The sequence below is a fragment of the Bidens hawaiensis genome, unplaced genomic scaffold (genome assembly GCF_021521415.1).
Source record: "Bidens hawaiensis isolate Kalapana, Puna unplaced genomic scaffold, B.hawaiensis_p1.1 tig00042878_1, whole genome shotgun sequence".
In the NCBI taxonomy this organism is placed as follows: Eukaryota; Viridiplantae; Streptophyta; class Magnoliopsida; order Asterales; family Asteraceae; genus Bidens; species Bidens hawaiensis.
This window is the reverse complement of record NW_027505805.1, coordinates 26,425-98,513: the sequence shown is the minus strand read 5'-3', so window position 1 is coordinate 98,513 and position 72,089 is coordinate 26,425. Positions and strand designations below refer to the sequence as shown.

At 34.6% G+C, this 72,089-nt stretch overlaps 1 protein-coding gene and 1 pseudogene across 2 annotated transcripts; both read right to left on the bottom strand.

The window, feature by feature from the left end:
- Positions 1-6,731: 6,731 nt before the first annotated feature.
- Positions 6,732-10,200, bottom strand: LOC143615405 (putative aquaporin PIP2-8; annotated as a pseudogene). Its single transcript, XR_013150472.1, has 4 exons — positions 9,908-10,200; positions 8,591-8,874; positions 8,373-8,513; positions 6,732-6,996 (listed from the first exon to the last, which is right to left on the bottom strand). The product of XR_013150472.1 is annotated as a putative aquaporin PIP2-8 (transcript).
- Positions 10,201-43,672: 33,472 nt separating this feature from the next.
- LOC143615406 (SKP1-like protein 12) lies at positions 43,673-45,219 on the bottom strand. Its single transcript, XM_077088534.1, has 2 exons — positions 45,079-45,219; positions 43,673-43,843 (listed from the first exon to the last, which is right to left on the bottom strand). Exons 1-2 carry the CDS (start codon positions 45,217-45,219, stop codon positions 43,673-43,675), a joined length of 312 nt encoding a protein of 103 aa, XP_076944649.1.
- Between the last annotated feature and the right edge of the window lie 26,870 nt (positions 45,220-72,089).

The window sequence follows — 72,089 nt, the reverse complement described above, 5'->3', positions numbered from 1 at the left end:
ATACCATTCTCATTGATTACATGCCCTAAAAAGTGGACTTCTCGAAGCCAGAAATCGCACTTGGAAAATTTGGCATATAACTTCTCTTCTTTTAGCAATTCTAGAATCAGTTTTAAATGTTGTTCATGTTCTTCCTTGGTTCGTGAGTAGATAAGTATGTCATCGATGAATACTATCACGAATTTATCCAAGTATGGCTTACAAACCCTGTTCATAAGATCCATGAATACAGCCGGTGCAGTCGTTAGGCCAAAAGGCATGACCAGGAATTCATAATGGCCATAACGAGTTCTGAAAGCGGTTTTAGAAACATCCTCTTCTGCAACACGTAACTGATGATACCCGGACCGCAAGTCGATTTTTGAGTAATAGCTTGATCCTTGCAACTGATCAAACAAATCATCAATTCTTGGTAGTGGGTATCGATTCTTAATAGTAAGTTTGTTCAGTTCTCTGTAATCGATACACATTCGAAAAGAACTGTCCTTCTTTTTCACAAATAAGACTGGAGCTCCCCAAGGTGAGAAACTTGGTCTTATGAATCCTTTGTCTAGTAATTCCTGGAGCTGATTAGATAACTCCTGCATTTCCGATGGTTCTAATCTGTACGGAGATCAAGCTATCGGAGCGGCATCTTGAACCAGATCGACTCTGAATTCGACTTGACGCTGAGGAGGTAATCCAGGCAAGTCTTCAGGGAAAACTTCTGGAAAATCCCGTACTACAGGAATATCCTCTATCTTCCGCTCTTTAGCCTTTGTGTCGACTACATTGACAAGAAAAGCGGGACATCCTTTCCTTAACATTTTGCGAGTCTTTGTGATACTAGAGAGTTTTAACTCGGTGTTACTCTGGTCACCTCGAATGCTCAGAAATTGACCTGTTGGGGTTGGTAAACGAACTAGCTTTTCGGAGCATATGATTTCAGCACCATTCTTGGATAACCAATCCATTCCTACTACTATATCAAAACTGCCTAACTCTACGGGTAGAAGATCGATTGGAAACCTAAGGTTTTCTAACAGAATATTGCAGTTTCGGACAATTTTACTGGTTTCAATTAGCTTCCCTTTGGCTAATTCTATTGAGTAATTATTGTCTAACTTGCTTGGTTCAATACCGAGAAGTGGTTCAAATTGGTCAGAAACAAAGCTTAAATCTGCTCCAGTATCAAATAGTACATAAGCATAATGATTATTAACGAGAAACGTACCGGTGACTACGGATGAGTCTTTCCGGGCCTTTTTCGCGTTCATCTCGAATGCCTTGCCCTTAGCATTTTGTATCTTGAGTTTGGGGCAATCATTTCTGAAATGCCCGATGACACCGCACTCGAAACATTCGGAAGTTCGGCTTCCTGAACTGGACGGAGAGTCCTTACTGAAACAGTATTGAGTCTGGTGTCCAAATCGATTACACTTATGACATTTCCAACATTCCCCATTGTGACTCTTTCCACACCTGTTACAAGTGGATCATTGTCCTGATCCTCTTTCGTTTGCTGCAAACATTCTTCGTGCTCCTTGGTTTCGTTTGAACTGTCCTCCTGAGTTACCATTCCACTTTCGTTTGAGTTCTCCGGTTTTCTGATTTTCGGTAACTGTTTTTCGTTCAGGTTCGGCGGTAGTCGCTTTCTTACCGGAGTCTTTCAGAGTTCCCATACGAATTGCATTATCAGTTAAAGATTTTGCCAGCTCTCGGGCTGACTGGATAGTGGTTGGTTTGGAGGAGGTAACCAATCCTCGGATCTCGGGAGCTAAGCCCCAAATGTACCTCTCGATTCTTGCATATTCAGGCGTAACCAGTCGGGGTACTAGCCGTGCCAAAGCGTTGAATCGGGAAGTATATCCTCCAATGTCAGCACCTTCCATCTTTAACTGCCAGAATTTGTATTCGATTTTCTGAAGTTCGTTTCGGGGACAGTACTCCTTTAACAACATTCCTTTTAGTTCTTCCCAGGTTAGACGGTAAGCGGCATCTTCTCCAAGATTTTGAATTATGGAGTTCCACCACTCGAGTGCCTCATCACGGAATGAGCACACTCCGTATTTTATCCGTTCGAGATGAGTGCAATCACTGATTTTCATTACAGATTCCATTTTCTCGATCCACCGGATAATTTCCAAAGGTCCTTCGGCACCGGTAAATTCTTTCGGTCCGCAACCTTGGAAAATTTTGTATGAGCACCCGCGTACCGTGCTACCTGAGGGGTTTTTGTTTAGATTTTCGGTTCTAGGTGCTTCTCCATTTGAAGTATTAGTTGTATTTAGGAGGTTTTGGCTTGCGTTGCGATTAGCCTCATGTTGCTCGAGTGCCGTATTTACATGTTGAGCGATTAGCTGAGCTAACTCGTCTTGAGAGGAAGGTAATCCGGTTGCTTGATTATTAGTGGATCATCTTGTTTTTGGCGCCATGTTCTTTTTAGAAAAATATAATTTTGGTTAGTTTTGGAAAAATGATATTTTTCTAAGTTGTAAGGAATTAAATAGCATTATTAATAATACAAACATAAATATAATCATCAAATAGTGGGATTTCATAATGTACCAAAATACCAAAATTAGGTGTACTTACCTACACCTTGGTCACCCACTATATTTCTAGTTCTTACCACAACCACACACAAAAAAAACAACATGTTTCAAAGTTAAGTTACATCACAATTACCATAACAAACATATTACCCAAAACACCCTACTACGTCTAGTGAAGGCTCATCAAGTAGCCTACGCATGGCTCTATCATCTCATTCCTCATCTCGAGAACTCCTACCCTGACTTCTGTCATCAGTCCCTGGTTCCTCAGTTCGTTCACAAACTGGTGCATCACATCACGGGTTTGGTCATCAAGACCTTGTTTATGCTCGATAGCAAGCACACGATCCACCATGTTATGAACGATGTTCTCGTAAGCTGAGAACTTGGCAAGAAGAACCATAAGTAGCTCGTGATCGGAGGGTTCCTCGACCACAGGCTCCGGTGCGGGAGGCGGTGGTGGAGGGGATGGGATCACAGCTAATGGGAGTGTAATGACAGGGGCCGATGCATCACGGTTTGCCCTGGTCCTTTTTCGGGTGTACACCTTCAAGGGTGTAGCTCTCGAATTAGACCCGGCATCTCCTGATGCAACCACCGGACGCCACTCCACCGGTGATAGTGGAGTACCGCTGCTACTAGAGTCGGAGTCAGATACGATCGTCACAGAGTTCGTCATCTGAATAAACATATTAATTCAAGTTAGTAATAATCAATTATATATATATCTTTGTTACCTTTTCGTTTCGAGAGGCGGGAAAGGAGCGCGTGTTTGAACATACCGTTATAGTTTAGAAAACTTTATATTTTCTAATTCTCTATAACTGTTGGCTCTGGTACCAACTTCTGTCGCACCCCGAAAATCTTAACTTAACACAGCGGAAGTCTTAACTTTAAGTCGTTCGGGTCATGACAGATGCCGATATTCAACAACAATAGACATTTAATAATAAAAGCATCATCTTTTATTATAAGAAAATATTTTACAAAATCAGAGTTTATTACACGTGCTAATGCACGGTTTACAACACTTCACTTTTGTTCAAACACCCCACGCTCTCATTTCCATGCCACCTCGAAACCTTCACTTTCCTGCAAAGCATATTTAAATAATATTTGGGTCAACACGAATGTTGGTGAGTTATTCCCGAGAAAACTTATCATATAAATATAGACAATTTTTATATAAACAACACATGAATATAATAGTGTACGGCTATTATACTCCCAACAATATCGATCTATACACGGTACAACACAATAACGAAACCCGCATTTTACCTTTAAGCACAAAAAGCGTTAGTTGTAAACTAGCTAAGAATACAACGAGTGTATGACTACCAATTTGATAACTCAAAACGTACCATACTCGAAATATTCCCACTTTTAACCCAACGCGAATGGAAGTGGGGGGCGTCACCCCGATAGATCTACCAACATTTCTGTGCCCTCAATTCGGTTAACAGTTATTTAACCAAATTGATTCATCCCTCAATAACGACAGTTTGTAGTATAATGCGTTTTCAAAACATATATATATAAATACGAATATAGATATATAATATGCTTTTCGGAGGAAGAACTCACCAACATTCGTGTTGACCCAAATATTATTTAAATATGCTTTGCAGGAAAGTGAAGGTTTCGAGGTGGCATGGAAATGAGAGCGTGGGGTGTTTGAACAAAAGTGAAGTGTTGTAAACCGTGCATTAGCACGTGTAATAAACTCTGATTTTGTAAAATATTTTCTTATAATAAAAGATGATGCTTTTATTATTAAATGTCTATTGTTGTTGACTACCGGCATCTGTCATGACCCGAACGACTTAAAGTTAAGACTTCCGCTGTGTTAAGTTATGATTTTCGGGGTGTGACAGTAGACAACACGATTGTCAACTTGGTCGATTTCCTCTTTAAGATGTATAATTAAAGATGAAGATTAGGGTTATTTAGGAAAGAGGAGACACACAAAATTGTTGTGTGTGTGTGATTAGGTTATGATGTTAATTTATTCTCTCTCTATATACATACAAAGGGAAACCCTTTGTTAGCTAATAAGGGTAATATGGCTCATCAACAATTACCAAGTTATATTATAATATAAATGATAACGATGACCATCCTAATATATATATATATATATATATATGAGAGGGATTTTTTGAGTATCATGTTGAGTTGTAAGAACTTAAGAACTCCATTATAGGCCACACAATTTAATTAAATGGATTGGAATATGTTGTTGAGATTAAATCTGACAAAAAAGTCAAAGTATGAGAGAGAATAAAGATGTAAGTGGCTACACTAACTTTTACGTCTGTTACACATGTGTAAAAAGTTGAATCGGTGAATAAAAAATTCTTTAATTTTATTACGTGTATGTAACATACATATATTACACATGTGTAAATAAAATTCGAAAAAAAAAATCGTTACACTGAATTTTTTTGAGTTCTTAAAACTCAAAGGGATTCTCATTTGAAATCTCCCATATATATATATATAGTCTTACATTGACACCAATTGGAAAGGGTGCATCCATACTTAAAAAAGTTAACTTTAAAAGTTAAGTTATGTTTTGATCTGTTGGTGAGGTTGGAACCATAAGGTTCGTAATAACTGATGATAATGGGAGGTTTGAGACGAGTATTGGTAATCTCAATCATATATTTGATTCAGTCATATATTTGATTGTAAAAGTATGTCACATTTCCGATTGTAAACCATGTGTTATACTCATTAAGCATCTGCTATTAATATTAAAATATAAAAATTAGTTAATGGTACTACTTATGAATATATTTACATTTTTAATAGGAAATTTTATTTTGAATATTAATTTAATTGTTAATTTTAAATTTAAATATTATATATAAATATATATTAGAAAAATGGGCAATAGATGATAGAAAACTTTGTGTAAAGTGGGAAAAAATAATAAAGAACAGAGTATGACATTATAATTATAGTTATAAATTAGTATAATTGAGAAATTTGTTGTTACAAAATTTTATAGTTATAATTTAAATTATTTATATAATTACTTTTAAGGCTCATTTAAATTGTTAGAGTTGGTTTGATAGTTAATGAAATGCTTCATAAATTCTTAACAAGTTTTCGGTTAGAAATCTGTCCCGTGTCGTGTGGTTGCATGAGTCGGTACGTATGTGATATAATTTTAGTTTTTTGTCACGCTACTCGTGTAAATTAAATATAATATATATATTAATATGCCAAATTACTAAAAATCAAGTCCCCATTGAAGCAACTTTTTTTTTATATATATACTAATTAACCCAAATTCAAGTCACCATTGCCAACTTTTTTTTCGCATTTTTTTTGTTATCCATATATGCAATTTTGGGGCATCTTATTGGTCATTTTTAGTTTGTTTTAGTTTCGGTCCATAATAAACGTAACGAAAACCAAGCTAATTAATGCCAATTTTGTTTTTTGTTTAGTTCCGGTACCGTAACGAACATGATGAAAACCGACCGAATTCGAGTAGACTTAATGCATTCTGTTTTAGTTCCTGTACGGTAACAAACGTAGTGAAAACCGTCTGAATGCGAATTTGTTTTTGTTTTATTTCCGATACCGTAACGAACATGACAAAAACCAATCGAATTTGCGTAGACTCACCGCCTCAACGTCCGAGATTGACAACGGTCGGGTTTTATCAACGCCCGAGTTTTATCGGCCGACGCCACCCCCATTGTTCCACCTCAAATTTATTTATTTATTTTTTTTAATTTTGATTTTAATTTTTGTACAATAACACATGCAACTGAAAACCGATCGAATTCACGTCGACTTACCGTCCCAACACTTGCGACCGATAACGCTTGGGTTTTACTATTGCCCGGGTTTTACCACCCTGCCTAGCGCAATGCGCCAGGTAAAACGGTAGTTATGCTATTATATGATATCTATATTCTATTATAGAGTGTGCATAGATTTGATCATCACTATTTTAGGAAATAAGGAGAAGCGGTGTTTGAGGATGGTGACGATAGCTTCGTTGTCATCTACTCATGTGTAACGCTGATGAGGTGAAAGACCAAAATTGATCCACCTCTTACATTATTATTTTATAACGTTATTTGATCTGGATAGGGATATATCATGTTGGCATTTTTAATTTTAAATATATTTTCATATAATCATGCCAATCTTTTAAATTCAACAAACAACTAATAAACATACAAGTATGAGCTCACTTATAGTAGTAAATTACAAATAGGATGACGTGATAGAGACAAATTTTACCTTTATCCTTAAACAAAAACAAACAAATATACCAAGTTATCAAACGCCTTATTAGGTTACATAAAAATACAAATAAACTGAATTAGTTGTTAGGGTTGCTCCTCAATGAACCCTAGTTTGGGACCTTCAAGACATACTTATGATATACTGATGCAGCCATCGCTCCAACAGATGGTCCCACCCAGAATATCCACTGCATTCAAATACAGTATCAATAAATATCATTATAAGACCAAATTATGCATCAATTGTTTGTAAAAGTTGTACACGTACTACACTATTATTTTAAGCTTAAATGATAAACACTAGAAATTATTGGGTTTTACATAAAAAGAAGACTAGAGAATCTTTTTCATTTATAAACTTTGAATCAGTTGTACTTGATGCAATAGAATTTGTGTACTGGATTGTTACTGAACTCAAAAGTTATTCGTTGGCTAGAGAATATTTATTTTCAAAACAGTGTACAACATTGATTGCACAAATCATAAGAAAGCATGATTAGTATGTGGAAAATATGAAATATTATCACCGCTTGTAATGCATGAATACCAGTACATTGCGCTCAAAACAAAAGTTCATTAGTTTGGCTGTTTGAGAAAAACAAGCCCATAGGAAAAAGAGCATCATTTATCCAAGGATTGCACTAGCACATACTATGGGGTGTGAATTTCATACACGAACTGAAAACACAGCACGAACCTAACACGAAATTTACGGGTTTGATTTTGGTATAAATTAACAGGTTCAAGTTAATTTCATGTCAAAGACACAGAGCCGTTTTTAGCTTAACAGGTTGGGTTCAGGTCAACTTGGCGGGTTCCCGGATTGTTTTATATAAATCTGTATTGTATTGTATGTTGTAAAAGTGTAAACCTAAAGTATTAAAAAAAAAACTTTCCGGTCAAATGGGTCGTGTTCGGGTCACTCATGAATATATGGTTCATGTTCTTATTCACGTGTCTGTCACGATTTTCGGGTTCGAGCCATGTTCAGGTCCGAGCCAAATTTTCGGGTTCGTGTCGAGTTCTCGCCAACATGTGAATATGATCTGTTTAACATCCTTAGAACAAATTGCGCATACAATAAGCCCCAGTTTCAAATAGGGATGAGATCGCAAATTCATGGTACCGATACCAAAATATTCGGTTTGATATCGGTTCGGTACCGGTACGGGTACGATACCCGTATTGAAGGTAAAATTCTAGAAATACCAGTACCGGTATTGAAACTCAAAACTTTGGTACCGATTCGGTACCGACGGTATCAAATCAGTACCAATTTCGATAGAAATACCGAATTTGTTCATCCTAGTTTCAAATCATCAATTAAGGTCGTACACTCGTACTTAATGAGTTAATAATCCAGTTAAAGTTGTACATTACACTTTTACGTACGTCACTTTAAACTTGAAAAAAAGGCCCACCTAAAAATAGGCTGGCCGGTTAGTTTTAAAAAGAAAGAAGCCCATACGCCCCATATAGTATTATAGTAAGATAAGATCAAATACAAACAAATGTACAAGCCTTAATGCACAAGTAACAAGTATCAAAGAAGGAAAAATCTTACATGATCATCCCAAACTTTTTCATTGTTGTAAATAACAGCCGCACCAAAGCTCCTAGCTGGGTTGATCCCGGTTCCAGTAATGGGTATAGTCGCCAAGTGAGCCATGAATACAGTGAACCCAACGGCCAATGGACCCAAAACCTACAATCGAGCCATCACTAACCGGTTAGACACACAATAGGTACAACTACCAAGCCGAATGCACAAGTAATACATACATCATGTACACCCCTCCTAGGGTCAGTAGTAGACAAAACTGTGTACACAAGTGCAAAGGTACCGATGATTTCAGCGCCCAGTGCCGAACCCTTGTTGTAGCCTGGTGCAACCGAGTTGGCTCCACCACCTAGTGACTTGTAGGGCGCTTTCATGAACGCTTTGACAAGACCCACACCACAAATCGCACCCAAACACTGAGCCACCATATATGCAACCGCCTTTATTAACGACACCTTTCTCGCCATAAAACACCCAAATGTTACAGCAGGGTTTATGTGACCACCTGCTCAAACAAATGTTTCAAGAAAATAGAAATCTCTTCTAGTTGTTTTTTTTTTTTTTTTTGCAACATGATTGTGTGTTTATTAGTTGGTCACTTTTTTAATCATGAGAACTGATATCAAACAATTTTACACTCACCAATAGTACCCTACAAACTAAAAAGAGCAGTAAACTATAGCTTTTGTTGTCGAGTGCATGGAACAAAGCAGGATTTCAATTAAACATGAGAACTCACAGTTTCCATTGTTTTGGATTCGTACGGTCGATTTTAATTTGATAAGTTTTATGGCTTGTAATAAACTAGGTGTTTTCTTGCCGTGTAAAGTTGGTAATTAAAAAAGAAATCAAAATGTAGTTAGTTAAAGAATTTTGACCAAAGAGCCAAAGAATAACTTACCACAAATTTAGAGCAAAATACGAAAACAAACGTAGTTAGGGCATCTGATAAAAATATACCAAGGTTGAATGTATCAGATAATTTGCATCAAATGAAAAACAAAAAACAAAAAGAAAAATAATAATTCACTATTTATGTAAACTTTTTTATCATTTAGAAAATACACAATTAGTTTTAGCTAGTATTAATATTTATAATAGAATCAACTATTATATATATATATATATATATATATATATATATATATATATATATATATATATATATTATGGAATGAAATCATTTGAGAACTAACTTGAACTGTGAGAACTTGAGAGACCTTCATTTAAAAACATTTTTTTAAATATCATATGTATTATACATAGGTTAATCTACGAAAAAATATTTGTGGCTTGACTATTAGCACAAGTGTAATGGACATTTACATATATGTGTAAATAGTATAATTTGTGTAAATGTAACAAACGTTTGCATGCATATTTGTTACATTCATATTCGCTTTTTATCTTTTGGCTAAAATTTAGCCACTGCTTTTCAACCGTTGGCTAAATTTAGCCCATGCTTTACACATGTATAAATGGGGTTATTTGGTGAAATTTTTTGTTGTATTATAAAATGGGTTTTATGATTTTCTTACCGGAAATGCCGCCGATGCAATAAGCAAGGATGAAGATCATGCCGCCAAAGGACCATGCAATGCCGAGAATGCCAACTCCATTGCATGGGTCGGCCTGCTTTTTGTGGCCAATGACAGTGGCGATGGTGATGTAGAGAAAGAGAAGGGTGGCAACGAACTCAGCTATGAGAGCTTTGTAAATGACCCTAGTTTAAGCTCCTCCATGTCAAAGATGGGTGCTGGAGGTGGCTCGACGTAGTCTTTGGTCGGAGTTTCTCCAACCCGGCTCCTTTGTTTTGACATGGTTTCACTCTCTAGAGCCTGCAATTCGAGTTGTTGCTTTTGGAAGGTTATGAGTGCAATGCAAAGATGGTGAGTTGTATTTATAGAAAAGGTGGGGGTAAATTATGGAATTTATGGATAAGTGAAGGGCTTCTTTCGAACAACTTGAATTTCACTCAACTTGAGTTACAATACTTGATTACAAGGAAGAAGGAAAAAAAATGTTCTAAATGTAAATGAAAATTTGGATATGTATAAAGATTCGTGTTCATTTCACGTAATAGAATGGAATTAGAATAGGAATTTGCATAAGATTTAGAATTTGAAGAAATTGAATTTGAAATCTAAACATTACAATAGGAATTGTAATTTGAAAGAATTGAAATCAAATTCCATTTTTTATATGTTTGTTTGAGAAAGGAATTGGAATCGGGTTTTTTTTAACGAGAATAACAGCGGAAACATTTTAGTTTTTTTTACTTTTTTTTGTTTTCGATTTATATTTTGAGTTATGAATTTTTTATTATTATCTTTGAATATTTTTTGAGGGGTTTTTAAAACCCCTCAAAAAATATTCAAAGATAATAATAAAAAATTCATAACTCAAAATATAAATCGAAAACAAAAAAAAGTAAAAAACTAAAATGTTTTACTCGTTGTTCTTGTTAAAAAAACAAAACAAAACAAAGCTCAAGAAAAGATTCCAACGAATTCACTTGAAATCTTCCACATTTTGGAAGGATTTAGAATTCCTTTATTTATAGGAATTTGAAGGAATTGAATTCCAATTCCAATTCCTTGACAACCGAACACACCAAAATGAAATTAAGATTCCAATTACAATTAAATGAGCACGCCATGTCATGGGATTTTAATTCCAATTCCCTTAAACTCTCACGAATTCTGTGAAACGAACGCGCCCTAAATATTAAAACTAGTAAATGTCCCCGCGCATTGCAGTGGAAACATTGATAACGCGTAAACCCGATTGCCGTAATGAAACATTAATAAAAAAAAATAAAGTTAAGAAAATTTGTCTATAAAAATTTAAGTTTCCAATTTCCATGATGAAAATAAAGAAAAAAAATGATATTTACCCATATTCTGTGGTCACACATTGCATGACGACGTTATATGAAGGCGTACATAAAAAAAATAAACGTGACAACGGTGTTTTCAAAAGTTAGAATAACATTACATTGTGAAAAAAAGAATTTAAAGGTATATTTGACGTGTATTAGTTTAGAACGAATCTTATACCAAAACATTGGTAAAAATAAAAATTTCATAATAGTATATTCGGCATTTAGAAAACATTATATTTTAAAACTAGGTATAAACCCGTCACGTTGCGGTGGTGCAGGGACACGAGTTCGCTTGGATAAAAAAAATAACATATTTAAAACAATCTTTATTCAGCCAGTAAAACTGGGTGTTACGGTGACAAATCGAAGCGAATTCGGTCGGTAAAACAGGAAATAAATTTAAAAAAATATTAATGGCCAAATACAGCAAATTAGCATAACAAAAACCGTGTGTTTTGCTGACGAATCGAAAACACTTCGGTTGGTATCTGGTTATGGCGCCAAAAGTAAAGCAAAATATAAAGTCATCCACACCTAAATATAACAATTTAACATATTTAAGATATAAAAAATGCGACAAACAAAAAAAAAACACGTGCGTTGCGGTTGTGAACGAATTGTCGTCGAATTCATTGATTCCGAAATCATTGGACAAAAGAAATGCGGTAAAAAAATCGCGTGTTACGTTTGCAAACTGACGCGAATTTTGTAGGAATCAGCGTTGTCGGTACTAAGTCGTACAAAGAAAACCACGCGTTACAGTGGTCAACTACCACGTGTTCGGTTGGTATCAGGTTACGATACCGAAATTAAAATAATAAGCTAATTCACACACCCAAAATTAATAAAAAAAACCATGGCGAAAACAAAAATATGTGCGCGTTGCGGCCGCGACTGATGCGAATTCGTTAGGAATCGACGGACAAAAAAACTCACGAGAAAAAAACCACATTGCAACCACAAGCTGAAGCAAATTTGGCCGGAATCATTTGATTGTATCAACAATAAAAAAGTCGTGTTTTACGGCAACGAACCAACACGAATATAAAAAACAAAAAGCAAAAAAAGGCAAATACGTAGCCAAAAATCTCTTTTACTATATATAATTTGAAAGTGAAAAACAGTATATGCAAAAGATATTTATAGAAATAAAACAGTATTAAAGTAAATTTAGAAAAAAAACTAAATTAATATATATGCAAAAGATATTTATAGAAATAAAACAGTATTAAAGTAAATTTAGAAAAAAAAAAACTAAATTAAGAAAATAATATTAAAATCAATTTAACTGTTTTATACCACATGTAAAATAAATAAATGGTTCATTCCCAGAACAGTAGTTGTGTGAGGTAACTATCATATACGTTTTAATTATATAATATATATAATTATATATATATATATATATATAATTTTATCCTCCGTATTACGGGGGTTGTTTTACATTATTCTTTTTAAATATTTATATATATATATATATATTTTGGATTTTAATTTTATTTATTATAAGAAAGTTAATAATTAATATAATTGATGTTTGATGATAAAATGGTTTCACAAATAAATGATATGTTATAATCCTGTTTAAAAGCTATCTGGGTTTTGTGATACCCATTACCCGTTTATTTTTTTTATTATAAAATTGTTTCTTAATTATATATAATATCTTTTTTTATATAAAATAGGATATTAATTTTTAGTATATCCCTATTTTATAAGATTTTCATATCAAATATTTAATAAGATTAATTTTACCTGTGAATTCTGGTTAAATGCGTGAGAAGCCTTTATTTACAAATAAAGCAATCCGATGGCTTGAAAGAATGGTTGTTTTTTACATTTTTTGTTTTTTAATATTTATTGTTTGGATTTTAATTTTTTTATTATAAGAAAGTTAAAAATAAACTTAGGGTTTAATGATGAGAGGGTTTTATAAATAAATGGTATGTTATAACCAATTTAAAAGCTATCTGGATTTGGTGACTCATGACCCGATTATGCTTTTTACTATAAAATTGTTTTTTAATTATAAATAATATCCTTTTCTTTTGAAATTGGATATTAAATTTTAGTATATCCCTATTTTATAGGATTTTTATATCAAATAATTGGTAAGATTATTTTTAATTTAATGAGATGTTATAACCCGTTTAAGAGCTATCTGGTTTTGGTAAGACCCATACCCATGAATTTGGGTTAAATCAATGAGAGACATTCATTTAAAAATCAAGCAATCTGGTGGCTTCCATAAAAGGGGGAGCGACCACATCGCGACACGTAGGATTTTAGAAGTTTCATATATATATAATGGGTTAATCTTTTGACCGGTTATTTAAATTAACAATGAAGGATTACTAATTATTTAAACTAACAATGAAATTTTATTAGTTATTTAGAATTTAAATGAGATTTGACAAATTAAGAGTAATTTAAATATGTTGATATCATTTGTTTTTCTTCTCATGTCTTTTAGAATCTTCTCAGGGTGATGGCGGCGGCAGGTAATTCTTACTGTCGTCCATGTTCAATAGCAACTCTATCGCCACCTCCCTCAAACTTCTTTTCGGGTCTCAGTTCCGGATAATATATTTTTAATTTTTAAGTCGTCAATGGTTATATCTCAATTAATTGCAACTTATTATATTTTTAATTTTTTAACTATAATCACACTCATACTCTTACCATTTTGCTACGTATTATTTTATAACTATTTTTTCTCTTTTGTATTTCTATCAAATTTTTATACTTTCCCCAAAACAAACACTCCATAGAGCAACTAATTCCCAAACCAAGAATTAAGAGAAGACCACAAACATAGAGATTTGAAGAAATAATGTTAGTAAAGACTTAAGTTATTTAAGCATTGGTCTAAACTCTAATTTTAAGAGTACTTATAATAAGCTTCAAATCAATAGGTTTGAATCTATGTGGCATTCTTGAACAAACCCTGTTACAAACTCCATTATTATGGAGAAAGTTTGTCAAGTTGTAATCCTTGGTTGCAAACTTGTAAAAAACAAGCAAAGTGGGTCCTAATGTCCCCCCCCCCCTCTCTCTCTCGCACACACATACACACATATATATATAGGGAAGGGGTTTTTTGAGAACCATGTTGAGTATTAAGAGCTTAAAAACTCAATTCTATGCCACACATTTAATTAAATGGATTGTAATATGTGGTTGAGAATAAATTTGGCAAAAAAGTCAAACAGGAAAGAGAATAACTATGTACAGTGATTACACAACTTTAAACGTCCGTTACACATATGTAATAAGTTGACTCTGTGCGTAAAAAATTCTGTAATTTTTTTACGTATATGTAAAAAAAATTCAAAAAAAAAATTGTTACACTGAGTTCTTAAAACTCAAAGAAGTTCTTATTTGAAACATCCCCTATATATATATATATATATATATAGTTTTAATGTTTTAAATGAGTTGTAGAGGTTTGTTATTGTTGAAAAAAGTAATGATTTTCAAAAAAGTTTGAAATTTGATATGATGATAATATGTCACTTTGTATAGGTTTGTTATTATAGATGCCCTAAATTGAGGTGACTATCACCCATAACCTAAATAGTCTAGTGTTTTAAATTAAGGTGCATAATTATACACGGTTAAAAGGATTTTGGGTAAAATAAATTTGCTATAAAAAAATTAATAAACTTACCTAACTAAAGACTATAGTTAACATGATGCTACTTTGAACAAGTTTAATATATAAACAAGTTTAATATATAGATACTTTAATAAGCTATAAGTAAAGGCTAGTTGTAATGTTTTTTATATATAACTAGTATTGTGCCCGATGCGTTGCGCCGGGGCAATTGGTAAAACCTAAATGTTAAAACCGGGTGCTGGTAAAACCCGGACGTTGGTAAAGCTCGAGCGTTACGCCGGTGAGTCGACGGGAATTAAGTCAGTATCGTTTATGTTCATTATGGTATAGACACCATTGGTAAAACTTCGTTAAACCCAAAAAGTATATTCGTGAAATTAACATATAAAAATAAATTATTTAAAACGATGTTTGTTTGGTCGGCAAACCTGGAAAACCTAAGCGTTGCCAATCTAGTACATTAAGATGGTAACTGGACACAAATTCGGTTGGCTTAATTAGCTATGTTCGTTATGGCGGAGCTACAAAAGGGAAAATATAAAAATTGGCTGGACCAAAGGGTGGTGTTAGTCGGTAAACCCGGGTGTTGGTAAAGCTCGAGTGTTGTTGGCCCCGGGCGATGTGGCAGCAAGTCTAGGCGAATTTGGTCGATTTTCGCCACGTCTGTTACTTTATCGGAATTAATACCAACAAAAAAATTGTTGTTTGGTCGGTACCAAACCAAAAAAAAAACAAATTGCTATGGATAAGAAAGGTGTTGTCGTTCGGTCAGCTTCCGTTATGTTTGTTACAGTACCAAAACAAAAGAAAAAAACAAATTGTTATGGACAAGTAAGGTACCGCAAAATGGCCCAATGACGACTTAACGACACCAAACTTAACATTTATATATATTAGATAATATACCTTTCTCGCAGTCTAGTTTCATCTATATTTTAATGGTTACATATCTAGCTTTACACCCTCTTTAACATGATATATTTAATCTGAAGTCTTTATGTTTAAAGTATTATTATGCTATCAACTCTTAAAATGATTTGGGTCATGGCTTTAAGATTGAAATGATTGGGGGTGGCTTGTTTTTAACAAGTTTGAGATAAGATATCAATCGTTCAGACTAATTTTAACATTTTAGACATGACTCGCCTAGAAACATCATTAAGAAGGACACCGACCCACTTAATCAGGTTTCAGATTAAGACCATAACATCTCAAGTTTTAACCATCGCTAGCATATCATTGGACCAAAAGTATCATAGCCGAATTAGAATAAGAATTTTAGAAGTATTTACAAGGATGGTCATGTAGTAAGGATTAATTGTAGTTTAGGTCCTTAATTTTTTTATCTCATATATTACATACATCATTGTTCACATATTTGTAATATATTTGCTCTTTAAAGTGGATAGTCTTTTGTATTATTTTAAATGACCAGTTAATATCTATATATTAAAATAAAAATCCAAGAACCGTTGAATCCTTCGGTATCTACAATGTCATTTGTGGTTGCACTTAGGAAATGAAATGGTACTAAAAGACTTTTGGTCTCGATCTTGGTTGTGTTTGATAAACTTGATTACTTGAACATAACGACACATTGTTTTCCTAATTGATGATCTCATCCTAATCTCCCAACCCATTTTACTCTCCTCAATCTCAACCTTGTTGAACAACCGCCCTCATCGTCTTGCTTCTTTACATGTAAATCCATTTTACAAGCCGCTCATTTTAGGTTTCTATTTAGGATTTAACTTGATCTTAACAATCACTATTTTAGGAAATAAGGAGTGTGGTGTTTTTGGATGATGACAACAACTTCATTGCCAAGCGAGTTATCAATGCGAAGGATAACGGTGGCCCGAGCCCCCCCCCCCCCCCCCCCCCCGCGGTGTATATGAAAGTTTTTATACGTGTTAACAATGAAACCTCATAGCTAATGACATGTTTGGGTTGAGTTTGAAAACAACTTATTGACTTTTTAAAAAAAAAATCATTTTAAAAATTCAAGATTTGTGGCTATTAGATAACAAAGTTTTAGCCTTTATCATAAGAAAATAAAAATAAAAACATTTGTGATTGTCAAACATCTTTTATAAGTTATTGACTAAATAAACAAATAAGTCAATAAGTTATTTTCAAACCCAATCCGATACATGCTCTAGTCTTTTTTGACGTTTAAACTATGACTATATATTCAGCCTTTTAAGTTATAACTTATAACATGAAACACATTTAAAAATTTTATAAATGAAGTAAATAGTTCAACCCCTGACCTACTAGATTAATCAAAACTAGACATGTCTAAGGCTGAGGGGTGCGGAGCGCTAGTCAGGGCGCGTGAGGGACTTCGATAGCGCCCCGGGGCGCGAGAGCCACACCACCGGGGCGCGAGAGGGGGCGCGAGAGGGGCGCGAGAGCGGAAAACGAGGCAGGCGCCAGGAGGCTCGCGCGCGTGAGTGGCTGTGGGAAATGGGAAAGAGCCGTTGGAAGGCTTTAATAATGAATAAAAATATTTTTTTTTTTTAACAAAATCATCTATATATATCACAATACATATATCACAATACATATCAAACACAACCATTCTCACATACTACAACCAAAACGAATATCACACACCACACCCAAAACCCAAAATCACCCTATCTTCGAAACCTTTTTTTAAAAACATGTCTGGAAATTGGTACCCAAACCTAGATTCAGATTACCCTTACGACGATTTATGGTCGGCACCGGAACAACCGATGTTTTATTCGGGGTCGCAACAATCATCCGGCTTTCAACCATCCAACATGCAACCGTCTCCTAACTTTGTAGTTCCGGAGACACAAGAACCGGAACCAGAAGGTGAAGCTGCGGGACAAAGAAGACGCGTCCACCGGAAAAAACAACTTGCAACGGACGGGTCGGGTTCGGCTTCGACCGGAAGGGCGAAACGGAAAATCACTCCGTGGTCATCGGATGAGAAGGAAGCCCTGTGTCGGGCTTGGATAGCCATTTCTGAGGATCGGCGTTGCGGTAATTGTTTTAACGTTTTTAAAAATGATTGTAAATAAAAAGTTAAATAAAAAAGTTAAATGGCTTACAAATTTATTTACATAATTTTGCAGCCGACTACCAAAAGAGCAAGGTCTTTTGGACAAAGGTTAGGGAGACGTTCTATTCGCTCGTTGGGAGTACAGAGCGGAATCCCGATATGATTTCGGGTCGGTGGACCGAAATTAGAAAATTTGTCGGCTTGTTTACTAATCTGTTCAACAGGAACGCCGGTCGTATGAGACCAAGTGGCAGTGACGATTTGGCGGTCTATAATTTCACTGTCGAAGAGTGGAAGCAGGAGTGCCTGCGGAGGTATGGGGCGGTGAAGACGTGGGACGGTGTAAAGTTGTGGGAGAGGTTGAGAAGGTGTGCCAAGTGGGTTGAGCTGGTGGCGCCGGACCTTGATGCGGAAGTAGGGCCGAAACGGACTAAAACTAGTTCGTCTGGAGCGTACAGCACAACGGACGGGTCGGATTGCCGGGTTGGATTCGACCTAAACGTTGCGGGGGAGGAAACGTCTTCACCGCCGAGGAGGCGGCCATTGGGAAGGGACGCCAGGGGGAAAAAACCGGCTGAGGGGGAAGCCGTAAACATCAACGATCTTGTTGAATCCCTCAATAAATTCAACAAAACCCTGGAGGTGGTCTCTGTTGACAAAAAGGAAAAAAAAAGAATGAGAGATTTGGACTTCCTTGCAAGAGACTTCAGCCACCTAAATCCGGTCGACCAAATGCTGATGGAAAAACAAAAGGAACGTATCCGGAAGAGGTTGATCGAAGAAGACGAAGCCGAAGAATAAGAATAATGTTAATGTGTTTTTTTAATTTTTTTTAATTAATGTGTTTTTTTAATTTTTTAGTACTTTAATTTTTTTTATATATTAATGTGTTTTTTTAATTAATGTGTGTTTGTTTAAATAATTACTTGTTTTTTTAATAATACGTTTTTTTAATACATTTATAAAAAAATAAAAAAATAAACCGCTCGCGCCCCCTCTCGCGCCCCTCCACACCATGCCCCGGGGCGCTATCACCACTACCAATACCCATCTTATCAAGTTTCTCTCTCTGCCACACGTCACAATATTATTGGATGGCGCCCCCACTCACGCCCCCTCTCGCGCCCCCCACACCCCTCAGCCTAACCATGTTTACAAACTTTCGACCTAAAAGCTAGCTCATTTATTCTAATGCTAGATTCTTGTAGCTCATTTGTAATTATGCTAGCATCCTGATATGACAGAATATACACCCCATTTAAATATATGCACATTTTGCTTTGGATACTCCTTGTAACTAGCCATCATTATTTTGATGGGGTGATTAGGAGGGTTTTCATAGGATTTCTTTCAGGTTCGAACCATGGCTTATGCACGCATTCTAAAATATGAATTTGAACTTGAGTAATAAGGTATGACAAGTATTTACATTTAAATAAAACGGACTTGAGAGTCAAAACGTGATGAGTTGAGGGGTCTATTTAGAAGTTAGTGGAAGGTGTGGGAGCCAACGGTACAGTAAACACCATGTGAAGGTGCAAAATATGTTTCTCATTGTTGTGACATGTGGGGTAAATATGACCCTGTTTATTCTTTGAGTATGACATTTTTCATGCATCTTATGTTAAACTTTAAGAAAAAAATTAAAGAAAAAACATGACCCCCTATTTACACATCTTTTATCAAGTATACATTCACACAAACTCTCTTTTATTTCTTTTCTTTATTCTTTGAGTATTGCATTTTCCATACATCTATGCTAAAATTAAAAAAAAAACAAAAACAAAAACAAAAAAAACAAAGGTCCTGTCTTCTTTTATTTTTTTAATTTTGTTAAATATTGAATATTTTGTAATTGTTTTTTTTTCTTGTTCACTTAGATTAAAAAATCTGACTTTGATGCTTTTCAAAATTAAAAGAATACACATATATATATATATTACTTTGTTTAAATCCTAACATGCCGAAATATAATAAAATTTACTCATGAAAAATTATGGATGAGATTAACTGAGTATGACTGTTGTACGTATGAAAAATTTATGACATTTTAACTAGTAAAGGTACGTAGTTATCAACACTAAAAGATATATTTAAGGTTATTTGATATTGCTACAACTGTAGTTATCAACACTAAAAGATATATTTAAGGTTATTTGATATTGCTACAACTATATCAGATGTTTAAGTCATACGGTTATGAATGTGTTAATTTTGACTTTTATTACCTGGCATATCAGCAATTGTTTAAACTTCAGTTTATGCTGCAAAAACTTGCACTCATTTCAAATCATAAACTTTTACTACCAATGTAAAATATGTCCAATACCGTCATGGATGATGGGTTGAAATATTATTATACTGTTACAAATGACAAGTTTAATGCCGCAAGTGCCCTATTGGGTCATAAGTGCCATCATAACTTATTTTATGACATTCTCCATGTTTCGTTTAACAAAATTTTTGAGAAACACAATGAAAAAACATAACATCAAGAATCAAGATTAGAAAATGTTTAAAGAAAAATACATTGGAAACACTTTAACAAAATGTTTGTCTGATATGAATATTTGCACATTTTTTTTGTAAATTATCCAGTCACGCAAACTCTCCTTTATCTCTTTTCATTTCTTTATTCTTTGAGTATTACATTTTCTATGAATCTAATGCTTAAAGAAAAATAAAAAGAAAAAAAATGTTTCTTAATTTTGTTAAAAAATAACGCCTTGTAATTAGTGTTTGCCTGTTCCTTTTGTTATGGATTTGAATTCGTTGTAACCCTCATTGTATATTTACTGGTGGTACAATCTTTATATAGGTTTCAGCCTTTATGTGAAAAAATAGTAATGCCATTTTACTTAAATTCTAACACGCCAAAATATCATGAGAATTTTATGTTCGTTAAGGTGGTTGTATTGCAGGTCACGTAATAATGCTAAAATAAAAAAATGACAATTTCAACCCATACAGTTATGAATGTGTCAATTTCGACCCACCAACATTTTCACTTCAGATGTGACGGTAAAAACTGGTTTTCATTCTCAACCATAAACTAATTCTACTACCGGTGTAAAATAGGACATATACCATCATGGATGACAGGCTAAAATATTAGCAAAATTGTTATTAAGGTAAATCGATAGAATATTTGTAACTTGAGTGTTATAAGAACACCTATATATTGATTGACTTTTGCATTGATTCATTTAAAAAAATGTTTAATAAACACAATGGTAGATCACAAAATCAAGAATCAAGATTACAAAACGTTTAAAAGAATATAATGGAAGCACTTAACAAAATGTTTGTATCAAGATTCGGGATTACACGACAAGGAAACAATCAAAATCGGTTAGGTTAACACATAATTTGATTTGGTTAACACTAAAAATAAAATCAACTCGGTTAACAAAATACTTATATGATGTATCAACTATCAAGAACAAAAACCACACACAAAGGCGATTATGTAACACTTAACAAATGTTTATCTGATAAGAATATTTGCGCATCTTTAATCAGTTATCCAATCAAGCAAACGCTCCTTTATATCTTTCCTATCTTTATTCTTTGAGTATTAGATTTTCCATGCATCTTATGCTAAAATGTAATAAGAAATAAAAGAAGGTTTCTTTGTTACGATATTGAACATCTTTGTTATTTTATGCTTGTTCATTTAGTCATTCGGTCTGATCACATGGCGAAATATGATGATATATACACATAATAACTTTTGTGTGTTTTAGCTAGAGAAGGTGGTTTTCAACACTAAAAAAATAAAATTGCTACAAACACATCAGATGTCAATTTTGACCCATACATTTATGAATGGGTCAACTTTGATTATTTGTATTACACATATCAAAGGGGTGAAATGAAAACTAGATTAAAATATATTAAATAAAGGTGTTTGAAATTTGAATGTAACAACAATTGTATAACTTGATCATCAAATTTTTTTTTTCGAACGGCAACTTGATCATCAATTAGCCGATATCATACTCCACTCCACTTACGACAACATGTAAAAACTTGAAAGGTACCACTCATGCCTCTTAAACAATGAGAACACCTCAAAAGCTTTCAAATGGCAAAGAATTCAATTATCTAAACTTTAAGCTCATTTATTTAAATTGAAACAACCTTTACACTTAAAATTAGATGGTAAAAACTCGTTTCTATTTTCAGCCATAAACTAATTTTTACCTCCGATGTAAAATATGTACATATGTCATCATAGATGACGGGTTAAATAGTAAGAAATTCGTTATAAAGCTAAAACAATAGAACACTTGTAACATAAATGTGAAATCTGGACCTCTTGTATGACATTTACATTGTTTCAATTAACAAATTGTATAAAAACACAATGTAAAAATACAAAATCGGGAAACAAAATTAGAGAATGTTCATAAAATATAATGAAAACACTTAACAAAATGTTTATAGCAAGATTCAAGATTACACAAAGGGGAAAGAAACAAAAACAGCTAGGTTAACACTGAAAATATAATCAATTGGCTTAACAACATATTTTTATCAGGAATGGAGCTATTTTATAAATTCTCATGGCTTTATTGGTACTGAAGAGTTACTCACAAAAACAATTAGGCTAACGATAAATATGATAAAATAAACAAAACAAAATTATAGAACTTCGGTTGATGCAAATAAGGAAGTAACTACTAAGGAATAAAGACTAGTGGACTATGTGTTAGGTTCCTTTTTGGTTATATTAGTCTTTTGTATTGGTAATTATGTAATGGGCCATTTTGTTTATTTTGTATATTTTAGGTCCAAGAGAAAAGGTGTAAAGAAGCCCATTGGGCATTTGATGTATCCTACTTCTCATACCTATAAATAGGAAACATGCTATAAGAAGTAAGGTTGGTTGTTAACATTCAAAGAGAAAACCCTTTTGTTATAACTCTCTCTTTCTTTTTCTCTCGGCTCTCTCTCTCTTTCTCTTAAACTATTTGAAAATAACATCTCAAGATCCGAGACCGCTTAGGTGGCTTAGTGTGATTTCCGCTAGCACTAAGCTCGGTTGATCCAAGACTATTGTTAGATCCACCCACGTTGGGACCTACAATTGGTATCAGAGCTTCGGCTCACTAGTTGAAGGTTTTTGGATCACAACCTTGGGTTTTGATCTTGAGAACAAGTAAACAAGTGTTCTTGCAAGAAAAGTTCACAAACACCACAAAAACAAGAAAAATACAAAAAGAATCGGTAAAATCTTCATAAAAAATGTCTTAGAAAGTGTTCTTGGTGAAAGTTTTAAGTGTTCAAGTTCTAGATCCAAAATTTTTGGGTTTAAAAGTGTCAAAATTGGTGTTGCGGGTTATTAAGTTTGTTAAAAATTGACAAGTAAAAAAATTTCGCTTCTCATGGTATGAGAATCTGTGTACCAACTTTCGACCTAACACTGACAAGTTAGGTGAACAGATCCCTAGAAAGATTGCTTCTGGAAGCTTAAACTTTTTCGCATCGCATAAAGGTTTTTTCGCTTCGCTTGGAAAAGCTTTTTCGCTTCGCTTGAGGTTTTTTCGCTTCGCTTCACTGTTCACGTTTCGCTTCGCATAGAACTTTTTCGCTTTGCTTCACTGTTCATGTTTCGCTTCGCATAGCATTTTTCGCTTTGCATCACTGTTCATCAGAAGTTTTTCGGTTTGCCTAGAACAACTTTTTCGCTTCGCTTAGCTGAACTTTTTCGCTTCGCTTGAAAAGGTGTTTCGCGCGAAAACGTTGACAGTTTTAAAATTGAAGTTGTTTAAAGCTTGTTAAGTGTTCGAAACTACTGAGATCATGACAAGCACGGATTCTGAGCTGTTGAAGGGGTACTTATTGCTAGAAAACCAAGTGGGAACACCTACAAAGCCACCAAAGTATATAACCTTGGATGATAACTTTGCAGACTTCAAATGGAGATTCATGAACTATATCTCATTGACTGAAACTGATTTAATGAGATGTTTTGAACAAGGTCCTCATGTTCTCGTGACTCGCACTGATGCTGGGGAACAACTTAAGTGTGACATCCCTCGATTTCGGGTCAAATTGTATTTATTTTGTATTTGTTTTTATGTTGTAAACCGACCCGATTTATATCCTGAACATTTCAAATGTATAAAATATTGGATTTTATGTTACTAAAACATTCCCGCTTGTCTAATTTGAAAAACCCTTTTACGGATTCGAAAACGGACTTAAAACGCTCAAAATACATCAAAAACGAACTTCCGGACACGAACCGACTCGCAGCGAACCAGCAACAGACCAGCAGCTTCATCTCCTTTTTTTTTGTTGTTTTGTGACTTGTCTTGACTCCATTTTTGCATGAAAACCTTGATATTTAACCCCATGCTTGACCCTTTCAACCCACCCTATATATACACCCCTATCCCCTTCATTAATCCCTACTCATTCATCTCTTTCTCTCCTAATTCTCAAGCATTCAAAGGTGTTCTTCATATTTTTTGGCAGAAAGTCAAACTAACCATAGTCTTACATTATAATCAACTTGTTAACACTTATTAATACTTGAAGATTGTTATACAACATATATATAATAGCACTCTTTGTACCTTCGACGGGCATTTCTCCGGTCTCGGTCGGTTAAGTGTCCCCATAAGACAAAGCTACATGGAGGACTCGTAGTAGTCCTTGATTATATATTTTCCGCATCTAACCATCTAACTTGTTATACTTGTTTAACTTCTGCTCATCTTAGTTCTATTTTACATTTTGAGTTCCATGGTTATGGGTTTGTAGAGACTAGCCTCGGTTATTCCGTAAATAGCTCCAAACCGGAAGCTGAACTCTTGTTTACTAGTTTGTTTAAATAGTTGTATAAACATGTTTTATGTAAGATTTGAGTTTCTAAAATCATTTTAATTAGTTCCATGGTTATGGGTTTGTAGAATCTAACCTCGGTCTTATCCCAAAACAAGATCCGAACCGGAAACCGAACTTTCATTTAAAGACTTTGTTGTTGACTTTTTATATGTAAAACTTTGGTATTATTATTTATAAATTATTTTACAAGTTCTATGATGTTTGGACATGTGGTAACCATTCTTGGCCTTATTCCAAGATAAAAAAACGAACCAAACCGAACTAAACCAAGTTTACTCGCTTAAGACACACAAGTGTGTTTTTAACCATTAAAGCTTATATATTTCTTTAAAAATACTTTATAAACTGATTTTAATTATTTTCACAAAGTACTCGGAATGTTGAATCCAACTTGATCTTATAACAAAGTTTGGACCGATTAAACCGAACACTCGTTTAACGGATGTTGTTAGTTCTAAAACAATAGAACTACATACTTGGTTAAGTCTCTTTAAGATTTATTGAGTTTTCTCATACATTTATTATTTTGGGAAAGTTGACTTTGGGTTTGGTCAAGTCACCAAGACCCGAACCGACCACCCGAACACTCGTTAAAACCCGTTTTAGTATCTATATTATAAAGGGACTTGCTTTCTTGCATTTTTACCCACCTTATTACTTAACATAGGTTGAGTAAAATTAAGGGATAGATACTTTAACCCGGTTTCGAGCAAACTCACATTTTTAAAGGACTATTATTATAATTTCTTAAATATTTACATTTTAAACCTTAAACTTTAAATTGTTTACATTTCTTATCATTTATTTTCATTTAAAGACTTCCAAGACAACTTTTCTAATACAAGACTTCTTCTCCTTTAGGCTTCGTTCGTTAAACTCATCGTTTCGGTTAATCTCCAAATAATCAAATCTTTCAAGTTTATTACTTGAACGTGAGTACTTTCATCCCCCGTTTTCACTTTTTTATATTTAGGGGGTGACATTGCAAACTTATTCAAATCCAAATGATTTATACTTGAGTCTTAAACCACAAACTTTATTGTATATTTTACTTAAATAAATGCTTGATTTGGTGTTATATGCTTATATGCTTAAGTGCTAATGTGTTTACCGCTTTTGGATGGTTGATTCACAAAATCCGAGTATATCTGGCATCCCCTTATAGAAATGTGTCGTTAATGTATTCTTATTAACGATTTCATACAAAATCCGAGTATATTTGGCATCCCCTTATAGAAAGGTGTAGTTAATGTATTCTTATTAACGATTTCATTTATCTAAATTGTTGCTATTATTTATTGTTTTGTATACAAGTTATGGAATTTCATATTATATATCTATTGTTCAAAAACTATGAAATTGCTCACCAACCTTTGTGTTGACAAAATCTATTTATGCAATGTTACAGGTTTGACTTTAGGTTGACTCGAGGACTTGAAGAAAAAAAACGTTATCAAAACTATTAGGATATTAGCAAAACGAACAATATATTATTTACTATGATTTGAATTCGGTTATTGTATGAACAAGTTATGTGACTCTTTGTGTTTTTATGAATTTAAATAAGTTGATTAAATATTGTCACTTAATAGTGTCGTGTGCGATGAACAATCGGTTGCGCCCCGACGTTTCAGTCATGGTCGGGGGTGTGACATTAAGGCTCCAGAAAACTATGATCAAGCAGACAGGGACTTGATAGCACAAGACAAGAAAGCCTATCTCATTTTGACCGTTTGTCTTTCAAATGAGATCACTGAAACTCTTCGTGAACACACAAGTGCAAAGGGTCTGTGGGAAGCACTTGTTGAGAAAGTTGAGGGCAATGCTGAAATTAGGGAAAATAAGAAGGCCCTATTAAAGGAAGAGTTTAATATGTTTAATCATCGTCAAGGTGAAGCTGTTTTGGAGTTGGTAAAGAGATTTGAGAAGTTGATGGTGAGAATTAAGGCTGCAAGTGTCAATATTGCAAATGCTGAGGTCAACCACAAGTTGATGAATTCATTGCCATACGGCTGGAGTACCAATACTGTCACAATCAAGAGAACTACCAATCTAAATATGATGTCAAACACTGACTTGATATCCACTATCAAGTCATTTGAAATGGATAAGCAGATGAGAATGAACAATCATCTAAGTTCTCTGAATCAAGCTGGAGTGAGTACTGCTTCCTCAATGCCAACTGCTTTTATGAGCAAGACTCAACAGAATGTGTATCCCATAACCACTCCTAAGTACTCCCCAAGTGTGCCTTCACAACCAACTGCTTTCATCTCAACCAGCAATCCATCAGACTCTTCAAGTACAAGTTCATTTCAAAAGGCAGTCGACAGTGCAGTTGCCCAAGCATTAAAAGCTCAAGGGATTTCGTCATCTTCAAAACCTCAACCAAGAAAACCTTCAAGTTTCTGTGAAGCACTACCCATGTTGAATGACTCCAACATCGCAATAGTTCATGCTTTTGTGTCAAGCCACGAAGAGTTGATGCAAGGAAATCTATTGCCACCACAGTTTGAGGCTGGGGATTTGAGAGATATCAATCAAAAGGATCTTGAGAAGATGGATATCAAGTACCATATGACAATAGCGGTGGAAAGAGCTACTAACTTCATGAAGACGTACGGGAAGGATAGCTTCAATGATTCAGACAGGAAAAGGATCGGGTTTGATAGTCAAAGCCGTGTTGCTACAACTGTGGTGAGATGGGTCACTTTTCACGAGAATGCACGAATCCGTCAAAACCTGCCAATGATATTCGTGTGACTGAGGTGATAAAGGAGGAGAACAGCAAGGCTGCAGGAAAAAGACATGAGGTGCACAAGCCAAGCGGCTCATCTCAAAGAATCGGAGGTCATCCACACAAGGGCCACTCAAGCTCAAACTCAAAGGCCCTCGTCTCCCAATCGGAGGTCCAAGTTGGTGTGGATTGGGATGATCAATTCCAAGAGCTGCAGAATCCTCTCAACATGGCTGGCATGGATTTCACAAACAATGAAGCTTCTTCATCTGCTGCTGCAAGTTCTGATGCGTCACCATCTGATGAGGTAAAAAGAAATCTTTGCTCTCAAGCTTGCGTAAATAAAGTTACATATTATAGATATCTTCAGGATGAAGTTTTGAAAGAAAATGCAAAACTTCGTCAACTAAATGCTGAATATGTAAAGACTGACAAGATATATGTTGAAAAGATTAAAACACATCACAATGATGTTGCAAATCTTAAACTTAAAATCTTTCAAGGAGAGCACAATGTCATCTATTACAAGGACATTGTAAATAAATTAAAAGATGAAATTAAAAAGTTATAACTTGAAGTTTCTGACAAAAAGGAAAAAGAAAAACAAGTTGAAAGATTTGAAGCATCATCTGAACAATTAGATGATCTTAGAGCTCAAAGAAGTACTAAAGTTAAATCTGGGCTAGGTTATGATTATTCAGCGGTGCCCCCACCAATGAATGACAATTACACTTGCCTACCTCATTTTAGCTATAATACTTCTCCTGATGAAGAGATGGCTTATGGTATTGGCAAACTACCAAAACCAATGAAATTTGTTTCTGCTGCCTCTCCATCAGAAGCTCAAATTCCATCATCTGATAAGTCTAATGTCAACGTGTCTTGTGTAGCAGGTGATGTAAGTGGTGATTGTGGGAAGGTTAACCAGGGTTGTAAACCAAAAGGAGAGTTAGAACCCCGTTTTGTATCTTGTGTGGGTCTAACAAAAACGATTAACAATCGTGTTTGTAACAAAGTGTGTAAATCAATGTTAGGAAGTTTAATGTCTAGATCAAATGATGTATTTTGTGAATCATCAAGTGATGACAGTTGTATAAATGTTTGCAATGAAAGTGATTGTTCCTCTTCTGATTCAGAATGTGAAAATGTATTTGATGAAACCGTTGAAGTCAAGGTTAATGAACAGACTAGTCAAAGCTGCTCATCAACTGATAATAAAATTGAGAACTTAATAAAAGAGAAAATTAGCTTTGAAAATGAAAAACCAAACACTTCATGTAAATATGTGCCACCCAAGAAAACTTCATTTTCTCAAAATACAAATTATAACAATAGTTCTCAATATTATGATCAATTTGATAGTGCCTTTTATTACTCTCGACAAAAACCTAGAAAATCAAATTATTTTGCAACTCATCATTCAAATGCTTACAATTATCAGTCAGATAGAGGTCACCAACATGTTAACCAAACTATATCACCTCATCCCACATATCTTAGTGAGCAAGATGTCTATAAATGCAACCAAAGAAAATGTTGCTTCATTTGTGGAAATCCGTCTCATCTTGCAAGACATTGCAAGAACTGGCACAAACAACAAAGAGACTTCAACAGTAAGTTTGGTCAGACATTTCCTAGGTATAATGCTCAAACCAAGAAAATGCCTAACCAAACTTACACTTCAGCCAGTGAGACAAATTTAAGATCCAAAAGAACCGAAAAACCCAAGAAACCATTTTGGCTAACCCAAAGAGAAAGAAAGCGGTTAGCTAAGGGTTTTGAAGCTGAAAAGCCCAAGAGCCCTTCAAAGGTTTTCTCAAAGGCTAATCAAGAAGATTTTGTGGTTAAGCCTAAAGCAAAACGAAGGCAATCCAGAAAACATTACCAAAACCGAGGAAATCATAATTCAAGTTCCTCGATGGATTGCTCTTCAGATTCAGATTCACCAAAGGATTACATTTTCAGAAATAATAAAATAAAACTTGGTGACTTTATGTTTAACTTTCCCAAGACAAGTACGTCTCGGGAAACCCTCCACTAACCGGTTCTTCGTGCATGTAGGGTCAGCCTGGACGGCCTGTCAACAGTATTTGGTACTTAGACAGTGGCTGCACCCGACACATGACCGGAGACGAGTCATTGTTGTTCGACATCAAACCATTCAACGGTGGGCATGTTTCTTTTGCCGGAGACATTGGAGGAGATATAACCAAGCAAGGAAAGGTCTCGAATGGTACTTTGACATTCGATGAGGTCAATCTAGTGGAACAGCTCAACCACAACCTGCTCAGCGTCTCTCAAATCGGTGATCAGAAATTTTCAACCCTATTTACTGAAAATGAATGTCTCATTCTGAAACCAGGTTTTAAAGTCCCTGAAGAATGGATTATGATGCGTACTCCGAGGCACAATGATGCCTACATTCTGGACATGAGAAACAATTATTCCATGCGTTCTGCTTCTTGCTTGATGTCCAAGGCCTCGGAGAACGATTCATCCTTATGGCATTGACGGTTGGGTCACGTCAACTTTAAGAACTTGAACAATTTGGTTAAAGGTGACCATATGAGGGGTTTGCCAGTAAAATCTTTTCACAGTGCTAAAAAATGTTTATCTTGCTCTAAATGCAAACAGCACAAACTCCCTCATAGGCCCAAGCTTGTCAATTCCATCAATTCCACTCTTCAGTTGTTGCACATGGACCTTTTCGGTCCAATTCAACCAATGGAAACAGGTCGAAAAGCCTATTGTCTGGTTATTACTGATGACTTTTTGCGTTTCAGTTGAACATTTCTGTTAGGGCACAAGGACGAGACGTCACAGTTTCTGCTCAGGTTTATTGTGTTGGTTGAGAATTAAGCTGATAAGAAGGTGAAACGTATCAGAAGTGACAACGCACAGAATTCTGTAACAAGGTGGTGAATGAATTCTGTCAAAACAAGGGAATTGTTCATCAACTCAGCGCACCTTACACTCCTGAACAAAATGGGGCTGCTGAAAGAAGGAACCGTACATTGGTTGAATCCGTTAGAACAATGCTCTCATATTCCAAACTACCATTGATTTTCTGGGGTGAAGCTATCAACGCTGCTTGCTTTACCCAGAATCATGTGCTTCTGAACAAAAGACCGAACAAGACTCCGTATGAAGTCTTCTATGGAACGAAGCCAAGGGTGAATTTCTTCAGAACGTTTGGATGTCCCTGTACCATACTCCAAACCAATGCTGGAACAACCTCCAAGTTTGCTGAAAAGGCGGATGAGTGCTACTTTGTTGGGTATTCTGCTGACAAAAGTGCTTATCGGGTCTACAACAAGAAAACTAGAGTAATCTTGGAATCGTTCAACATTGATTGGAAAGAATTGAACCCTACTGATGCACACAATGGTCCTGACTGGATGTTTGACTATGAGGGACCGTTCAAACAATTTCGTGGGATGTATATGACTCCCGCTGCACCAACTGTTTCCCCTGTTGTTTCTGCACCGGTTTAACCTGCTGATGACCAATCTATCCTGATGCATGCTGTTTTGAGAGATCTTGGATATGTGGATATTGCTGCTGCTGCACCTATACTTAATGTATAACCCGTGGGTAATCAACCAGCACCGGTCAACAATGTGCAGCTATCTGCAAACACCACAGAATTGCCTGTTGTTGAAGACATGACTAATTCAGATTCTGATTCATATGTATCAGCTGACAACAATCAAAATTTTCAAGTCGATCAAGCAGAACCGCCTCCTACAGAACCAAGTGTGGTGGAATCTGTCCCCACACCTCCCTCAGAAGAAGACAATCAAGGTCCTGCAATGGAGGTAGATGCATCAAATGTGCAGGCTGAACCAAATCCAAATGAGACTTCTGATAACTTCAACACAGCATCTGTTCCAGCCGTTGCTGTCCCATTTTATGACAACTTATGGGAAGGTCCCATTACTCCAGAACACTTGGTCAATCAAGAAGAAGATGAAACTGATATTCAACCAAGTGCTTCTGTCCCTGCGGCTACTGTCTTCCATCCCATACAGAGCCTGACCATTCAGCTTGAGGCCACACCAGTCGAGCATGTCGACCAAATTCCACAGCTACCAATTCATTGTCGACATCCGACTGAGAACATCATCGGAGATCCGTCCGCTGGCATCCAAACACGCAGTACTTCCGGTAACATTAACAGATGTCTTTTTGCTTGTTTTATTTCACAGGTGGAACCCAAGGACTACAAAGTTGCACTGAAAGACAACTCCTGGGTAGAGGCCATGCAAGAAGAGTTGTTACAGTTTAAGAAGCTGAATGTTTGGAGGCTAGTAAAGAAACCAGAAAATAAAAGGCCGATCAGAACGAAATGGGTGTTCCGAAATAAAAAGGATGACAAGGGGCTGATCATTAGAAATAAAACCCGGCTTGTTGTACAAGGCTTTTGGCAACGTGAAGGTCTTGATTACGATGAAGTCTATGCACCGGTGGCCAGACTAGAAGCAATTCGCATCTTTCTGGCATACGCCTCGTACATGAACTTCAAAGTGTATCAAATGGATGTGAAAACTGCTTTCTTTTACGGGAAAGTAAAGGAAGAAATCGATGTTAGTCAACCACCCGGCTTTGAAGATCCATCTCATCCTGATCATGTTTACCGCCTTGACAAAGCACTTTATGGTCTTCACCAAGCACCTCGTGCATGGTATGCCACACTGGCTGATCATTTAGTGAAGAATGGTTACAAGAGAGGAATCGCCGATCAAACTCTCTTTGTCAACAAGGTCAACGGTGATTTGATTTTGGTACAAGTTTATGTCGATGACATCATCTTTGGGTCCATGAATAAAGATCTGTGCAAGGAGTTCTCTGAGGTTATGCAACAGTGATTTGAGATGAGTTCCTTAGGGGAGATGACTTTCATCCTGGGCTTACAAGTTGAGCAAAAGAAGGACGGGACCTTGATTCATCAAGAGAAGTAGGTTCAAGACATTGTTCAGAAATTTGGTTTCAAGGACTCATCATCTTTCATGACACCAATCGCCACACGACCCGTTCTAGCTCTTGATCCATCGGGAAAGCCATTCGATCAACACCTTTACCGGTCAATGATTGGTTCCCTCATGTATCTCACTGTAAGCAGACCGGACATCGTGTTCCCTGTTTGTCAGTGTGCCAGATATCAGTCTGACCCGAGAGAATCCCACATAACGGCTGTCAAGCGTATTTTCAGATACTTGAAAGGGAGACCACGTTTGGGTCTTTGGTATCCAAAGGAATCTCCCTTGGAACTTCATGCTTACACCGACAGTGATTATGGGGGATGCAACTTGGACAGAAAGTCTACATCTGGTGGATGTCCTGCCTGGGAGATCGGTTGATCTCATGACAGTGCAAGAAACAAGTCACCGTATCCACCTCCACAGCAGAAGCCGAGTACATTGCTGCATCCAGTTGCTGCTCTCAAGTGATATGGATCCAGCATCAGCTGCTGGATTACGGTTTGAATTTCTATGGATCAACGATCAAATGTGATGATGAGGCGGTCGGTGCAATTGTTAAGAACCCTATCCAACACTCAAAGACTAAGCACATTGACATCCGAATACACTTTATTCGTGACTGTTATGATCGTAAGCTTGTCGATTTAAAAAGGGTCCATACTTACTATAACTTTGCAGATCTCTTTACTAAAGCTTTTAGTCGTGCTCGATTTTTGTTTCTCGTTGAGTCATTGGGCATGATTTCTTTTGAGTAAATCTTATTTTTAGTTTTAAAATTGTAAATATTTTTCAAATATGTCACAATTTTAGAGGGAGAAAATTGAGTTAAGTTTAACTCACCAAAAAGATTTTCAGTGTGCTTTCAAGAAAAACCAAAACGAGTCATTTGACTTAACAAAAATATTTTACTCCTATTAAAGAAAATTTTCAAAAATTCAAAAAGTATTATCCCGCTTAGAGGGAGCTCCTTCGTAGAGGGAGTCGTATATTTAAAATTTTCAATTAAGAATTGATCCGACCACTTGGAAAGTGATGGTACATTGGTTTGTAAAGATTCTAGCGCATTAAAAGAGTAGAACAAAAGGCTACAAGGTCATTCATAGATGTGTAGGTAGGCTTAACAAATAAGTAAGTGTCGGATGATATAAACCTAAATTCGTGCCGGTGTTAGTGGATATACGATTATGAAGCGGTTGCATGATTCCGTAAAGTCATATTCATGAAGGCAGAAATGTAATTATACATGTCATACCCAAGCCTCTCTTTACTTGATCACAGTCGTCTTATGAAAGTCAGTGTCAATTTTAATTTTCATTGAGTTAAGAATAGAGTCAAGTAAAAAGTCAAGAAAAGCAAGAAAAAGAAAACAAAAGAGTCAGAAAAATCAAGAAAAAGAGTCGAAAAAGAGTCAATCTTAGGAATTTTAACTTCTGCTTTATTTCTTCATTTATTTTCGACTCGAACCTTGGACTTTCTACGTTTGTAGTCATACAAGATCTGATTGTTAAGGCCCTGAGTCTTCTGCTTTATTTTATTTTCTTTCTTTCGTTCAAGCCTTGGACTTTCTATGCGCGATAATATGGTATTATCCGACCTGATTGTTATGGCCTAAACTTCTGCTTTATTTTAATCTTTCTAGATCGAGTCAAGTGTGCAAAGCACAAAGTGCCATGTGTACTGTATACAATAAGTCAAGTTTGTTAATAAAAGTACTGTGCTCAACTAAGAAAGGTTTAAGTCAAGTTGAGGTGATATGTTAACACAAAGTAGGCCCGAGATATGATGGAATCAGTAATATGTCTGATTAAGTGGGAACCACATAAGCACCGTGCCTAATTGTACTTCAAATGTATCATTTTGGCATCAAAATACTTGTCAAGTTAAAAACGAGAACAATATCTACAGCCAATGATTAACTTGTGTCACAATAATTTCAAAATGGAAACGCGATCTAGGGCTTTGCAAATCAACATGATTCCATGTCGTGATCGTTCTTTGTAAATTAACTAAAGAAAAGAACTATGTAAATTAATTCAATATTATTGTTTTTAACTTTAAAATGTTTTAAATTTTCTTTATTTTAAGTTTATTTTGTTTTGTTTTCTAAAATATTAAGTATCTGCATAGTTTAATATTTTAAGTTTTATTTTCAGTTTTATTATATTTTATTTATTTATTTTGTTTTATTTTTAATTTTATTTTTGCTTTTATTCTTAGTGTCTTCTTTTATTGTGTTTTGTTTTGTCAAAAGAGATCGATCGTGCAAACGTTAACGGTTACGGACCAACAAAAGAAAATTTTGCAAAACAAACAAGTGCTCGGATTCGATGGGTAAATGTTTTTCAGGGATTGAAAATGCAAATTATTTTAAAGACCGAGGACTGAGAGTGTATTTTCGATGAATACTCGCGATGTTTTGACCTTATCGCGAGATAGGCTGACCCTACATATAAGGGAAACCTAAAATATCTTTCACTATTCACCAAACACTTTTATCTTTTACTCTCTCTTCTCTCTCATCTTCAAACATTCAAACCCTAAATTCTCTTCAATTCTTCATTGATCTTCCTCATTATTCTCCACTATGCCGTTGAATCCAGATTATCCACCTTCGGTATAACAACATGAACGCTACCGTTCACTCTTTCATCTTTATTTCTGGGTTCTCGTGGATCGAGACGGTGGTTCTTATGAACCGTCGGCTAGATCTGGGACTGATAACATATTTTGTGATGTTCTCATGGTCGTAATTTGTTATAAGAACATTAGATTTATGATTATCATCATCGTTTGTTAGTTATAGTTTTAATTTGGAAAGTTTGTAGATTTAGGGGCATCTGTTGTGTTCAAGGGTTCAATTGACCAAGCAAACCAAAGGGTTTTTGGTTCAAACTTTCCAGAAACCCAATTCAGGGCTAGGCGACTTCAATGGATGGAAAAGGAAACAAAAAATTGACAGGTGGAATTTTTTCGCATAATAGGTTTTTCGCTTCGCATACCCATGCGAAGCGAAAGGGCATTCTGTTTCGCTTCGCATACCCATGCGAAGCGAAATGATTTCTGTTTCGCTTCGTATGCCCATGCGAAGCGAAACTATTCCCCATGCGAAAATTTTCATGCGAAAAACTCACACTTTGAATTTTGAAAAATTTAACAATGTCAGTTACTGGTCTATTTTGAAAATTTGAACTGTTTGGATACTTGGACTGTTTTGGAATTAAAAATTGCGTATATTGGACTAAGTAACCTATACAATATACATAATTAATTGTAACATCCTAAAATTTATAATGTTGAATAAAGAAAGTTATGTTAGTGATTTCGCGTTTTTAATTATTAATATCGGGTAGGAGCGGATCAGGGACTTGGATTAATTGAGATGGGTTAAATGAGAATGGGATTTAAGGGATATAAATATCCCCTAAACCCAAAAATATCTTCATTTACATCTATTCCTTCACACTTCCAAAACACACACACACCCCATACACAAGCCGACCGGCGGCCGAGATCCGAGGAGAGAGAGAGAGGCCGAGAGCCGTAAAGAGAGAGACCAAGATCCGAGAGAGAAGAGAGAGCGGTTGGTTGTGATTAAGCAAGGAAACAAGATCTAACAAGCTCAAAAAGGTAAGATTCTTGAACTTTAAAGTTTAAAGATCCAAGCTTTTTAGTGTTAAGTGACCGGAAATGGTCGGGAAGCGTAGTGGGTGATATTGAACCATAGCGGGGGTGTTAAAATCGCTCGAAATGTTGGACAGAAACCAAACAGCAGGCTGTCTGGGCAACTTCGCCTTCATCTGGGCAACTTCGCCTTCATCTGGGCAACTTCGCCTTCAAGCGATGAACTTCGCCTGTAAGCTAAGTTCGCCTGATGACAAGTTCGCCTGAGATTTAAGTTCGCCTGATGACAAGTTCGCCTGAGGTTTAACTTCGCCTAAAGCTAAGTTCGCCTGAGGTTTAACTTCGCCTAAAGCTAAGTTCGCCTGAGGTTTAACTTCGCCTAAAGCTAAGTTCGCATGAGGTTTAACTTCGCCTAAAGCCAAGTTCGTTTAGAAAATAAATTAAAAATCTAATGAAAAATGTGTTAAGACAGTTAATGGAAATAAAATTTTTCCAAGCTGACCTGGCAGCTCGACCCCAGCCAGGGGCTCTGCCCCTTGGACCCTGCTAGGGGCTGCCGCCCCTAGACCCCGCTGCCAGGGGCGCTGCCCCCGGACCCCCGTTCGTTGTGGGTCATATAAAGATAGAAATACATTATCAGAAGTGATAGTTAATTGATACGTATACTTGTTATACAGTCAGCCGTGCACAACTGAAGAAAGGAATTACGATTAACGGTGAACGTAACCGTGTTCAGGTGAGTTTCTAGCCCCATTCCTTGTTATGTTTTCGGGGCTGTGTGCATACTTGATGTGTTGTTAATACATTTATCCTAAGTGATAAGCGTATGCCCTATGTGATATATGTGTTATGTAAGAATGATTGCTTGATGGTACGTGAACGATCTTCGGATATTGCACGTACTGTCAGGTTGTAACGCTAGTTATAGGTAAGAATGTTATGTATGTTATGTATATGAGCATGGTAGTGATAATAGAAGAAAGAAATGATAATGTATGGTTGTATGGTTACGAAAAGGGTACCGAGCCCTAATAATACTTGAGGTATGATGTATGGTTGTATGGTAACGAAGTGGGAATCGAACCCTTCTAATATTCGAAAACTAGGGACCAGACCCTTATAATATCTGTGATGATAGGGACCAAACCCTTATAATATCTGTGATGTTAGGGAATCGAACCCTTTTAATATTCGAAAACTAGGGACCAGACCCTTATAATATCTGTGATGATAGGGACCAGACCCTTATAATATCTGTGATGTTAGGGAATCGAACCCTTCTAATATTCGAAAACTAGGGACCAGACCCTTATAATATCTGTGATGATAGGGACCAGACCCTTATAATATCTGTGATGTTAGGGAATCGAACCCTTCTAATATTCGAAAACAAGGGACCAGACCCTTATAATATCTGTGAGGTTATAGGGCGAAAGGCTCTTTAAAAAGTATGATTATGTATGTAAGGAAAGTATGAAGGTAAAAATGAACGTATGATTATATATGTAAAGAAAGTAAGAAAGTAAAAATGAAGGTAAGAGCACTTAGGTGTATATGAAAGAAAGTTAAGAGATTAAGTATGAAATGTAAGAAGGTATTGTATGATTATGTGATTAACTAGAACTCACTCAGCGTAGCTGACTTTTAGTATGCACGCAGGTGAGTAGGATGAGGCAGCTCGCTTGAGGAGACACATGGCACTGAACAGGAGTCTGGCATCTGAAGACTTACGATGTTTTAATTTTAATGTTTTAATGTGGAAGACAAGGGATGTTTTGGGACAAGTTGTGAAATATTGTAATGTTTTATGAAAGTTTTATTTTCCGCGTAAATGTTTTAATCAACTCTGATAGTTAGAGCTGTGTTTATGAGTAAATCCAACACGAAAGTAGGGTTACCGGTAACGGGGCCTTACATTAATTAACTACTACCAATTAATTAAATTATGTAATATGTACATACTTAAGGCTTTTATATATATGTATAACTTATTTGCTTTGCTTATTTTAATTTTAATGATGATTCTCATGATCTTATGATTTGATTTCAGGGTCACAATTTGTTTTGTGCTCTCGAGTTACCAAAGGCCAAGAAGGATAAAGTTTTCATGTCTATGGTCAAGGGGCTCAAGTAATCACCCCTTGCACACGCTATATCTGCTGACCCAGCCATTTACTACAAGTGGGTTTTGGACTTCTGGGCGTTTGCCAAGGTTGCCGATGATTCTCTATCGTTTACAATAACAGTTGCAAGAAAGGAATTGACTATTACTGAAGATGACATTAGAATAGTGTTAAAGATTGATGACCAGCCCGATTACAAGTTTGAGAAGGGTGATAGAAAGAAGCTGATTGAATTTGTTGCTCAGATGGGATACGACACCAAGTGGAAAAGCCTTGAGAAGTAGCATCTTCCACCATACTGGAGATTTCTCTTCCACATAGTGATTCATTGCTTTGCTGATATACGTGGAGGGCTTGATAGCAAGAGTGTGGACTGGGTCCGGATCATGTATGCTTTAACTGCTCAAGAGAAGTTCAATTATTCTCGAAGAATATTCCTGTGCATGTTGGGGAATATTAGGAGTGGAGCCACATGGCTTTTGTATCCGAGATTCGTACAGATGCTCCTGGATGATTTAATCCCAGATGTTCCAAGGTCGGGATCAAAGAAAGCAAAAGACAAGAAATCTCATCTTGAGCCATATCATGTACATGAGATCAAGTTGTCGATCTTTGGTGTGTTGCTTAGCACCAAAGGAAGGGGACATCAGTATATAGGACCAAGGCCGGGTCCTAAATTTGGATTGTTTGAGGAAACAGAGCCTGCTGGGGATGAGGCATCTGATGATAGTGAAGAGGAGGATGAGCCAAAGGTCAGGGCAGAACAAGATTCCAGTGATGAGCCGGCCGAGGATCGAACAAAGGCCAAGCACGACTTAAAGAGGAAAGAGGCTGAAAAAGGCAAAGTTATAGAACTTGAGGAGGAAGAAGAAGACCAGCCGCCCCTGAAGCGCTTGAGGAAACTTGGGGACTCCCAGAAGTCAACCAAGTTTCTTGTCAAGACTACCTCACAAGACAAACCATCTGACCAACCGAAAATCACCAAAGAAACCCTAGCCCAAGCCCTCAAGACACTAGACGTAACCAAGATACAAATTCCTGCCTACAAGAAACCAAAAACCAGAAAGAAAACCAAAGCCAAGAAAACCAAAACCCTACTCCACGACTCACCAGAATCCTCACCCGAACCTTCACCAACAGACCAACCCATCTCAACATTCCTACCCCAAATACCATCCTCACCACACTCATCACCACAACAACAAACCCAACCTAAACCTTCTCAAATCTCAACACCACCTACCCAACCAACCTCATCCATATTCACCTCATCAATTTTCAGCTCACCAATACAAACAACAAGCTTGTGGAGCAAAACTGTTATAACTTCCCAAACCCAAACCGTCACACCATCCATAACACAACCAACACCACCCACCACTACAACTTCACCAATCCTTACCCGAGCCATCACCCTACCTTTGCCAACAACCTCACCACCCATAATATCCACCACCCCACCATCCACCATTATCTCACCAAAACCCATTTCTCGAGGGATGTCCTCGACACCTATAGTATACGCCGAACCTATCCTCGATAGGATCGTCGCACTAGAGGAATCCAACGCTAAAAGGGCGGAAAGAGAGATTGTGCTCCTCAAGTTCATTAAGGAGATGAAACAAAAGGCATTGGAGGATGAGGAAGAAAAGGTGGCTCTGAGGGAAAGGATAAGGGTGTTGGATGAGCAGAAGGAAGCAAGTGACGCGCTTGCTGAAAATCAAAGATTGTTGACAAACACCTTCCACACCAGAATCCAGAATCTACAAGCATTAATGAACCGTGAGGCCTCTGAAAACGCTAATCTGAGAGCAGATCATTCAAGACTTGGAGATAGGCTGACCACACTTGAAAGAGACTTACCAAATGCTAGTGCTCTCAGATCTAGTGTAAACAAGAAGATTGAAGATGCAACGAGAAGGTGGGATGCTGAAAAGGAAGCCACAAACTCAAGAGTTGAAAATTTGGAAAATCAGTTTGCTTCCTCCGCCTCTCTCGATACGCTCAGAGCAGAAATGGAGGCCATACAAGAAAGGATCAAGGAACAAGATCGTCTGAATGAGCTACAGCTCAAGACGAATGAAGACATGGTGAGTAAGTACCAGGCGGCCTAAGACCTTATGGGCATTCAAGAAGATGAATTTCATAGTCTGGAGGATAGGCTAGATGCAGTGTTTGGGGCTTGGAGAAGGTCTGGTGAGACTTCTCAAGTCGGTGGTTCACAGCCTACTGCAGGTCCATCTGTGACCATGCGAGGAGTTCAGGCTGTAGTATCCGAGGGTGAGGCGACTGTTGGTCAATTAGTACAACAGGGCGGCCAGTCTAGCGATGTTGGTGGCGTAAATGATGATGATGACGAAGATGAAGAAGATGATGATGATGATGATGATGATGAAGAAGATGACGTTCATGATAGTTTTGATGATGATGACAACGGTGATAATGAGGGCGGAGGCGGTGGAAACGGAGGAGCCAGAGCAGCAGGAGGTGGAGGTGGAGATAACACTCAATCACCTCCACACACTCAATATGAAGTTCAAGACCTTGCTGCTCACGACTCAGCTGGCAAAGTCAGGGAGCATGACACACAGATCACTAACATGTATAAAGATTTGTTTCCTGATGACTTTGCAGGTGTTATGGATGACTTTATCGAAGCAGGAACGAACTTGGAGCATCTTGTTGATCAGAATACTGAGGCGAGGGTTAAAGATGACTACATCAACTACTCACCCAACCCAGACACTCCTCCTGCTAAAGTTCAAGCTTCAGAAACTCCAGCTACTGACCCCGTCTCCAATCCAACTGACGACTTGACACAGGAACCACCAAAGAAGAAAAGAAAGACGCACATTGTGTCAAGTCATGCGTGTGCCCGTGTGCTCAACTATCCTTATCATGACGATTCACTAATTGTCTACGCGAAGTATGATAAGCGAAACAACTGTTAGGCCATCAGAAGATACAGCGGAGATCTAATCTATCTCAACCACCATGAGCTGAAATCGCTACCAGAGCTCGACATTAATTATCTCTGACAAGCTTTAGGCCATGGTGCAGTTGGGAGTACGTTAGAGAGCTGGGTCCCAGACTATCTCCATCATCAATCAAGGGTGGACTACAAAGATTTCGAGCCAAACAAGGGTCGAAAATACAAGAACCCAAAGGAGATAGATCCAGCTACCGGAGAGCCTCGCACCATGTGGAGATACAGTGTACCGAAAGACTGTCACGAGATTTATCACGGCGAGCCTTTTCTTCCCAACACTCTCCGAGATTTCATTGACTGAGATTTTGATAATAAAACCGGTGAGGCCGTCATACACAACCGTGATATGCACGAGATTCGAGTGTTTGACGAGCATGAACTTATGGGTCTACACATTGAGGATGTAAAGAAGGTCTACAACAAGCCACTGGGGACCGTCGAGGATTTGGGACGTTAGAATACAGACCGGATAGTTGAAGCCTTCAACAAGTTTGTACATAGACTTGTTGAGCTTCCACTAACCAAGGACGAATGTTTGGTCTACGACACCAACGGGTTCCAATACTAAAGACTAGAGGGAGATTGTTATGTCCCTTTTTGGTTATATTAGTCTTTTGTATTGGTAATTATGTAATGGGCCATTTTGTTTATTTTGTATATTTTAGGCCCAAGAGAAAAGGTGTAAAGAAGCCCATTGGGTATTTGATGTATCCTACTTTTCATGCATGCTTCCCTGTAAATAGGAAGCATGCTATGAGAAGTAAGGTTGGTTGTTAACATTTAAAGAGAAAAACCTTTTGTTATAACTCTCTCTCTTTTTCTCTCGGCTCTCTCTCTCTTTCTCTTAAACTATTTGAAAATAACATCTCAAGATCCGAGACCGCTTAGGTGGCTTAGTGTGATTTCCGCTAGCACTAAGCTCGGTTGATCCAAGACTATTGTTAGATCCACCCACGTTGAAACCTACGCTATGTTTGTTAATGTTTACTGGATTTGTAATGGGTTAAATGTGTATTGGGCTATTTATGCTACTTTTTTGTTTCAAATTGAATAACTTGCTACGTAGGCTATATACTTGTTCGGTTTTAAAAAGAATAGTCGGTTTAACTGTAAATTCTTTAAAGATTATTGTTTTACATATATATAACGGATGTTATTTTTATTTTTCGTTTATAATATTTATATATTTTTTTGTATTTTAATTTTATTTATTGTAAGGAAGTTAATAATATAATTAAAATTTGATGATGAAAGTGTTTCGTATATAAATGAGATGTTATAACCTGTTTAAAAGCTATATGGGTTTGGTGAGACCCATGACCCACTTATGTTTTTTTACTAGAATATTCTTTCTTAATATAAATAATATCTTTTTTTTAAAAAAAATGATATTAATTTTTAGTATTATCACTATTTTATAGGATTTTCATATCAAATATTTAGTGAAATTAATTTTTAATATTATGAGATGTTATAATTCGTTTAAGGGTTATCTGGGTTTGGTGAAACCCAAAACCGTGAATTCGAGTCAAATGCATGAGAAACCTCTATTTACAAATAAAGTAATCTGATGGCTTGAGAGAATATAGGAAGCTACCAGAGAGCTTTTAAAGGTTTTATTTATATAAATTTATTTAAGATTAAGATATATATATATATACACACACATATACAAATATATATACACATATAAAAATATATATAATTTAAAATTTTCGCCGCCAATTGGAATGGGCCCTTAGCGGTCGTCCATCCCGGCCTTCTCCACCCTTTAATCGACCATGATGGTCGTCGTGGATAAAAGGGGTGATGACGACGGCGTCAGTAATGATTGTGAATGTTCATAAAAGTGCCAAATTATTGTAGAACGGTAACACGTTGGCTAGTTTGATCATGTTAACATAGTATTTCCAACTATAAGTTTATAACACTATTATAATAATTTGGTATAATGACATTTGTGTTATTGTTATAATTAAGTTCATAACTTTTTTTTTTAATATTCAGGAATGAGATCCTTGCAATAAGATAATAAAGCAAAGATGAAATTAGTAAATTGATTAATTAAGCTAGTCACCCTAATTATCCATTATAAAAGCAATACCAAATGTGTATCTAAGTGTGGTTGTTAAACAAGAGAGAAAGAGAGATGCATTGTCTTTTCCCAATCTTTCGTAAGTAGCCCACCTCCGGAAGCCGCTACTCGATGACAGTCATATTGAACGTCTCTACCCTGTTCGTTTCAAAACTTAATACAACGTTTAATTAGTATGTCACATTGTTACAAACACGTACAATATCTGTAATAACAGTGCATTAAAGGTATGTTTTTTCACAAGAACCCCATCATTATATATTTATATATATGTATAAAACAACATTAAAAAGATATGCTTGAGAATTAAATATAGCAAGCACCATAGATAAGACTTGAAAGATAGAACATTTGAAGTCTAATGAAATGCCCAAGCATTCAACTCTTCTTGTGGAGGATGATGATCAACACAAGAATCGTTGATGTTAAACATGATACGTATCTCTTCAACGCTCTTCCCTAACATCAATCGACCTATTCTTCCGCCTACAACATCCGATAGCTTTTTTATCTTTAATTCATTTGCAGCCTGTAACATACAATATTGCATTTTCATTTTTCAACATACATGCATGTTCAGTTATCAAAATATTCTTAGATTTGATAATAACATCACCAGTTTAGACAAAATTTACGTCGAGCCGTTACTATTTCTAAAAACGGTAAACCAAACGGCAGAGTTAGGTGGGTATGCAGGATGGCCAATTTTAGCAGGTTGGAGGTCCGTTTTGGTGATCTTAGCCGATTTTTGTTTCTACTTCAAAGTTGTTGCTTTATATTAAAATTTATGAAAATAATAAAGCTGGTACTCCTTAATGTAATGCATATACACTATATTGTTTCCCGGAAACACCCAAGCAAAACTCTAAAATCAGCGTGAGGCTGGCTAAGACAACATAATCTGGCTAAAGTGAGGCAATGGAGCTCTCCAATGACGTAACACACAAGAAAATCGTCATTCTAAAAAAATATATGCTTAAAGTCGGAAAAGAAAAAATACAAAGGATAAGGTTAAACGGCCGGTTGAATTTACACCACCGATTTGATGCTTCAAACCCTTGATCGGGTCATTAAACCATTAAAGTCAAACCGGCTGACTTGATTCGATTGGTTTCATAGCTATATGAATGCCGTACTATGTTTTTATGAATCTTATTTAAGAAAACTTGAAATACAAGATTAAATATTAATCAATATTAGCTAGAAATCAGATTTGAATTAAACGCCCTCTCTATTTTTTTTCTAGAACAGAAAAGGCCTGGACGCACTAGCAAATAAATCACCATTCTCTTGTTTAAAAAACCATTAACTCAAAGAATTGAACCATTTAAGTTTATTATTAAAAGGCGTTACTATTTAGATGTCCGATCCTCATTTGGACGCCCTATATACACCGTATAGGTCTATATACACAACGTATTGATTTCCGTGATCATATGCCCCGTAAAGACCCACCATGTCGTCTATGATCCCGGAAACAAGCAAGACGAAGCGTATAGACCTATATGCATAGTATACATGCCCCCAGACAAACTTTTACACAAGCAGAAGACTGACATAATGTCTGTACCTTTCTTTTAAACCTATACGAGACGTATAGAGGGCGTTGAAATAAAATCAGCCATTATGAAATCTCATGATTAAAAATCTTAAATAAATATTAAAATAAGATAACTGTTTATACTAGGTTTATCTGAAAATTTTGTTTGTCAAATTTGAGTGAATTAGCCAATTAGGACAATGTAAATAATATGTAACACAAACCCGAAAAAGATCGAAGAGCGTCTCGTAATGGACATCAACAAACCGCGCATCAAGCTCTCTCGTCTCATCGACAGTAGTGATGTTACTCCGGGCAGCATCGTCATACACGTACTTGTTACAATACTCCAACACCTTGGCCATAGTTTCACTACTTTGGTTAAAAACTCATCTACTTTGGTTACTCCGGGCAGCGTCGTCATACACGTGCTTGTTACAATACTCCAACACCTTGGCAATAGATGCATGATAGGATTTTGAATAGTATCATTTAGAGCATTCACGTCTCCTTTATCATCTTCTGTCGCTAAAGAAGTTCATTTTTCATAACTAAACGGTTTGATCCGGTTTAGGATTTGGAATCGAGCGGGTGAGGACATTTTAAATTTTATTATTCATATACTTTTAAAATATGTAGTTATGTATATGTTTTATAACATGAACCATCTTTATTAATTAAGATTTATTTATACAAACTAAGGGCTTTGGAAGAAAAAAAAAATTATGCTCAAGACATAAAAACAAATGTTTAAACGAACTCATGAATAAACCCTGTCAATTTGATTTGTCTTTTTTTTCTCAACCGTTGTTTGTGGTTCCTTTCAAAATTTTCGTTAAAACTGGTGGAGTGGGTATTGGTAGTTTTAGTCAAATACCCGATTGTAAAACTATTGCTCTATTGATAATCTCCATTAGTTTGCTAAAAAAAATATCTGTTAAGATTTCCAATTACGTTTCTTTTATGTTTTTAACAACTATAAGAAATTAAATATGATCATCACCATGAAATATTTAAAATATATTAATCTAGTGATAATTCAAATCATAAAAGGTGAATTTATATCAAATAGCATACAATGTACACAAAATCATCAAATGTATATCTCAAAATTAGAATGAAGCATCACTCGACAAGAGTAAATGTACAATTTAAATAAAAAGGAACTGTACAATTTAAATAAAAGAACTCCCAAGTATATAGTCAAGAATTGGGTTGATTATACGGTATACACAAATACTCGTGTCAATACATGTCCCTAATTATTTGGGTATTGCCGTTGTGTTCGGCTTTTTTTGTCACCCGTTGTCTAATCAAGACGTAAACACTTGGTTAGTACCTAACTTGATTCTTCCATGTCCGGTAATCACGTAATAACACAGAATATGTAGTTTGAACCTTTCAAAAATGATTTAATTTTTTTTAAATTATTATTCTTCGTGAACTATTGGAATTTTCTAATTTTGATATAATATTTCATAGAAACTGATAAATGGTGGTGTCTGGTCAATAACACTGATTTAGCTTTTACCGTTTGAACTAACTTCTTTTCTTAATAATAATAACCAGATTTACACGCTGATCACGAATTGGTGTAAGGCACCTTTGGTTTACGCTTTCAGTACAAGAGACATTCAGAAGTTTATACGAAGTTCCAAAGAAAGAAGGCTAAAACATTTCATGCGGTTTGGATTGCTGCTTATGGAAGGCGAGGAATGATTTGAATTTCACGAGCAAACCAATTGGATATAACATGTTGGTGGGAGAAGTTAAAGCTCGCAGATACCTTTGGGTTAAAAGTAGGTCCAAGTTAGCGGCTTTAGGAGTGAGGTAGGTTCAATGTTTAGAATTAATGGGGGTGGTTGTAACTTCTGGTGAAGTCATTCTTGATGTTGAATGTCTTCCTAATCTCTTCTGGTGTCTTGCCCTTAATCATATCAGCCACAGTTTGACAAGTCAAGTCAAGTAAGCTTTTGATATTGAGATAGTTAGCAGCCTGCAAAACACATAAAACACTTTTAAGTACCACAAACACACAATCATCATACAATAATGCTTTCAAACAACATTTATATAAAATCACACAGAAAATATTCAAGTACTACAAATAAATCAAACATATAATAGTTTTCAAACAACTCCTGTATCAAAATAATATCAAAGTAATAGTATCAAAAGACTCCCATATCAAAAAGAATATCAAAGCAATGTTTGGAAAGTGATTATATAATAACAAAAAAATGTTTTATTGATTATATAATAACAAACAAATGTTTTATAATTGGTTTTTGTATTAAACATGCGCAAAAAAAGAACCGAATCAGTACTCTTTTGAGACCAGTTTCAAAGCGATTGAAACCACAGGTTGAGGACCGGTTTGTAAACTTCCGTTTCTAGACTGGTGAAAGCAAACCGAACAGAACCCTAATTATAGTTATCCCCAATCTTTCAACCCTAATCAACCTCCAAATTTGTAGATCTATCAATCTGAACAATTTGTTCCTAACAAAACCCTAGAGATCTTTCACCAAATTAATAATAGGGCTATTAAACTATACCAATTAAACAATAACCACAAAACCCCTAAAATCAATCAATTGAATGAATAAAAGCAAAAGAAGCATGGAGATTACTAACCAGAATGAGATCAAAGAGAGTGGCCTGACCCACCTTGACGAATTCAGCATCAAAGGCCTTAAGTTCCTCTTCGCCGACCTTCTCATCGCTCTTGCTGGTGACGTTGGGCAGGGGGATGCTGGTGTCAGTGAGGAAAAAAACGCCAAAGGATTTTTATACACATTTAGGAGTATTTTAGTGGGAGAAAAAAACACCAAAGGATTTTTTTTAATTGACAAAAAATCCATGTTACAGACTTACAACATGTATAAATGCAACAACTTATATAAATGCATGCAACATATATAACAAAAATCCTCTTTTTTAACGAAAGTACTCCCTACCATTTTTTTTTAAACATGCCTTTTAGTGGATCTCAAAGTTCTCACGACTTATAAAAGTTTTTAAAGTATCCTAATCATATACATATATACACAAAAACATGTGTGTATGTAAACTCGTCATGTAAAATATTTATGAAATTTCTAAATATAAAAATAGAAATGTATATGCACTTGTGCACTCATTTCTTTTGTGCGGGCAACACCCCTTTTGGGGATTTCACAGTGTAAGTCCCGTGAAAGGATCTTTCAATGTGATATCAAATAACTCGTCGATAAGGCGGAAACTAATCAAGAAGCAGATTCTATAACACCAAAACAATTACAATGAACACGATGAACAAGCTTCAAAACACACGTATATTAATTCGTCGGGTGCTTAAGCCCTTAACAACCTTACACGGTGATCGACCAACTTAGACGAACAACCCTACAAATGTAAACATACATCGTATATATAGACTACCAACCTAGGATCAAAACAAACTAAAGCCCACCGAAATCAATAGATTTCGGTTTACATATAAAAGCCCAATTAAGCCCAAACTAAGTCTAACAATACAAAGCATAAACTACAAAATACTGCCCAACATTCTCCCCCTTGGTTTATTGCTTGATTCTAGTAATATCAACCGCGGCTCTTTAATATGCGTTCGAAGCTTCCGTCTGTTGAGCTTGGTCAGATTTAGTAGCTCCCCAGCCGCCACTTGATGTACCATTTTCTAGAGTGGGACCCGTTCCCCATCCTGATTGATCAGCATCCATTCCTCCATACTTTATATCTAAACCTTCCTTTCGGCGTATATACTGTGGCTTCGGAAAAGACACTTGGAAGTTGAGTGTCTTATTTAATACCTTTATTCCTGATATATTAAAGCCAACTAAAAATCCAGCACAAGCTATGCTACTTGCCAATAGAAGTAGACACTCATGCCTTTGATTAAAGAAAATAATAGGAGTTCTTTTGTTCAAGTGATTCAGAAACATAGAGCATGATATGTTTTCGGTTGACCAGATAGGTTCTTGGTCAAGGTTTGACCAATAACTCTTCGAGATGTCTGTTGACCAAAGATGTAACATTCGTTACTTTTCAAATCTGAAAACCCGACCTATTTCAAATTTTCGGTTTTTGTTTATAAATATATATAAATATATATATATTATTAAATATTCTCAAGTTTCACTTCATGTGACATTCGTCATTTTTGTGTTAGTATTGTGTTCGTTAAACCGACCCGGTTTTTCATTTTAATGTACTCTTGTTCGTCGTTTATCATACCTTCATTTTCTATTCGTATTGAATTCCAAGGATTTACGGTTATCATTTGTCGCTTTCAATTCATTTTGCGCAATTAACGGAAGTCAATGTTTTAAAGATAAAACAATTTGCAAACTGTGCGGGTAAAATATAAAAATATCCAAGTTATATAAATTCTATTTCATATAGATTGCACCTCAAAGTTCAAGGACTAAAGAGTAAATATATTTTGAAAACTAACCCGTTTTATTAGTTGAGGTGATCCATTTAGTTATAAATACAATCATATGTTACATATTTCATATGTAATAGCTTTTCCTAAAGTTATTTAAATATATTAACCATTACTAATATATATATATATATATATATATATAATTTATTCAAATGTCGGATAGATAACATTACTTACGTATAACCAAAGTACAGTTTTTTTATTATTATTTAATTATGTCACATTTTTTTTACTTAGTTGGTTTTAAAAGATGAAGAAAAATACATTCCTACTACATTAAATTTTGGTCAAAATTCTTTATGATGATAATAAATGTGTTTGAATATAAATTGTAGGTTACAATTTAATTTTTATGACCGATTACAAGTTTTGAATGGCATTCATGACCCATTAAGTATTTTGACTAATTTAATACAATGGAAACAACTCTAGCTCACTTCACTTATAAATAGAGCTTAATTCCTTCCCATTTTCTCACAACTCAATTTACAAAAGATTCTTGTTATTTTCTCATTTTGGTGATTTTCACCTACTTTGATTTATGAAGTCAAACCGTGAAGTTCAAGATTTCTTCTTTTATTATCTAAGTTCTTGTTCCGGATATGTTTTTAGTTTCTGCTTGTTCGTGTCGTTTAGAACTTAATGTTATATTATTTATTTAACAATAGTGTAGTTCATCAAAAACGATCTTGACTCGCTTATGTATTTATTCGGTTCGGTTTAGTTATTTTATTTATCCAACATATAAAACTAATTCTTTTCATCTCACTCTCTAAAATATAATACTTTTTACCATGTCGGAAACGAACCCAACCTAAAGTTGAGTCCGGGTCCGACCGGAAATGAACCGAATTCTTTTAAGTCGTCTTTATTATTAAATAAACCAAATAGATTATTAAAAATTATTTTAAATCAAATAAAATCATTTTAACATAAATAAATTATGTATATATCTAAGTTTAACATTTTTCACCTAAAAACTAATGTTTGCCTTCATTAAACCCGATAAAATTATTTTATTTTTCCGTTTCGTTGACTATAGCTCGTTACCTTTGATAAATTGTAAACATAATCATTTTTTTTTAGATAAAACTATAGTTAAAATCCGTGATTCGCAAATATCATAATTCTCGCATTAGCGTTAAGTTATTAATAAAATATTAATTTAAATCGTTAAAACCCGTTAAAGCTTAAACAATATTGTTAAAATATAAAAATGCCATAAAATAATAAAAGTTACATTAAATAATGCTTAACTCCGTTAACAAAATAATTTTAACCTTTTCAATCCCGATAGTTAGACTTTGCTTTTGTTTTAATTATAGTTCGAGAAGTTCAATCGTTTCGGATTTCTTTAACGCATGTTCGACCGCTTCGATTTCGTTGTCATGCTTTCGGTTTTCATTGCAACGTTTATCTTCAATTTCAAGGTGAGTTTTTCACCACCCCTTTTTAATATTTTTATTGTTTTGGGGTAGCATATGTAACCATATTGAAATTCAAGTATTGTCACTTCTATTACAAAACTACAATTCGTATATGGACTTGTGTGTTACTTGTATTACTTGCACAAATATTACTTGCATGAATATTACTTGCACGGTTGGGAAGCCTCATTAAGTATGATCATACGCCCCCCTTTGCACTCCGGTCCATTTGTATCGAGTGGAAAAGGGCCTCATTATCCGAGTACGTTGATTGCTATCAACTGGAAAGGACCTTACTTGCGCGATTTCCCGAGTACGTTGGTTGTTACCAATTGGAAAGGACTTACTTGCTCGTTTATCACTTGTCCATGAGTTGTATGGTTTTTACGTACGTATTTAAACTGTGGAAGCTCACCAGCTATGTTTGTAGCTGTCTTTATTTTATACATATGTTACAGGTGTAAAGATACGAGGATGAAAGTTATAAGACACATAGCATGCCTATAGAATATTCAAAGAATAACTTATCATTTGTTTATTTATTTGTTACAACTTGTATTGTTTGATAAACTTGTGTTACATGAAGATTTAAATGAAATAATGTTATTATGGTCACCTAATAGTGTCACGTGTGTTTGAGCAATCTGTACATCACACTCAGGCGTTTCCGCTTTAGCCGGGGTGTTACAAAAGAGTTCTTTGGTTGACCAAGAGAATTCGGTCAATCAACACCGAAAATCTTTGGACACAACCCATCATCTTCTCCATTTCGCCAATCACCATTGATGACCAAACCTGCAGCTACAAGCAAAAGCTCAAAACACAATCAATAACTTCAAAAGATAACTCAAAACATACTAAAACAGATCCTAATCTCTCACACTGAACCTGTGAACCGATCATATCTCATGATCCAATCATACCAACACCACCTCAAAACTTTCATACCAATGAAACAAAGATAGATATCGATTTAATTGTTCTTACCTTTTGAAGAAATCCGTTTGAAGTTTTGATGGAGACAAGATAAGATTGATAATTAAGAGTTGGTGATTTCAGATAGATTTGATGTTTACAAGTCTCAAGAATGAATGATGATGAGTAATGAGTGTCTTTTAAACTTCCAAGACTCATCTATCTGGGCCGAGAACCCCGATGGGCCGAAAACAACTATCTGGCCAAGCGAGCTAGGCCGAGAACACACGACATTTGAACACGTTGGGCCAAACAGAATGGCCCATGGATCAAGACTAGCAATCGTCAAATTTCATGATCTAAAAATAATCCCGATTCATGTTAAAAAAATGATTTCTTAAAGACATTTGTTTCGACACAAGCAATCATGAGGTAAAAATTAAAAATTAAAAATAAAATAAAATTAGAACAAAAACTAAACTAAAACACAAAATGATTTACCCATCTGGCATTCAGTAGATTTAACATATTTTGGGATCAAATTTCAGCTATCTTAAAACAAGCAACCCTTTTAAGAAAAGATCCGAACATGAAATCATATTGATTATGATACTTTCACAATTATTCATTTTCAGCATTATTGTGACATAGTGAAAAGGTTGATAGCAGGTAATTAGAAACTTAGCATGATTTTCATTGCCCTAATGATATGCTTAGATTCAGTTAGGCATAAAGCTTATATGGACATCACTTATGGACCTATGATGCCCCTTATCTCTTCTCAAAGCGTATTTGGCTTTCCCCAGATCACCCCAATTTGACTCCAACCCCTAGTGTTTGATCAAAAAAATTTCTCTATACAAAAATAATTTTAAGCTTTAAGGTTGAACGTTGGACTTACATGTCATCCGGACTTACAAGCCTTACATTCAGGGTGTTTATGACTTATTTGTATGCCCCACCCCTGTAGTTCCCTGGTGCCCCTTAAGCTTTTAAAAACAAATTTAAATTGCAATAATTTTCATATATATATATATATATACACATAATTTTTTTAACAATAAAATATAATATTTTGGCGATCAAGACACTAACGGGCTCGTGTATGACTAGGTAATTGCTTTTCTGCCTATCATTCAGAGAGATGTATCTAGGGACATGCAAACATCTTCAAAATGAATCTCCACAATAAGTTTAGCAGATTTAGTTTATATCACTTCAAACTTTTACTTGTCATGGAAATGTACCATACACATCAATGATTGTTCAAAAGTCTTTTTAGCCTAATAACTTCACACGTTAGGCACACAAAATCAATTCATCTATAATTTTTCAAAGGTTTGATCCATTTTCATTTGAAAATATTTTAAGCATCGAAAAAGCTTTTAGCTGAATAATAATATCACTTCCCAAATGATAACTTAGAAGACAATTTTAGATTCAATCACCCCAGTCACTTTCAGTCTTCAAGTAAATGGTTATCCTATATGTTTACAGGTAGACAGCAGGACCAAACATCTACCTATATAATAAAAGAATGGATTTTTCAACAAATTCCATTTTTATATTTAACCAGCTCTCTTCAAATTGCCACATGGCAATTCCTAATTATTTTAATTACTTTAATAATTCCAATTCAAAATCAATATTACGTTTTTATCACCACCCAACTGACTGGTTCTAAGAGCATTCTCATCCAACCCCTTATTTTGTGTGAGAGGTGTTTTTATAATTTAGATAGTGATTCAGGGTGTTATGAGTGAAAAGTTTTTATATTTTAGAAAAAGTAGTGATTTTTCTGTATATTTGAAAAGCTACTGTTCATTTCCTATAATTTTTTTAATATATTTTGAAAGTGGTTGTGAGTTATGGAAAGAGAAAAGGTAATGATAAAAGGTATAAAAAGTATTATTTAATTGAAATGGAGAGAGAAAATATAGTGAGTTTTAGTGTAATTTTTGGTTTAGAGATAAGGGGTGGGATGAGAATGCTCTAACCCTAGTAGTCATCATCCCATCTATTGCATCCAAATCCATCAAAATTCCAGGTTACTATCAAACATTTGTAATTTGATTCACATATTCAATCATCTCACCTAAACAGATTCAATCAGATTCACAGCTTTAATTAGTTTCAATCTTCACAGATTCAATTGGATTCAATCGATTAATAGGTTCAATCAGGTTTAATAGATCAATCTTTGTAATTCTATTCACAGGTTCAATTGATCAATCTTCGCAAATCAGATTACATGTAATTCTAATCATGTAATCTGATTTATATGTAAACTTTGGTATTTCAATTGAAACCGTAATTCTGTTATAACTATATTCAGTGCTTCATATGTTTTTTAGAATAGTTGTTTAGCATATTTGTTAATCTGTTACTTTATTTCTATTTTGTCTATTTTGCTTTTTTTATGATCATATCTTCAATGAAATGCAATTAGCTTAATTTTGACTTTATTTCGATTATATTTAATATCTGACAGTCTTTTTTATAATCTTTTGATCTTTCTTTCATTGCTTTCATCAGACCTTATTTTAGACTTAGATTCAGATCTTGTTTTATATATTCAGGTTTTATTTTTTTTTTTGGCATGAATATTCAATTCGTCAACTTCGTTAGGTGTCTACGATGGTGACAGTTCTCAGATTGGGATTGCTTCTGAAAGCTTTCAAAACGAGGCGTTATTTATAGTGGCATTTAGCATTTGTGTCACGCAAGTTTAGGTTTTTAGTATCACTTTGCGTGTGACTAATTTGGTTGACACATTTTAGCAAATTTATAATGTTGTCTATTAAATGTAGTTTTTCCATTGACTTGTGTTTATCAAAATCAATTAATACCAATATGGTACTTGTATGGAGGTTCCAACGAGAAATGGTATCATCATCAAAATGACAAAAAACGTTTTTTTTTTTTTGTAACAAAGAGTCTAGGTTCCGCACTCTTTTTAAACCTTAGACATTGTACGTAAAAATTTGTTATTAAAGGTAAACTAACTATCCCAATAAAGAGTATATAAAATCCTTAAAAATTCTGTTTGATTTCCAAGTTAAAAGCTTGGCCCTACCTCAAAACACAACATCAAAAAATAATTCAGATCCCAACAATCAATGTATATATATGAATCTGATTTGATAATAGATTAACGCATTCAATATCTAAAGAGTACATCTTGCTTTCAGATTGAACTACATAAAGAAACAGATAAAAACCTATCACAATCAACAAAATAAAATTAGTCATCGATGGACACAAATAGCGACACAAATTTTGATTAAAAATTAAGATTATAGCATTCCAGTGGACTAGGAAATCTAAAATTTTTGCAAGAGGATATTAAATCATTAGAGTTTAGAAATAATATTATGGAGGGAAATTGAACTTTTGACAGTTGCATTTGAGATTGGAGGGAATCTGAGAACTGAAAAGGATTAAGGAAGATAAGGTCTTTAATTTTAATTTTAATTTATAATAAACTAATAAATTTATTATATGTCTTTTCTAAAAAAGAAAAATAAATAAAATAAAATTTATTACATAAGATATAAAGTGAAAAAAAAAAAGTTGGTTAAAACGTAAAAAGAAAAAAGAAAAAAAGAGAGAAAACGTTATAGTTATTATATTATCCTATTCACAAATACAAAATATTTTTTTAATAAGTATCTTATAATAAAATAATATATATTTTTCCCAAGTAGGTAATGTATATATTCAAAAATTAACTAGGCATCGTTAATCGATATTGACCAATACACATGATACTTTACAATTGTAGATCAATATTGATCATAAATTACTCTAATTGCGACCATAAGTAACCAATGTTGACATTTTTTACTATTATTGACTCAATTTAACTAATATTCGCACTAGCTAAATCATTATTAACCAATATTGGCCTTAACTAACTATCGTTGATCGTCATTAACCCTAATTAGCCAACATTAACCTTAACTAGCCAATATTGACCATACTTGACTCTAGTTGATCATCACTTGCCACAAATGACCATCAATAACCAATTTTGGCATTAAATAAACCATATTAACTATGTATGGCTATAACAACAACCGTTGACCGATATAAACTCATAGTTGTTTACCATGGTTGATGTAACATGACAAATTTATGTTACACTGGGTCGTTTATGTTTATATATGACCATCACCAACCCTTGTTAACCAATATTAACTATCATCATCGTACTCAGTAAATCCCATTAGTGACAAAGCTATGGTAGGATTTGAGGAGAGTATGATGTAGACATACTTACCTCTACTCTTTAAAAATTAAGAGGCTTCTTCCGGTTAAACCCTGACTCGATTAACCAATAGTGACTATGATGGGTCTAATGAGACAACTACATGATGCATGTGTTAATGAGACATGTTGGGTCATAATAAGTCTTAACAACCCCGCCCCCCACCCCCCACACACAACAAAAAATAAATAAATAAAATTGGGAATCGTTAACAAAAATTGCCTCTAAACGACTATCATTCTCCTAATTAACCAGTATTACATGTCATTGGCCAATATTAACTTCCAATAACCACCATTAATCATGTTTACTAGCATTGACCATTATTGAGCCTATTGGAACTCGTTTACTAGCTAGCATCAAGGCTAACTGACCATTGTTGATTAATCCTAACTAACATGTAACCATAATAAACAAAATTAATAAGGTAACGTTTGATATGCAGGATTAGAGTACGGAATGGAATGACTCATCGTGAGTGAATAGAGGAAAGTATGTTTGGTTGATCAAAGGAATGGAATGGCCCATTACCTAGTCCATTCTATTCCCTCTAAAACACCCCAATTTCATTCTAACCATACCCCATGTTTATTTTCCATTCCACTCTCTTTCACCCTTACATCACCTCCACTACCCTACCACCACCACCACCCCCCACCATCACCACCCACCACCAACCGTCATCGTTAGTGCCAGCCGCCCACCACCGCCACCAGCATGCCGCCTCCATCAACCACCGCCCGCGCCCCTCACCACCATTACCCGTCGCCCACCACCCGTCGTCATTTTAAAACTTTTTTTGTTAACTAATACAAAAATTTTATCCAAATATTAAAACAAGTTTTTTCTTATTAAAAAAAGAAAAAAGAAACCTACGTTTAAATTTAAACAAGAAAATGTGGTGGTTTTGGGTATCGATACCGGGTAATTTCGTGACAAAGAGACTAAGCCACCATATCAACTGAACGCTTGATTAATCAAACCGATCAAAATTAGACATATTCATGTTGTTTTTTGAGAGGCTATAATCTCTTAATTGCTTTGACTGCCTTTAACTTCTGGCTTCGATATTATCTTCTTTTTCTAACCCTAGCATGTATTCGTACCCAGAGGCTCGTGTATCTTGATTCGTCTCTCGAATGCTTATTCTTATGATCGGTTCAGAATCTTAATTCAAGGGTTCAGCTTGAATTTAGGTCTGCTCGACTTTGGTTGTGTTGTTTTGGAATTATACATTTCTGCTCGATTTATGTTATAATTTACTAAAATCTGATACTGTTATAGTATTATTTATCATGAATGTTGGATTATCTGTTCATATTACTGTGTGCACATAACGTGTTCGATTAAATGTCTATGAGATATTACATTCTTATATTGATTTAAACAGAATATGAAGTCTGAATAGCTGTTCCATATAAGGTGGCTTTAAGGCTGCAAATAGTCAATCTTAATCATCAATTTTGATATTTAACCCTTTTGATATTATGGTCTGTATAGAACATTGAGCTTATGAGAAGGTTAAAGAGCACCAATTTTAAAGGGGAAGGCAAATCAAAATGGAACAGCATGAAGAAAATGTGGGTCCAATCTTGTGCTCAAACTTTTTACAGCACAAGCCATATTGTAGTATCACTATTAAAAGGGCATTGTTGGATTATTTTTTGGAAATTACAATTACATTACTCCAATAATCATAATCAGTTGTAGAGCTCAAAATCAAATTGCAGTAAGTTCTTTTATGTTTTAAGTATTTTTTTTAGTTTGAACTCTCATATTGTTTTACTAGCATGAAATGATAAAGAAAGAAGGTTACCTTCTAATGTTTGAAATGTAATCTGTTTATTTTTCGAGTATTATGAAATTTTGTGAAGTACAACAGATTTACAAATCAATTAGTGCTTTGACCGACCTGTTACACCTATGATAACCCACCTTTTGGCCCAATTTATCAAACCCGTTTTCTTGCCCCTACTGCATAAATGTATTCGGTGTATGCTATATGTTTCAAGCAGTTTGTAATTGTTAATATATTTTTGTTAATCTTTTATTTTTATAGGTAAATGCATTATATTTTCTTTTGTTCATCGATGCTAATTAGGAAATTCAACCAAGCAACAAACTCATAAACATCTGGTATTGTACAGTATTATCACTACGATGTGGACCCCATCATAAGTAATTTAGTGCATAATTATTTTGTTGTTTCGGTTACTTCAGCTAGATTGCTAAGTCTGACTTTTAACAGAGGTTTAATGGGGAACAAAAGCAAGATCAAAGTGTACAAAGACAAGCTAATGATTATGAGAAAATTATACTATTGAGGGTTCAAGAAAACCGATAAAGACTACGAGATTCGGGGGTATGCATTGCAAAGTTTGGCAAGTTTAACATCTCTTATAAGTTTGTGGAAAGTCAAAAAATGAAGGTAGTATGTGCTTGTTTTGCTCGTGATTTGTGTTTATTTATTGTTTCATATTTTGATATTCTCATGTTGTTTATATTTGCATATCATACATGCTTCAGGAGGGGCAGGTGGATTGAATTGAGTGAACCGGATTACCAAGAAGAAGATAAGCTTGGATTGTAAGGTTTATTGGGCTCAAATTTATTATTTTTTCATTTGTCTTTTTGCTAACCGGTTGAACCTGGGCTTCAGATAAAAGCAAACTGTTGTGATCATAACTGCTGAGAATTACCTTTGATCGCAACTATTATAAATAGAACTAAGCCATAGATGAGAATGCTTGTCAACGTCATGCTACAATAAAATTTGAAAATCATTGTGTTTGTAAGCCATAGTTGATGGCAGGCATACAAGGTATTATTATTTTGAATAACATAGCTTGAGAAAATAGCACCCGCACGCCTGCAGTTAGTAAATCACAACCGAAGAATCATAAACTTAGTTCAGTAGTTAGCGTAGATCAATAGCCACCTTTTTGTCTATTTTTTAAATGTCAAAAATAGGTAGGTTTTTTAGTTTGGGTTGGGTGAGATTGATCCATAGACACTTTTTTCTCTGTTTTATTTTAATATAATCTCAATAATAATCTGCATTCTAAGTGGGATGATAGTCATTTTAATTCAGTATTATAGATTTGCTTTACTTGTGACCTACCTTGGTTGTGATTTATGATCATCCTTTAGAGATGTAGGTTTAGACTTGTACACAATTTTTAGCGTAAGTGTATACAAAAATCTGTTTTTAGTCTGTAATTGATTGCCCTATTTTTAAAATATTTTCTTATTTTCTTTTTGAAGAAAAAATTGAAGAACTACAAACTTACATAAGATGGAAGTGCTTTGGTCGATCCTTTTATGGCAAAGGTGTTATAAATAACAGATGACAATGAGGAACCATACATGATTCCAAGGGGTTTTGGAATCATTCAGAGCGAGCCTTGAAGTTGGAAAAACTCAGTTGATTGAAATGTGAAAAGAAGTTGAAAAGCACATCATAGGAAAACAAGACAAGCTAGAAGTTATGTGGAAAGATTTTGGCTGCCAACGAGGAAACTTTGAAACCACGATATAGAACATTATGAAAAAGCTACGTACTAAGAGTACTTTTTAGAATCCTAGGGATAAATAGATGGTTTTCGTTACTTTTTATAGTTGCACTTGACAATTTTATATTATTATCTATTGTATTTAATATTATGATTTCTATATTTATAATTTTATTGAACTTTATTTTATATTGTAAAATTTGTGATTTATGTGGCAAAATGTGTCAAAAAAGTTTTTTTTAGATTGTGGCATAAAAAAATGTGCCACTAAAAATAGTATGGACATATAACTATAATTACATTTTATGACATATAATTTGTGTCATAAAAGACGATTCTTGTACTGTGGCAAAAAAAAAATGTGTTACTAAAAGCCCAAAAACTTTGTGCGGCAGATCAAAAAAGTGCCACTAAAAGGCTTTAGCGTCACCGCTTTTAGTGACACCTTTTCTGCGTGCCACACATTCTTTTAGGGGTCTTTAGTGGCACTTTTTTGGTTTTCGGTGGCACTTTTTGTATGCCTCTATATGACATTTTTTTATAGTTATATATTTTTGTTATTTTCAGAACAAACGAGCAACTAAGGTGAAGTTGCAATCGACTAAAAGGCCATTGTTTGACTTTGATTAGAAAGAGAGATGATATGCATAGTGTGGTAAGTTTTGTATAATGTATATATTGTTTGTGTGTTGATGATTGAGAATAACTCATCACTGAAAGTAGGTTCTAAGTGTACAACGGTCAAAGAACATTTACAAGAAATTGAAGGTGATAGATCACAAATTGCCCAAGACTCAACCTGTGAGCTGAGTAAGTCTTTCATTCAAATAAGAAATAGTTGTTATTTCTCGATTTAAAATGTTATGTTAATACTGATAATAATTTGTTTCTAACACAAAAGTTAACTTTTATTTTGTATGTTCATAAATGATTGAATTTATAATACTTTTGGCGCCTTTTATTATGGTTTGGTTTTTCTGCGTTGTTTTCATCTGAGATGATATAATTAAGGATGGAAGTTACGTATGTTCAATTCATCCATGTTTAACTTAAGTTGGTCCAAAAATGGCATATTTGTTTTAGATTAATAGCATGGAACGAGATTGTTGCCGAACTGCTTTCTTTAAGCATTTTGTTGAGTCACTACATGTGACAACCGGCAAAATTCAAGTCGACATCCGTACAACCTATTAATAAAAATAAGTCATTATTAGTTACCATAGACATTTTAAGGCACATGCATAATCATTCATCACTTAGATCATAAATTCCAAACATGTTCGCGACATACATTAGGTAATTATAGGATTTATGGTGTCACACACACAAATATCCTTCATATACGAAAGTTGGTGATATTATATATTTTGGATCTAAAATAGCTCTTGTATAAATTATAGTGTAAAAATAACAACCTTGAACCGTGTCCGAAACATAATAACAATTCACACTTACTATACAAACTCACATAAATGATCGCAATTATGACTAAACTAGCTTTTGAACCCGTGTATTACACGGGTTTTGTCAAATTATAGAGATAAATAAGGTTTGTTATTTCAGTTGTGATTCTCAAAATACTTGTGAATTAATTTAATGTACACTTAATGGAAAAAACAAACAGGGTTAACAAAAAGTACTAAAATAGCATGATTTTGGAAACATCATGTGTTGATTTGCAAGAAATTTAAAAAAAAATACTAAAGTTGTGTAGTTGGTCAAACCTTAGGTATGAAAATGACACTTGATTCAATAATGAATATAATCCACACTATGTTATAACCCATTTGACAAAATGGTTTTGACCCATAATCCATTAATAGCTAAAATGAATGAGATGAGATATTAGAAATTAGGTGAAATGTGAGCTTGACACATAAGATTTAACATTTTCTTTTTTTAGGATTGTAAGATAAGATGTAAGAAGTCTAAACTAAATTTGAATAAACTTGGTCATTCGTTAAGTTACAAAATGATAAATTAAAGGCGAATCAACATTTAAAGTGCATATAATACTTTTCTCTAACTTTTGTCTTTTCTTTACCTCTGCCACGATAACACAAGACATGCATGCATGTATTTGACATAATAAAATAAGCATAAATTTCAGACCAAAAGAGCCTAGTACATCACAACCTGCACAAAGCAGTTTAACACTAATAATATAACAAAGTAGTTAAACTTGTTTATCTAGCATTAGGTAAAATAAAATGTAACATAAAAACACAAGATATCGTCACTTAAAATATAACTATTACTCATAGATCTTGTAAGATGTAACTAGTAAATATAGGGCATAGAACCTATGATGGCCAAAAATTAAAACTTAACATAGGCTTAGTGGACTAAAAACATATAAAAATGAGTTATGTTTAAACAAAAGAATGATTTAAGGACAAACCAAATTATATGGTGGTTAAACTTAAACTAACAAGTTACTCGATATTATAGAATATGATTTTATAAATTTATTGTCTTTGTGTCTCAAAATTATTATATTTCTTTTAAAATATAAAAAGTAGTTATGAAAAGTTTTACTTAAAATAAGCACTAGAGGGTTACTTTTAAGTTTTATATGAATAAAATATTTTAGTTCTCAAGAAATTATGTTGAACCATACTAAAAAATAATAAATATGTAAACTTATATATTTATGTAAACGCTCGTTGTAAAAATAATTCTTTTACCAGAATGTATATTGTTAAAGTTATAAACGACTTACAAAAATATATCGTAGAGTATACTTATTTATGTATTTTCAAACGTATTCAATTAGTAGAGTTTTTCAAAAAAATATATAAGTAATATATATATATATATATATTAGAAACTCGATAAATTAATACTCGATTGTTTAATAAACTCTCTAAGATAATATTTTTTGTCGGTCCCAACTCGGGGATAGGGTGCTAAATTAATAATTCGCTAAAATTATAAGATAATACATTTTTTATAATTTCTTTAGACCCCATATAAAATATAAATTAATAATTTCTTATATATAGCATATTACATGAATGATTTATGAAGGTTTCTTGAAAAATGACTCAATTGTCTTTTGTTTTTTGTTGAAATCAATTTCCCCTTAAATCTCGTCTCTAATTTTCCTTAGCATGGTAAGAACTTCTGGTGTTGTTTTCTCATAGCTCAACAAGAAATTGTTCAATGTGATTGCCGCTTTAATAGCTTCGTTTCGCGAAGGGAGCTCCATTGTAGAACTTTCATCATCTTCTTCATCGATATCATCTTTATTAATTCCAATAACGCTTTCAATAATTTCTTCATCAGTCAACAACTGTGCAACTACATTTTCTTTTGGGTGAGTCAGAACATTCTACTATAAATTAATAAAATATTAATTAATATATAAATTAATAATTATTAATTTATCGATTAATTAATAACTCTTTTAATTAATAAATTTTGGTGGTTCCAAGTGTATTATTTTATAGAGTTTCTACTATATATATATATATATATATTAATAATCACCTAATCATATTTTAAAACACTTATGCATATGCATGATTTAACGTAGATATATAAGTTACGCTTTTCCTTAAAATAAATAGGTAGCGTTTTATATATATTTGTTTATCATTTATTAAGTTACAAAGATAGATATATAAGTATATATTTATGAAATACGTCGCAATAAACTTAACATATCACCAACGAGTCATACCACACCTAGGTCAATTATGGCCCGTACTTGTCTTAGGACGCACTTAGGTCGGATACCGTCAAGATCTATTGTCATTACTACTCACCGACACTGAGGTGAGTTTCATGACCCCTTTTTACTGTTTTACTATTTTTGGGGTGGAAATCTTTTAATGCGTAATAAATGATCTTTATATAATCATGGGTAACTCGAGGCCCTTAAATCTTCGGATCAATGCATTCTATAATCATTAACTATGGGTTTAGTCGAGGAATATGTGGGTAGTACTATCGGGATTGATCCCCCGCTCATGGTTAATAGCTCTAACCAACGTGATAATGGGTGTATATATTCTAACCTTATACCGTGGTGTTACGGTACCGGGCAAGCAACAACAGATTTAGGGTTGATTATAGGCTCATGCGTTATATATTAATTCGTACTCCTTGCAAGTTTACGGAGGATCATGCATTATATTATTTTTATACCTTACATGTTTTAAATTCTTTATTTTACATAAACGTTTTAACTTTTGAAAACAAACGTTTTATATTGTGTCATTAAACTTGTGAGCTCACCAATATTATGTTGATGTTTTCAAGTATGTTTTTCAGGACGCTAAACAGGTAAGAAGGAGTATTGTGGGTACCAAGCATTGCATGTCGGATCACCTATTTTAAAGGATTTTTGTCTATAACTTAACTTGTTTTCAAGTCATAGATTTGGAAATCCTATAATTAAGTCATGTTTTGAAATACTTTCAAACCTTTTATCTTGTAAAATAATTAAACTATTTGGTGATCTATGAATGTGATGTTTGCTTTAATCAATAGCTGTGATTATCCATGATTTGTCGCACGCTCGCGTTTCCGCCAAGGCGAGGTGTGACACTACAAAACTGCAATGTTAGTTTATTCTGTTATAAGATTGAATTATTATTTGTTTTAATAGCGCAGTTGATGCCATAACATACTTTATTTTATATTATTGTAGGAATGTATGACAACTTTACCTTTTGTATGAGGTAAAGGAAATTGGTGGATCTAGTTTGCATCTTTACCAATTTTGGCCCATTATTTAGCCGCTTTGACCTACTCATCTTGCCACCTGTTAGTAAAATGATGCGCTTGGGCTGGATTTCATTGCAAGCAATGCTAGATCTGTTGTAACTTTGCTGCAAGAAATCCAAGAAATGTATCAGAGGGGGACAATGTTACAAGTAATGGATAATACCAAATTTAAAACAAGGTAGAGGGTAAAAAGAATGCCGAATGCATGTCTAAAATTTGTGTACTTTCATTTCACTGTATGATTCTTCCACCAAATTTTCATTCCTTATTTTGCAAACTCTCATGGAAGCATTGTCATTTCTCAGTTTGACATGTTGGATATAGTAAATGACACTGAACAACCCATTCTTCTCTGATATATTTATTTCCAAGTTAGTAGTCTTTACCTTACTTCTATCCAGTGATACATAAGAAGCATTGGCCAATGAAGAGTCAAAGGATGAGAAAATTAAGAATTGTGTAAATGAATATGACAAAAAGGATTCTGAGGACCAGCTGAGCAGGTATTAGTTATGATTTACTATTATCATTGCTAATCTATTCTATTGACTTAATAGATATATAAAGTTAGAGCAGAGTTTATAAATTGTATCTATAATCATACAATACAACTCAAATTAACCATTTTTTTTTATTTAGGAAAAGATGACTTTTGAAGAATATCCAAAGATTAATGATGAAAAGAGAAAAGCTTAATAAAAACTTGAAATTAAAGAAAGAAAGGTGGAAGCTGACAAAGAGCTTGTACCCATGCAGCAACTATTCAACAAGAAAACCAGTGATGACATCTTTGTTAAATTGGTGACTAATTTATATATTAATAAAAATCTTATTTATTTAAAGCTACATTTTGCAAGCATTATAATTTTTTTTTTGTTTTATTAAATATTGTGTTATGGATTCATTTTGGTGGTATGAATAATAAAGTCATATGAGACTTTAAATTGCTTGAGAGATTGCTTACAACTCTACAATTCGTTTTCTTGGATAGACATGCGGTGTCAATTTCCTTCTTTGAATTCACTAGGTTCCAAATATTGTATTTGATACCCCATGCCAGTCAAAAAAGAGACTATATCGTTTTTTTGTTAAGGTAAATCAACCAAACATAACAATAATTAAATTATGATTTTAGTTTGACCTGATATGGTTGACTTGGTTGACTAACGCCAATTCTTGCAGGGTTAATAATTAAATCCACTATAATTAAGCAATCGTTAATGTTATCCAATTATTTCATGTGTAGAGGAACAAACCATTGGTTTGTCATTATTTTGTACGAATCCATAATGTATCTTATACTATCTACATTATTAAATTTTATTATTTTGTTTGATTATATTTTTCTTACAAACCTGTGTATTATACGGGTTCTAACCTAGTATGTTAATATATGTCTTTCAAACTTAAGTAATCGACATAATTTTCAGTGAAATAACTTAAAATCAGATGGTTAAAGCAAAAACATTATATAAATTTTTTATATTCAGTCGCCCCAGTCACTTTCAGTCCTTAGGTTAATGGCTATCCCGTACGTCAAAGATTGACAACATGACCAAACATAGAAATTATGTCTCTTGAACTTGAGTAACCGGCATAATTTTAAACGACAAAACAAAACAGATTTTATATATATATATATATATATATATATATATATATATATATATTTTAATTAAGAACACACAAACATTCTTTTTGTATTTTTTTTCTCCCCCTAAATTTGTACAGAAATTATGATAAAACAAGAAAATATTTATGTACAAAATTTAACATAAAAAATACTTAGTCATCAAAACGCAGCATCTTAAAAAACCCTACAAGCACATTAAATCTGGTTGTTCCGATCGGTTTTGTAAATAAGTTCGCCACATTATTATCAGCATGGACCTGTTCAAGATGAATTTTCAATAGAGCAACAACGTGCACTTCTTAAAGTGCCACCCTCTTCACTTTCATTAGCACAAATAAAGTCTTAGAGCATTCTCATCTAACCCCTTATTTTATGTGAGGGGCGTTTTTATAATTTAGAGAGTGATTCAGGATGTTGTGAGTAAAGAGCTTTTATATTTTAGAAAAAGTTGTGATTTTTCTGTAAATTTGAAAAACTATTGTTCATCCCCTATAATTTTTTAATATATTTTGAAAGTGGTTGTGAGTGACGAAAAGAGAAAAAGTAATAATAAAATGTATAAAAAGTATTATTTAATTGAAATAAAAAAAGAAAATGTAATGAGTTTTAGTGTAATTTTTAATTTAGAGATAGAGATTAAGAATGCTATCAGGGGAAGATGATAACATTGGAGAACTTTACAAGTCATAGTTTGAAAGGTCATGCTTAAAAGAACACGTGAATAATAAAAGAAAGTATATGTCTGTGGTATGTTTTTAAATTATTTTGTATAAAATATCCAATAATATCTTTTTGTATTTGAGTTATGTTTGTAAGGGTTAAATTCAAATAAGAAGTTTGATTTTTTTAAAAAGACTAGGAAAAAGGGTATTTTAGTCTAACATTTAATATCAAAATCCACTTATTTTAATCTCAAAACCAACTTACATTAATTTAAAAAACTCGCTTACAAAAACTCGCTTACATCTTCAATCATCTCATAAAACCACCATCACTCCACCACCCACCACCACCACAACCGTCACCCACCGACACCACCTTGCCGGAAAAGTCTATTGAAATTTCGCCAGAAAAGTCATCAGAAAGTCGCCGGAAAACAATCTCCGAGAAATTTCGCCGGAAAAATCGCCGAAAATTTCACCGAAAAGTCGCTAAAAAAAGTCACCGGAAAATGGACGCCGAAAAAAACACATTGGAAAACACTATGAAAAACACAATGCAAAAAAACACTGTGTAATGATAAAAACACAATAAAAACACAATTGTATGACACAATGTAAAAAACACAATGGAAAAAAACAATATTAAAAAAAACACAATGAAAAATACTATTGTATAACACAATTTTGTAAAACACAATTTTGGTAAAACACAATTTGTAAAAAACCCACTAATTTTTTTTAATTATTATATAACAATATGATACTCATATAAAAGATAAAAAGACACTTGTTATTATGGTGAATTTGTTTTTCAATAAAAACGTCGTAAAAAAAAGTTATGAACGTTTTAAAATGATGGAGGAATTTGACATGTGTCTTGTATGTGGAGAGAGAAAGTCAACAAAATGTGTTATTCCTTTTATGTCATTCTTCTTATGTTCACACTTGATTTCCTCTTAAACTAATCTCAACCCTCCATATTTAAAATCAATAAATAAGATTACTTCTTATCCTTTCTGCAAAAACTATACTTTCTATTATAACTTAAATTATGTTCCTAAATCTTAAAATACCTAAGGTAACTTTGTATTATAATTACGTGATTTATCATGGTATCAAACCCTTTCTGTCTTTGATACCAAACCTAGCTAACCTTAGCCATTGTCGATTGTCTCCTTCTGTGGATCGACCCTTGCTCTCATTCATCCCATCAATTCATCATCTCTTTTGATTAGCCGACAAACATCTTAATCCTATATTGATCTTAGCCCAAACAGATTATGGATTCTAAACTACATCCAACTAATACCGTAACGAACATTATAAACCTTAGAAAATTGGTATTAATCCGTTCTTTCTTATTAACATAAAAGCATCTTTAGGTTACCCTAGCTGTTTTAGGAACATATCATGACTCAAATACAAAATATATTATAAGAAAGTATATGCAAAATATGTCACGGTCTAAGAATTATAATTATAAACACTAATAATATAACTCATTTTTTTTAACTTGAAGAGAGTGTGAGCATTTGAAGCAATTGTAGGGTTTTTGTCACGTGATAGGAAGTGGAGATCACATGCTCGAGTCGTGGAAATAATCTGTTACAAAATTGCAAGGTTAGGATATGTACATCACAGTCAAGTTGATCCGATACACTATGGACTTGCCTGCATATGTTGGAGGCTAGGCACTGGACTTACCCGGCTAACAGGACTAAGAGCAACATAAATCGGGCACGAGTATGCAGGAGACTCAAAAACCATGTGCGGTTAGACGATCCGGTCAAACAGTGTAAGCGTGTCTTCATCCGAGCATCTCTTGAAAATCCTTAACAAAAACCCTTAGGGGCGTTCGTTTCACAGAATGGAATGGAATTGGAATTGGAATTATTGGAAAGAATTGGATTTTGAATATGAACATTTCAATTGGAATTGGAAGGAATTGAAATCCAATTCCATTCTTGATGTGTTCGTTTGACAAATTAATTGTAATCTATCACCATAAATGAATTGAAATTAAGTTTTTTTTTAACAAGATAATGACGGAAGCATTTTAGTTTTTTTTTCATTTTTGTTTTTTATTTATATTTTGTATTATGATTTTTTTATTTATTATTTTTTTAGGGTTTTAAAATTGTATATTCCAGAATCCAGACATATCGAAGACACGATGACCGCTGTCACATGCTGTTATGCCTAACCAAAAGTTTCTAATAATAGGATGCTGTCGTGGAGGCTTCTAGTCAACAATTTTCATCATAATGTTTTTTAAATTAAAATATACAACCAACTTTGCTTCGGTTATCAAAATTTACAAGCACTTTATGTGTATACACTTGGTATAGTTTAAAGTTTAAACTAGTAAGTGAATTAACTGAACATTAACCATTTCTTTTTCCAACGACAGAATGTTTATTAAAAACATCTACTAGTAAGAAACTAAACAGATAAAATATAAGAAAATTACACGACTAAAGTTATTTAACCCCAAGTTTTAGTTTCAGACTATATAGAACCGGTTGCTTGATTAATACTTGTGACTATAAGATAGTTACATAAAATTAAAACGACATAATTAGTCATCAAAAATATTAAAATCGAATAATCGATTTTATATTTTGTTTGATCATTTCAATTATTACGGTTTATTCAATCATAGTCTATTAATCGATTTCCCGTTCCATCCCCCCTCTCGGTGCCTAATCCAAATATGCACATACAAACTTGGTGATTTAAAAGTCATGTTTAGTCTAAAAGGTGAAACATAATTGGCTGCCATTTTTATAGATAACCCTACTTAATTTATAACTATAAATAAATCAAATTAATATAAAAATAAAAAAGCTTTATCCAATTACAAAAAATTGTTTTGACTTGTTACAATATTAAGAATCTTGCCGTTAGAAAATAATAATAATAATAATAATAATAATAATAATAATTTCTTAAATTGGCTTTGTTTTGGTTGCTTTCATAATCAAGAATTGAAGCACACCGACTTAGGGGGTGTTTGTTTTTTCTTCAAAGATCTTCAAGGGAGCTAATGTCTGCAGGCGCGCAGACATTACCCTTGAAGACTGTTTGTTTTTTTTTTTAAAACAGATCTGAAGTTATCTTCTTTCATCTTAAAAGAAAAGCAAGGAAATCTTGCTTAAAACATCTTCACAAAAAAACCCTACTCTTCTCCCTTTGCAGCCACCCTCTCATCCACTGCTCCTACCACCGTCCGCCAACACCACCACCCACCGTACGCCGCCACCACCACCCCCGTACCCCGCCGCCACCGTCCACCACCATCCACCGCCACCACCACCGTCCACCACCCACCATCCATCACCACCACCGTCCACCACCACCACCACCATCCATCACCGCCACCACCACCATCCATCACCCACCACCACCACCATCCATCACCGCCACCACCACCACCATCCATCACCGCCACCACCACCGTCCACCACCCACCATCCATCACCACCACCGTCCACCACCCACCATCCATCACCACCACCGTCCGCCACCACCACCACCATCCATCACCACCACCGTCCACCACCCACCATCCATCACCACCACCATCCATCACCACCACCACCATCCATCACCGCCACCACCACCATCCATCACCCACCACCACCACCATCCATCACCACCACCGTCCACCACCAACCAAAACCATCCATCACCACCACCCATTGTCCACCACCACCATCCACCGCCACTACCCACCGTCCGCCGCCACTACCACCATCCACCACCACCACCTTCCACCACCCACCAAAACCAAATCGGCATGGCAGGCAAAGACTAAAAACTAGATGTAACTTGAATAAATGACTTCTATCTTGTGAGATAAGTTTGACAGTTATGCAGACAGTATCAGCTTATAAAAACAAACAGTCTTATATTTTCAGCTTGCAGATCTTCAGACCACATCTTCAGTTGCAGACATGAAAACAGATGAAATCAGCTTGCAGACAGTTTATGTCTGCAAAAACAAACAGCACCTTAGACAGCCAACCGACCCACTAATTGTTTTGAATATTTGATATATAAAATAATGGAATTTTATTAGGGCTATGCAAGCTTTGTTTTATATTTTAACAAATTATCATCAAGAATTTTAACATGTTTTTAGCTTTTAATCATCATAAACAAACTATTCTAACCAATAATGAGGCAATCACCGGATTTGTCTGCGCAGAAGTTTACATCCAAACGGCTTGGATACATAAACAAGTTTGTCTGTATTGAAGACACAACTTCGCTTAATTATAAAGCTCCATTCGTAACTCGATTCTAATTACATTGATTTTCAATGTCCATAAGTTAATTATTATTTACTTATTTTAATAAGCTTCTTCCACTCATATAGTAATGAAAACCGGTCTATTTACAAGGAGTTCGATGTTGCTCACAAATAGTATTACTTTTATATTGGATTTGCTTTTATCTGATTATATAGTTGATCACTGTTGTTGGGATGACCCGTTAAAGTGAGTTTCGAAGGTGTTTAGAAAAAGTTTAGCGTGATGGTATTTTTATAATTATTTTGAGGGATAATTTTATAGAATAGCAGAGGTAATAACTATAGCAGGGGTAATACCTATTACAAAAAGTAATTGCGTTATAATAAAAATGCAACTATAGCAGAGGTAATAACTATTACACTACAGCTTACGTGATTATAAACTTGTTTGCATGTTCTCTCGGCTTTGACTTGTAAATTATGATAAAATATGACAAGAAATAAACATCAAACTAAACCAATATGCAAATTTGCAATTGAGTTGCCAGAACATATCTTTTAGTCAAAAGCTCATTAATTGTAGTCGACCAATATAAATGTGAATGGATGATGACTATGAAAATCACCAAGCCCAAAATTTCGTTTCTCTCATGTTTTGAATGACGTTGTCCTTGAAGTAAAGTAATGCTATCTACAATGGTTCCATGTCTAGTGACACATCGTTCGACTAGTGTGTGGCCACGTGCAACACCGTCTTAAGGCGTTTTGAACGAGGGCAAAGGTCGTTTGAGTGGGTGTAATGAAACCATTACTATACCTGTTGTATGTCGGCCTAATAATTTGGACCGGGTATGGATCGATAAATTGGAACGGGTCAGCACACCAGATGGCGGATGACAACCCATGCAACTTCTACCCCAAACCGCCAATCTTTTATTCTTAAGGCTAATGGGTATACAATACCTGTCTCATTTTCCCTTACTCGTCATGTCGGTCCCCCCCCCCCCCCCCCCCCATTTAGCATCACTCCTTAACATCCTTTAACATAGGGATATACATCATTTCCTTATTCTTCATTTTCTATTTTTTTAATTTATTATTTGATACAAAATAGGAGAGGAAGAGTGTGTGACAGGAGTGACCATGGTCACCATCTTCATGTCTCGTGTGACCAACAAAAGGGAGGGGTGGTGTTCCAGGAGTGTCACGTGTGTGACCCCCTGCCCCACATCGGATGCCATGTGGGGCAACTCCTTTGCCAGCTCATCTCACACGTGAGAGAAAAAGGGGTAACCCCCCCTCCCTCTCTTAATTCCATGTCTTTTTTATTTACTTAACTGCAATTTCTTTACATGCTTTTCATGGTTGTTTTTCGAG

Excerpts from the sequence above, each read along its gene's own strand:
- LOC143615406 (XM_077088534.1), bottom strand. The coding sequence starts at position 45,219 with ATGGCCAAGGTGTTGGAGTATTGTAACAAGTACGTGTATGACGATGCT. Across the intron at positions 43,844-45,078 it reads CGCTCTTCGATCTTTTTCGG|GCTGCAAATGAATTAAAGAT; the intron begins GTTTGTGTTACA and ends TGTATGTTACAG.